The 72,089-nt window shown below is 44.0% G+C and overlaps 3 pseudogenes; 2 read left to right on the top strand and 1 right to left on the bottom strand.

Moving 5' to 3' along the window:
• The first annotated feature begins 51,486 nt into the window (after window positions 1-51,486).
• Window positions 51,487-52,959, top strand: LOC136523953 (uncharacterized; annotated as a pseudogene).
• Window positions 52,960-53,797: 838 nt separating this feature from the next.
• On the top strand, window positions 53,798-55,149 carry LOC136519785 (uncharacterized; annotated as a pseudogene).
• A 10,243-nt stretch (window positions 55,150-65,392) lies between these two features.
• LOC136523952 (peroxidase 1-like) lies at window positions 65,393-68,041 on the bottom strand (annotated as a pseudogene).
• Between the last annotated feature and the right edge of the window lie 4,048 nt (window positions 68,042-72,089).

Genomic DNA, 72,089 nt, shown 5'->3' with positions numbered 1-72,089 from the left:
TTTTTATTTCAGTGGAATCAACATTTTTTCTCTCTGTCACTTGAAGTGTAATAAAAAATCAGCAAATAGTCAGCCATTAGCCGGCCACCAACTGGCATGCGTGTCTAGCAGCTAGCCATCAGCAGCAGCCGGCCGTCTAGTAGTAGCGGTAGCAGCAGCAGCTAGCCATGGGCATCCGGATATCTGGAAGTAGCACAAGCAGGTAGCCGTCAGCAGCACCCGGCCATTTAGTAGTAGTAACATTCAGCAACAGTAGCATGCAAACAAAGCCGGCCCGTAGCAGCTGAAAGCATATAGGCCCCAGTTAGGTTTCCGTGATTAACGATGACATGAGATTACTATAACTAACGTATGTTTTGCAAAGATAATTTGAGTTAGGTCATGATAATGGAAATTGATTGGGCAATCATGGTTGTCATGCCCGTGTCGATGGAAATCGTTTCGGTTTTCAAAAGATAAATGACAAGGTTAAGGACGGACTAGTTCTAAGTGTCGTTTGGTGTTGAATGGACACTTAAAGTAGTTTGTGACCTTGTTTTTCCTATGGCCGTACTATTCAGGGAGTATGGACTAGTAGCTTAACCTAGGTAAGTCTAATGGATTAGGTGTGGTGTACACTTGTCGAACTTAGCACTAGATAGCTCAGGAATAGCCCTAAGATCGATAGAAGTCAACTTCATTCACAAAGAATTTCGAATTGAAAGTAAATGGAGAGATACATGATTGACCGGACACTGATTTGGTTGTGACCGGACGCAGCTTGGAGAGTACGGTTAGTTCATTTGATCGGCAGCAATAGTCAGAGTGCGACCAGACGCTGGATACCAGTGCTCACCGGACGCGACGCTAGCCATATCTGTAGCAGCATGGACAGGCTGTTAAACACGAACTAGACGTTGAACAGAGAAATGACCGGACTCTGGGTGCCAACGTTTGATCAACAACAAGAAGGTTCCAGAGAGGGTTTTTGATGACCGGATGCATCCGGTAGGTGCTTACCGGACGTAGGCCAGAGTCCGGTCAGAGCAAACGGCTCTTTCTAACATGCTGACATATTACACCGACCGGTGTGTCCGGTCACCTTGATTGGAGCGTCTGGTCATCCCAATACTTGCTGAGTTCGACCTCAACTGTATGATTTGAATGGAGGGTATAAATACATATCCCACTCGTCTATTTGAGTTTTCTTGCCCATTTGTTCAGCTGAGAAACACCTTTGGAGTGCAAGGGAGAGCAAGAGCCTAGTGGGGTGATTGAGATTTGATAATTCAGGATTATGGACCTCATTAGTATATATGGAGTAACAAGTGTGTATCCACCTTTCTTATTAAGCTTGTCTTGGTCAAGTGAGAGTTTGTGCTTATTACTCTTGGTGATCGCCATCACCTAGACGGTTTGGTGGTTGGGAGCTTGGTGATCATCCGACGGAGCTTGTGGATGACCAAAGTCATGTTGTGAGCGGTTGTGGACGATTCACCGTGACAGAGTGTCAAAGAATCAGCCCGTAGAGAGCACTTGATCTTTGCGTGGATCAAGGGGGAGCTACACCCTTGTGCGGGTGCTCCAACGAGGACTAGTGGGGAGTGGCGACTCTCCAATACCTCAGGAAAACATCACCGTGTTCCTTTCCCTCTCTTTATTTTGAGCATTTACACTTAAGCAATTCATTTCATGTCTTTATATTCCTAGAATTGTCATGCTAGAGTAGGATTGGAACCTAGGGTGTAAAACTTTTGTACGGAAGAACAATAGAAACATATTCTAGACACAAGGGGTGAAATGGGCTAAGTGTAAGGCTTAATTATTGTAAAAATTTAGAATTAGCCCAATTCATCCCCTCTTGGGCATCTTGATCCTTTCAATTGGTATCAGAGGCTCGTGCTCCCTAAATTAGGCTTAACCGCGTAGAGCAAGATGTCCCACAGGGATTGACCCCCTCCTATCTTTGAGGGAGATAATTTTTCTTATTGGAAAATTCACATGGAAGCATACCTAGAGGCTTTAGATGTTGGAGTTCTTAGAGCCGCCTCACAAGGCTTCCTAAAACCTAAGGATCCCGCCAACCTTCAAGGCGATGAGGTTAACTACGAGAAGTGGAATAGAAAGGCTAGAAACACCCTCTTTAGAGGCCTTTGCAAGGATGTTTTTAACCGTGTGCGGAACTACAAAGACGCACATGCACTATGGTTGGACATTTGTACGCTCTATGAGGGAACCAAGAGTGAGCGTGAGGAACGCTATCACCTTATGATGAAAAAAACTTAATTCATTTGAGATGCTTCCTAGAGAAAGTGCCAATGAGATGTATTCATGCTTGAATGTTCTTATAGAGAAAGTCAATAGGCTTGGACTCACACAAATGCAACCATCTGATGTTGTGAGAAAGATCTTGAGTGTTCTCCATGTTGATATGTATGGGCATATTGTGATAGTGCTTCATCAAGATGATCTTTCCACCGCTACACCAACTCAAATATTGAGGAAGATCAATGCACATGAGATGTACATGCACATCACTCCACAAGATGTCTCTTCTTCCACCAAGAAGAAAGATTTGGCATTCAAGGCAAGCCAAGAGAAGAGGGCAAAGCAAGAGTTGATCATGATAGCTCAAGTGATGATGAGATTGATGATGCAAGTCTTGCTCTCATGGTGAGAAGAACCACCAAGATGCTCAAGAAGTTAAACAAGAATGGTGTCAAGTTTGATGGCAAGAAAAAGAAATTCTTTAGTAGTAGTAGAAGGAAGCACATCTCCAAAATATATTGCTATAATTGTGGAGAACTTGGTCATCTAGCTCATCAATGCCCCAAACCCAAGAAAGACAAGTACAAGAAGAAGTACAAGGGCAAGAAAGATGACTTAAGTGATGAAGATGATGATGAGAAGAAGAAGAAAAAACCATACAAGAAGGATGGCAAGAAGGAGGAATTTCACAAGAAGAAGAAGAAGAGACTTTTCCCTGTGTACCATTATAAAAGATCGTAATCCCCTGTATGCCCCTGAAAAAATTCAGCGGTCTTCAGCGCCACTACTCTAACTTTTTCGTGTCATCTATGCCACTTCCGTCAGTTTTGGTTCTAACGCCGTTAAACTGCAAGGGTGAAAAGACGAAAATGCCCTTAAGTTCAAATATGTTATTAATTTTTTTGAGCATCTTAACGACTTCAAATGAAAAAACTCAAAACTAGAAAGTTGTAGATCTCGTCGAGATCTATAATTTTCATATAAATTTTTTTTTTCATTTAATTTCGCAAAAAAATAATATGATTTTTCTAAGATATATTAATCATATCAAATCATTTTTTTTTGCGAAATTAAATGAAAAAAAAATATATGAAAATTATAGGTCTCGATGAGATCTACAACTTTCTAGTTTTGAGTTTTTTCATTTGAAGTCGTTAAGATGCTCAAAAAAAATTAATAACATATTTGAACTTAAGGGCATTTTCGTCTTTTCACACCTACAGTTTAACGGCGTTAGAGCCAAAACTGACGGAAGTGGCATAGATGACACGAAAAAGTTGGAGTAGTGGCGCTGAAGACCGCTGAATTTTTTCAGGGGCACACAGGGGATTACGATCTTTTATAATGGCACACAGGGAAAAGTGAAGGCATAGCTCATCCAATGATGAAAGTAAGAATGAGAAGGAGAAGGTGGCCGCTCTTGTGATTGATTCTTCACTATTTTCATCGACACCGCCGCCATCATCCTCTACACACCTATGCCTTATGGCCAAGGGTGAATGAAAGGTACAAAATGATAATGATATTAGTGGTGATGATAATGCTAGCAATGATGAAAGTGCTAGTGATAGTGATGAAGAATTTGAATCACCTTCTTATGATGATCTTGTCAAGTTGCTAAACCAATACACTAAAATCATTAGAAAGACAAGAGCTAAAAATGAAAAGCTAGAATTTGAGAAGGACTCACTCTTAGCAAAATATGACATAGCCGAAAAAGCTAGTGTTGAGCTTAGAGAAGAAAATAAAATTGTGTCCTCCAAACTCAAGGAGCTCAAAACCTCTAAAAAGGAGCTTAGAGAAAAACTTGATAAACTTGAGGGGATACATAATGAGCTAACCACTTGTTACAATTTGCTAAAAGAAGAGTAGACCAATCTCAAGATTAATCATGACAATCTTATTCTTTCTCATGAGTTATTATCCAATGAGCCACATGATGCTACTAACAATGTTGTTAAGATTGATATAGCTACATCATGTGATGACTTGATTGTTGAGAGCATTGAGCAAGGTTCTAGTAGCGAAGGCAAGAAAGTGGTTGAGTCCAACAACTATGATGATTATGTCAAGCTCAAGAATGAAAATAAAAAGCTCAAGAAAGATCTTGAAAAGCTATCAACCACCAACACAATTGTGATAGAGAATCTTAACAAAGATTATGATATGGCTCTTGAGAATGAGATGCTTAAAGAAGGGAACAAGAGACTCAAGATGGAGAAAAATCATGATGAACTTAGAGAAGAAAACAAAAAGCTCAAGTTAGAGAAAGAGCATCTTAAGACCGGTTTGAGAAAGTTCACAAGAGGCCAATATCTCCAAAGTGAGCTACTCATGAATACCATGATGAAGATGGATAGAAGTGGTATTGGGTACTTGGCAAATAAAGAGAAGAAAGCTCAAGCTCAACATCAACAACAATACAAGTCAAAGCCTAAGCCAAAGAGATGCTTTGAGTGTGGACAAGACGGTCACTTTGCTCATGAGTGTCAAACTCCACCACCACAACCCTTGCCCAAGCATGCTAGACCCTTTGCCTTCAATGCTCACTACTTGCTTAGAAAGGATTCTAGTGGAAAGATGAAAGTCATGTTCTTAGGTCCACCCAATAAGAATAGGCCTAAACAAATTTGGGTTGCAAAGTCACTAGTTGAGAAAGTCAAGGGCTCCCATCAAGTTTGGGTCCCTAAACAACAAGCTTGATTTCTTGTGTGTAGGTGAACTACAAGACCGGTAGAAGTGATTGGGTTATTGATAGTGGTTGCACTCAACATATGACCGGTGATCCTTGTATGTTCACCTCACTAGATGAAGAAGTAGATGGTCAAGAAAGGATTACATTTGGTGATAATTCAAAGGTCAAAGTTCAAGGGTTGGACAAAGTTGCAATATCAAATGATCATTCAATTTCAAATGTGCTATATGTTGCTTCATTGAGTTTTAACTTGCTATCCGTTGGTAAATTATGTGATCTTGGCTTTCAATGCTTGTTTACCGAGAAGGAAGTGGTTGTATCTAAGAAAGATGATGATCAAGTTATATTCAAGGGCTTTAGATACAACAACCTATATCTAGTGGATTTCACCTCTGAAGATACAAACTTGAAGACATGCTTGTTCACCAAAACATCACTTAGATGGCTATGGCATAGAAGACTTGCACATGTCTGGATAAGCTCACTCAAGAAGCTAATGAAGAATGAATTGGTGAGAGGTTTGAAGGATGTGAAATTTGAGAAAGACAAGCTTTGTAGTGCATGTTAAGCCGGCAAGCAAGTTGGAAACACTCATCCAACAAAGGCTTACATGTCAACAACAAGAGTGCTAGAGCTCCTTCACATGGATCTATTTGGACCAACAACTTACAAGAGTTTAGGAGGAAATCTCTATTGTCTTGTGATAGTTGATGACTACCCTAGATATACTTGGGTGTTCTTCCTTCATGACAAGACTGAAGTGACCGCATGTTTCAAGAAGTTTACTAAGAGAGTACAAAATGAATTTAAAATGAAGCTCAACAAGATAAGAAGTGACAATGGAAAAGAATTTGACAACACAAATATTGAAGTATATTGTGATGAAGTAGGGATCAAGCATGAGGCCTCCCCAACATACACTCCTCAACAAAATGGTGTAGTAGAGAGAAGGAACCGGACACTTATCACCCTTGCAAGAACAATGCTTGATGAGTACAATACATTCGAAGCTCTATGAGCGGAAGCTATCAACACCGCATGTTATGCATTCAATCATCTATTTCTTCAAAAGTTTCTTGGCAAGACCCCCTATGAGTTGCTCAATGGAAAGAAGCCAGACGTATCATTCTTTCAGGTGTTTGGTTGTAAATGCTACATCTACAAGAAGCGGCAACACCTAGGGAAGTTCCAAAGACGTTGTGATATTGGTTTTCTTGTTGGTTACTCATCAAAGTCCAAAGCATATCGAGTATTTAATCATGCCACCGGCTTGGTTGAAGAAATATATGATGTGAAATTTGATGAATCTAATGGCTCCTAAGGAGCACATGAGAATCTTGAAGATGTAGGTGATGAACCATTGAAGGAGGCCATGAAGAACATTCCAATTGGAGACATCAAGCCCAAAGATGATGAAGATGATGTGCAAGTGATTGATTCACCCTCTTCATCAAATATGCCACAAGATGATGATAAAGATGGGAGAGTAGAAAATGAAGATACTCATGTCTCCCATTATCAAATGGTGGCACAAGCTCAAGATGTTGATGCTCCACAACCTCCCCCTCAAGTGGTTGATAGAAGAAATTCACCCCGACTACAAGCACATCCACAAGATCTCATCGTAGGGAGTCCTTCAAATGGTGTAATGACTTGCTCTTAAAAACTTGTTTTATTTATTGAACATCACTCGTTTGTTTCTTGCATTGAGCCTAAAAATGTAGAAGAAACTCTTCAAGATTCGGATTGGATAAATGCTATGCATGAAGAGTTAAACTACTTCACCCAAAATGAAGTTTGGACACTTGAAGAGCGACCACAAGATGCAAGAGTCATTAGAACAAAGTGGGTGTTCCACAACAAACAAGATGATCAAGGCATTGTTGTGAGGAACAAGGCAAGGCTAGTTGTGAAGGGGTTCTCCCAAGTTGAAGGGTTGGATTTTGGAGAGACCTTTGCACTGGTTGTAAGACTTGAAGCCATTCGTATCCTTGTCTCATATGCATCCCATCATGAAATGAAATTATATCAAATGGATATTAAAAGTGCATTTTTAAATGGTTTTATAAATGAACTAGTCTATGTTGATCAACCTCCCAGGTTTGAAGACCCTAGATATCCTAATCATGTCTATAGGTTGTCCAAGATGCTATATGGGCTTAAGCAAGCCCCAAGAGCTTGGTATGAGCGTCTTTGGGATTTCCTTATTGAGAAGGGCTTCACCATTAGGAAGGTCGATACCACACTATTCACCAAGAAGCTTGATGGAGAGATCTTCATTTGTCAAGTATATGTTGATGATATCATATTTGGCTCATTAAATAAAGACTATTGCAAAGAGTTTGGTGAATTGATGTCAAAGGAGTTCAAGATGTCTATGATTGGAGAGCTTACATTCTTTCTTGGTTTTCAAGTCAAGCAAATGAGAGAGGGGATTTTCATCTCTCAAGAAAAATATATCAAGGATCTTCTCAAGAGGTTCAAAATGGATGAATGTAAGCCAATCAAGACACCAATACCATCTAATGGACATCTTGACCTATATGAGGGAGATAAATCGGTTGATCAAACTCTCTACCGTTCTATGATTGGTAGTTTATTATATTTGACCACATCTAGGACCAACATCATGTTTAGTGTGTGTATGTGTGCTAGATTTTAAGCTAATCCTAAGGAGGCTCATATGGTTGCCGTTAAAAGAATCCTTTGGTACCTTAAACACACACCAACCATTGGTCTTTGGTATGCCAAAGGAGCTAGATTCAAACTAGTTGGCTATTCCAATTCAGATTATTCTAGTTGCAAAATTGATAGAAAAAGCACATCCGGAGGGTGCCATTTGCTTGGTAGATCACTAGTGTCTTGGACCTCCAAGAAGCAAAATAGTGTGGCATTATCCACCGCCGAGGCGGAGTACATTGCCATGGGTGCTTGTTGTGCACAAATTCTTTACATGAAGCTAACTCTTCTAGACTATGGTGTAGTTCTAGAAAAGGTACCTCTCTTGTGTGACAATGAGAGCACGGTAAAGCATGCTAATAATCCGGTTCAACACTCTTGCACCAAGCACATAGATATCCGCCATCATTTTCTTAGAGATCATGTTGCTAAAAATCATATATTACTAGAAGGTGTAAGAACCGAGGATCAATTGGTGGATATTTTTCACTAAACTGCTAGATGAGGCTATATTTTGTCGGTCGAGGAGTGAGCTCAATGTGCTTGACCTTAGTAACTTCAAATAAAAAATGAGCTTGTGTTGTCCCTTGCATTGCATTGTAATATAAAACATGTTTAATTTTTAGTAATGCACTTAGGGCTTGTCGAACATGGTTATGATAACCACCAAAAAGCGTGTGAAGAAGCTTAACCTTGGATCAAACTTGACAAGCAACTAGACTTACTTTCAAGTATTGCATTTCATGTGCATGTGTGTTGCTTTGTTGTTTCTTTTCGGTTATCTTTTTAGCACCTGCTGTGTTTATCCATAAATGGAGAGAGCATTTGAAGCTCCTATTGGTCATAAAACCCTCTTGTGTGCTTACATGGTGCTCCTCGCCCCTTTTGTTGCCTATTTTCTTAAAAAAATTATAGCGAATCGCAAACTATTTAGAAAAACTTGAGGGTTTAAGAGAGATCTCTCATCTCAGTCCCAATTGGTGTTTATTTAGGTCTTATTGAAGTTTGGGATTTGATTGGGAGAAAGCGTCGCGAAGAAAGGAGTAACTACAGCATCCAGTCAGTACATCAGGAGGAGATATAGCTGCTGAAGAAATACCAAAAGATGAAGTGTATTTCGTGCGCGGCAGGTGTGAAGCTAAATCTGCGTCCGGTTAGCACGAGGAAGTAAACAGAAAAGGATTGGACTCAGAGTTATGTCCGGTCACAGTGCATCGGACGCGTCCGATCGCCATTTGGGCATTTCTGGACCTCTCTATACTTGATCAGACCCTGGTTTTCTGTGTCAGGTCCTTTTCACCGGTGTGTCTGGTCACTTCAAGTCATGCGGATTAGATCCATTTCTTCTATAACTATCATGGGGGCCTCATTTATTCACCGCATTCATGACGCCTTGCCCTCACCGTGTCTGTATCTCCACTGCCGCACCTACGGATATGCCTCCACTCACTGTGCTACAACACTGCTTGCCATGCCCATGCTCGGCTCATCACCACCGCTGGATTTCTTCTCCGCACTGGCTCACCATCATCACCACTCTCTCCTATGCTCCTACCCCGGCCTTGCTCATCCTCCAGAGTAGCCGCTCTAACAAATTTATTAGCCGGTAGTGCCTTTCCCCTGTATCCTTGTCGTGACCTCGTGGTGCCCCATTATGCTCAATATACTCATCTTTTCATAGGAGTTTTCCTATTTAGCAACATGTTCTTCTATCTCTTACCCAGTTGCTTGCTCCAATAGGATTACTCACTTATATCTAGTTACATAATGTTCTTATTTATATCCATCTATTCCATCCATGCAGTGAGTCGGTGTGCTTGAGGTTGCTTGGTAGTTGACAGTGGTAGTTTTACTAGGTGCCAAGCCTACGAGTATGGATTGAGGCCAAGCCTCACGAGTGTCAGTTGGTAGTTGTTTCTTATCAGTGGCAGTGATTCTTGTCAGCTTCAGAGATGGCACGTTGCAAGAATGTTGGGGGTGGTCCCGACGATGAGGATCCAAGGCCTCTGCCATGCCTGACTGCTCAGCAAAAAGGAAATACGAAAAAGACTACAAAGAAGAAGCAGAAGTTCGATGATGTTGAGGCAGAGAGGGAAGCAGTAGTGACAGTCACCATAGAGCGAGCCGAGAGGTGGATCTGATAGTGGCATTCGCATAGGTGATCAGTTGTCACCGGCTTAGAGGGCCGCCATCGAGAGGATTGAGGCTAGTCTTGGTAGTCCACCGGTACCATCATGCTTGGAGGACGATGTGTCTCTTTAGAGGAGAGTTAGACTCAGGGGGTGATTGAGCAGTAGACATAGTTAGTAGAGCAGACAGAGGACCCTCAGCAGGGAGAGCAGGTTGAGGAGGCAGAGCTGGCAGCACATCCATAGCTTCGATGTTCCAGTCGTACACACACTCAGGTGTCACCAAGGCCTTAGACACAGAGGCAGGGCTCTCGTCCACCTCCTAGACCATAGGGTCTACCTCCAGTGGTTCACCTTGACCTGAGGGCAGCCACAACTAGATAGGTGTAGCAGCAACGGTTCATATAGTTTGAGGATTGGTTTCCGCCGAGGCGGGATGAGCGTGCCTTAGAGCACTTCTACACTGTGTTGTAGGAGAACTTCTATAGTGCATATCTCAACAGCGGTGTTGCCTTCAGATGTCAGCGGGTCTACTCCTTAGAGTCTCTAGTTGCATCAACAGGTGAGCAGATCCATCCTCTCCTCACTTATCTACTAGGCTTGTCAGATCTCCTTGGATGGACTGGTCGATATGTTCCATCTTGGGTCTGTGAGTTCTACTCCTCCTTTTAGATTAACCCAAGACACAGGTTTATTCATTTTGCTTTCCGAGGGTGTGACTATAGGCTCTAGAGCTCAAGGGTCAGAGAGATACTGAGGATTCTAGAGTCACCAATGAAAGGATCAGGATGCCCAAGAGGGGGGTGAATTGGGCTAATTCTAAATTCTTTGAAATAATTAAGCCCTACACTTAGCCCACTTCACCCCTTGTGCCTAGAATATGTTTCTATTGTTCTTATGCATAAAAGTTTTGCACCCTAGGTTCCAATCCTACACTAGCATGGCAATTCTAGGAATGTAAAGACATGAAATGAATTGCTCAAATGTAAATGCTCAAAGTAAAGAGAGGGAAAGGAATGCGGCAATGTTTTCCTGAGATATCAGAGAGTCACCACTCCCCACTAGTCCTTGTTGGAGCACCCGCACAAGGGTGTAGCTCTCCCTTGATCCATGCAAGGATCAAGTGCTCTCTACGGGCTAATTCTTTGACACTCCATCATGGTGAATCGCCCACAACTGCTCACAACTTGAGTTGGGTCATCCATAAGCTTAGCCGGATGATCACCAATTTCCAATCACAACCGAGCCATCTAGGTGATGGCGATCACCAAGAGTAACAAGTACAAACTCTCACTTAACCAAGCCAAGCCTAATGAGAAGGGTGGATGCACACTTGCTACTCGCTATGCACTAATGAGGTCCTTAATCTTGGATTCTAAAATCTCAATCACCTCACTAGGCTCTCGCTCTCCCTTGCACTCCGAAGGTGTTTCATAGCTGAACAAATGGGCAAGAGACCTCCCTTGGATGAGTGGAGTAAGTATTTATACCCCCTCATTCAAAACATAATGTTTGGAGGCTGAGTTAGCATTCTACGGGTTGACCGGATGCTCTGGTCAGTTATACCCGCCACTGTGTCAGAGAGAGCCGTTAAGCCCTGATCGAACTCTGACCAGTGTTTGCTCAGCACTGACCGGACGCATTTGGTCAAGAAAAATGGTCTCTGGAACCTTACAGATGTTGACCGGACACTAGGACCTAGAGTTCGATAACTTCACTGTTCAGCATCCGGTCAATTACCGGATCCTGACTAGCATCCGATCAGCACATACCGGACACATTCAGTCAGGAAAAAGTCTCTCTAGAACCTATGTGGAGTTGATCGGACATAGGTACCCAGTGTTTGGTGCACTTCTACTCAGCATCCGGTCAATACCAGATGACTGCAGTTAATCAAATGAACTGATCGGACTCACCCTCTAGCGTCTGGTCACAACCAGACCAGCATCCAGTCAATCATTTGACCCTCCATTCACTTCCAACTCGAAATCCTATATGAATGAAGTTTACTCTAATTGATCTTAGGGCTATTCCTAAGCTACCTAGTGCTAGGTTTGACCATTGTGCACCACACCTAACCCACTAGACTTACCTAGGTCAAGCTACTAGTCCATACCCCCCATAATAGTACGGCCAAAGGAAAAACAAAGTTCTAAACTACTCTAAGTATCTCTCCATCACCAAACAATACTTAGAACTAGTCTGTCCTTAACCTTGTCGTCCATCCTTTGAAAACCAAAATGATTTCCATCGACAGAGGCATGACAACCATGATTGCCCAATCAATTGCCATTATCATGACCTAACTCAAATTACCTCTGCAAAACACATGTTAGTCATAGTAATCTCGTATCATCATTAATCACCAAAACTCAACTAAGGGCCTAGATGCTTTCAATCTTCCCCTTTTTGGTGATTGATGAAAACACATCCTCGAGTATGTAGAAGAGATGAGTGATGTTTTCAACATGCTTGGTTCATATAAGCTTTTGACAATAAGAGCAAAGGGGTTAGACATGCTTGTATGACTCAAGCCAACATGATGTACTCAATAGATATGAAGTAAGCATGAGTACATGAAGTAAAAGCTCATTTTAATCGGAGTAAAATGCGGAAGCAAAGAAAATGAGCATAACCAAGTGACATATATATATATATATATCAATGTAGAGAGCACACATGTCACATAAGTCTCACTAACATATGTATATATTATAATGCATGAAAGTAAACATGAATGCATGAAGTATCACACACAAAAGACCAAAAGAATCGTATCGAGACTATCTCACATGCTCCCCCTAAATCTAACACTCCCCCTAGATCTAACGTACTCGCTCACTCTCCCCCTTTGGCGTCAAGCACCAAAACCTAAGGGTCAGACGACGGGATAGGAGCAGTCGAGTTGGGGCGCTGAGGTGTGGTGAGAAATCTAAAACTGAGCTACATCATCCTTTGACCCTAAACTCTGAGTGGTCTAACCCTCTATAGCTAGAAGTGGAGGTGAAGCGATCGGGGTCTGCTCAATAACTGGCGTGGCTTGTGACTCTAGAAGTATCACTGTAGGAAGTGGAGCCACATCTACCACTATCGCTGTGACTGTCTGAGGTGGCTCGGATTATGCAACAGATGACAGAATCATCGCTATAGTCTCGGTAACTGGAACAACAATGGTAGTGACAGGGACTCGTAACTCTGGAGGTGTAGGCTCCCTATAAGCACAATGAAGGTAGCACTGAGACTCCTAGAGACTGGGGTGTCCATCACTAACACTGAAGAACTCTGAGTAGGAGTGAAGCCCGTAATAATAGGAGTAAAGTGAGGACCCTAAGCTATCACTGGTGAAGCAAACCACTAGGACACCCACTCTATAGGTGAAGCAAACTAAGTAGCTAGTTGTCCCTAACTCTGAAGCCCACTGGGCTGTACAGCTAGAGTCACTAGAGTGGTGGTAGCAGGTTGGCCTATCTGAGGTGTAGACAGTTGAGGAGCAACCCCAATAGTAGTGAATACATGCTACATGAAGCCAAGTAACTGCTGCTGAATCATAAGCTACTGCTGCTGCATGGCCTGCTGCTGCCTCTGAACTCATCCTGTTGAGCCTAAACCTGAGCAAGTGCAGTTGCGGTCTCCTGTGCCTGGCGTGCCTGGTCCTGCCTCATCCGCTCAAGTACAGCTAGAAGAGTTGGGTCTGTCTGTGGTGGCTGTGGTGGAGCGGAGCTAGAGCCACTGGCCTCTCTATCATGTGGTCAAGGAGCCATCTATGGAATCGGCTAATAGTCATCATTAGAACTATCACTCGGGTCGCTCTCGACTACATCCTCCTGCTATGCATCAAGCTCCTCCGCCTTTGTAGCTACAATGCCCCTGATGATCTCATCTTACTGAGCTGCTGTCTCTAGTACCTCTAGCGATGGCTTAGCTAGCAAGGTGTCCTTGCATGACTATGACATAGCATCTGGGTCATGTCATATGGTGGAAACTCAGTAGTAGCACCTGTGTACTCTGCCATTGTCTCAGGAGACTTCTATGTAACTGCCTTTCAGATTAGGAAAGTGATCCAATGAGTATAAGGTAGCTAACGATGACATCTAAAGCCCTCTGCTAGTGTATCCTCCATCTCTAAAAGTATCACATCCTAAATATCAAAGATAGTATGAGACACCAGGTGATACACTAGCCATAGCTAAATACGTGTCAGGCCCTCATGGTAGCCCATCCTTGGAAGCAGAGTCCTCCTCATAACAACATCAAGGAGTCGAGCTATAGGTGTAAGGTCATGTGGTGTCCTGCTTGACCCCTCGCCAAACGGATCTATGAAGCATGGTCTAACAAGATCTATAGGTGGCACAAGTCCACCGTGATGGTGTCTCGAAGGCTCTATCTGACCATAGCATACCTCATGAAGGCGAATAGATGACTCTAGAATCCTTAGTATCTCTCTAACCCTTGAGCTCTGGAGCCTATAGTCATGGCCTCTGAAAGCAAAGTGAATAAATCTATGCCTTGGGTCAATCCACAAAGAGGAGTAGAACTCACGAACCCATGATGGAACATAGCAACTGATTTGTCCAAGAAGATCTATCAACTATGGCAGATAAGAGAGATGAGGACGTATCTGCTCGCCTGTAGCTACAACTAAAGACTCTATGGAGCAGATCCACTGAGATCCGAAGGCAACACCACTATTGAGATATGCATTATAGAAATCCTCCTGCAGTATGGTGTAGAAGTGCTTTGACGCACGCTCATCCTGCCTCGGCGAAAACCAATCCTCAAACTAAATGAACCGTAGCTGTTGCACCTATCTAGCCATAGCTGCCCTTAGGTCAAGGTGAACCACTAGAGATGGACCCTATGGTCTGGGAGGTGGAAGAGCCCCGCCTCTATGTCTGAGGCCTCGATGACACCTAAGTGTGTGTACGGCTAGAGCATCGAAGCTGTGGCTATGCTGCCTGCTCTCCCTGTTGAGCATCCTCTATCTACTCTGCCGACTAAGTCTGCTGCTTAGTCTCCCCCTGAGTTTGACTCTCCTCTAAAGAGACACGTCGTCCTCCAAGCATAACAGCCCCAGGTGGACTACCAAAACTAGCCTCAATCCTCTCGATGGCGGCCCTCTAGCGGGTGACAACTGGTCGCCTATGCGAATGCCACTGCCAGCTCCACCTATCTCTGCATGCTCTATGGTGGTTGCCACTACTGCTGCTCTCTCTATCTCGACATCAGTGAACTTGCGCGTCTTCATTGTAGTTTTTTTCGCCTTTCCTTTTTGGTGAGCAGTTAGGCAAGGTGGAGGCCTTGGATCCTCATCACCAGGACCACCTCCGGCATTCTTGCAATGTGCCATCACCGAATCTGACGAGAATCACTGCCACTGATAAGAAACAACTACCGATTGACACTCATGAGGCTTGGCCTCAATCCGTACACATGGGCTTGGCCCTAAGTTTACTGATAACTGCCAAATCAACCACAATATCACCAACTCGCTGCACGATAGAATAGATAGGGAATATAAATAATCACAATATTCATCTAGAGATGAGAAACCCTAAGAAGCAAGTAGTAGAAGCAAAATTGAAATTGATGGCTTGCTACCTCATGAAATTCGATGATTCGGTGATCGACAAGCAAAGGAGAGGATCATGGGGCACCACTGGGATGGGCAAAGCTATGCCTAGGGTTAGGGTTTGCATCATGAAGCAGCGTAGCGGCCAAGAGGGCATAGCGGTGCAATGTAGGTGTGGGCACAGGTGCTGGCGAGACAATGGAAGCATAGGCATGGCGCGGGCGTGGTGAGGTAGTGCATGCGCTGGCATGGTGGCGCAACGGCGAAGGCGGATGCGGTGGCATAGCGGTGAGAGTTAGGCGCGGGCACGAGTGCTGCTAGGTCAGGCGTGGGCGCGGCGAGGCAAGCTCAAGCACAGGCGCGGCACAGGCTGGCGCGGCTAAGGCGCGGGTGGAGCAGGCGTGGTGGCACGATGGTGAAGGCAGACATGGGCGATGTGAGGCAGGCATGGGCATGGGCACTACTAGGTCAAGGCGGTGTGGGTACATGATGAGGAAGGATAAGTAGTGGCCCCCGTGACAGACAATAAAAGAGAAGAGAAATCTTTTTGCTTGACCTTCTGTAACCGGACGCACCGGTGGCAATGATCAGATGCTACCACCCAGAGTTCGGCCAATAGTAGAGAGGTCCAAAAGCCCCTCAAGTCACAACTGGATGTGTCTGGTCCCTTGTGATTGGATGCTCAACAGAGTTCGGTCGATTCTGACATCTTCTTCTTCGTTTGACCAAACGTAGGATCACCTTCACACCGGACGCTGGAATAACACTGTGCAGCGTCCGGTCACTCCTATGCTGCATCTATTCACCTCCTTTGAACTGATCGAACGCTAGAACCAAAGTCCAGTGCAGCATCCGGTCACCATTTTTCAGCAAATCTTCAAAGTTCCTTCGCGCTGCCTTTCTCAATCAAGTTCCAACTGCAATAAGACACAAGTAAACATCAATTGGGACTGATGTGAGAGATTTCTCTCAAACCCTCAAAAAAAATTAAAGTATTTTGCCTTAGGCTATAATTCTTTTTAAGAAAATATGCAATGAAAGCAGCGTGGAGCACCATGTGACCACATAAGAGGGTTTTATGACCAATGGGAGCTTCAAATGCTCTCCCTATTTGTGGACAACCACGGCGGGTGCTCAAAAGATAACCAAAAAGAAACGACGAAGCAACACACATGAATATGCAATGCAATACTTGAAACTAAGTCTAGTTGCTTGTCAAGTTTGATCCAAGGTTAAGCTTCTTCACTCACTTTTCGGCCGTTATCTTAACCATGTTAGACAAGCCCTAAGTGCATTACCAAAAATTAAACATGTTTTATATTACAATGCAATGCAAGGGACAACACAAGCTCATTTTTAGTGAAGTTACTAGAATCAAGCACATTGAGCTCTTTCCTCAATCGACAAAATGTAGCCGCATCTAGCAGTTTAGTGAAAATATCCGCCAATTGATCCTTGGTCCTTATACCTTCTAGTGATATATCATTTTTAGCAACATGATCTCTAAGAAAGTGATGGTGGATATCTATGTGCTTGGTGCGAGAATGTTGAATCGGATTATTAGCAAGCTTTACCGTGCTCTCATTGTCACACAAGAGAGGTACCTTTTCTAGAACTACACCACAATCTAGCAAGGTTTGCTTCATGTAAAGAATTTGTGCACAACAAGCACCCGCGGCAATGTATTCCGCCTCGGCGGTGGACAATGCCACACTATTTTGCTTCTTGGAGGTCCAAGACACTAGTGATCTACAAAGCAAATGGCACCCTACGGATGTGCTTTTTCTATCAATTTTGCAACCGGCATAATCTAAATCGAAATAGCCAACTAGTTGGAATCTAGCTCCTTTAGGATACCAAAGACCAATGCTTGGTGTGTGCTTAAGGTACCTAAGGATTCTTTTAATGGCAACTAAATGAGCTTCCTTAGGATTAGTTTGAAATCTAGCACACATACATACACTAAACATGATGTCGGGCCTAGATGCGGTCAAATATAACAAGCTACCAATCATACAGCGGTAGAGAGTTTGATCAACCGTTTTACCTCCCTCATCTAGGTCGAGATGTCCATTTGATGGCATAGGTGTCTTGATTGACTTCCATTCATCCATTTTGAATCTCTTGAGAAGGTCCTTGGTATACTTTTCTTGAGAGATGAAAATCCCTTCTCTTATTTGCTTGATTTGAAAACCAAGAAAGAATGCAAGCTCTCCAATCATCGACATCTCAAACTCCTTCAACATCAATTCACCAATCTCTTTACAATAATCTTCATTTGATGAGCCAGATATGATATCTTCAACATATACTTGACAAATGAAGATCTCTCCATCAAGCTTCTTGGTGAATAGTGTGGTGTCAACCTTCCTAATGGTGAAGCCCTTCTCAATGAGGAAATCCCAAAGGAGTTCATACCAAGCTCTTGGGGCTTGCTTGAGCCCATATAGTGCCTTGGACAACCTATTAACATGATTAGGATATCTAGGGTCTTCAAACCCGGGAGATTGATCAACATAGACTAGTTCATTTATGAAGCCATTTAAAATGCACTATTAACATCCATTTGATATAATTTCATTTCATGATGCGATGCATATGCAAGGAGGATATGAATAGCTTCAAGTCTTGCAACCGGTGCAAAGGTCTCTCCAGAATTCAACTCTTCAACTTTAGAGAACCCCTATGCAACTAGTCTTGCCTTGTTCCTCACAACAATGCCTTGATTATCTTGCTTGTTGCAGAACACCCACTTTGTTCCAATGACTCTTGCACCTTGTGGTCGCTCTTCAAGTGTCCAAACTTTATTGCGAGTGAAGTTGTTCAACTCTTCATGCATGGCATTTGTCCAATCCAGATCTTGAAGAGCTTCTTCTACATTTGTAGGCTCAATGCAAGAAAAAAATGAGTGATGTTCAATAAATGAAGCAAGTTTTTTAGAGTGAGTCATTACACCCTTTGAAGGACTCCATATGATGAGATCTTGTGGATGTGCTTGTAGTAGGGGAGAATTTCTTCTATCAACCACTTGAGGGGGAGGTTGTGGAGCATCAACATCTTGAGCTTGTGCCACCATTTGATCATAGGAGACATGAGTGTCTTTATTTTCTACTCTCCCATCTTTATCATCATCTGGGGCACTTTTGATGAAGAGGGTGGATCAATCATATCTACATCATCTTCATCATCTTTGGGCTTGATGTCTCCAACCGGAATGTTCTTCATGGCCTCCCACAATGGTTCATCACCTACATCATCAAGATTCTCATGTGCTCCTTGGGAGTCGTTAGATTCATCAAATTCCACATCATATGTTTCTTCAACCAAGCCAGTAGCTTGATTAAATACTTGATATGCTTTGGACTTTGATGAGTAACCAACAAGAAAACCAATATCATAATGTCTTTGGAACTTCTCTAGGGTTGCTACTTCTTGTAGATGTAGCATTTGCAACCAAACACCTAGAAGAATGATACATCCGGCATCTTTCCATTGAGCAACTCATAGGGGGTCTTGCCAAGAAACTTTTGAAGAAATATGCGATTGGATGCATAACATGCAGTGTTGATAGCTTCTGCCCATAGAGCTTCGAGTGTGTTGTACTCATCAAGCACTATTCTTGCAAGTGTGATAAGTGTCTGGTTCTTTCTCTCTACTACACCATTTTGTTGAGGAGTGTATGTTGCAGAGACCTCATGTTTGATCCCTACTTCATCACAATATGCTTCAACGTTTGTGTTGTCAAATTCTTTTCCATTGTCACTTCTTATCTTCTTGAGCTTCACTTCAAATTCATTTTGTGCTCTCTTGACAAACTTCTTGAAACATGAGGCCACTTCGGTCTTGTCATGAAGGATGAACACCCAAGTATATCTAGAGTAGTCATCAACAATCACAAGACAATAGAGATTTCCTCCCAAACTCTTGTAAATTGTTGGTCCAAATAGATCCATGTGAAGGAGCTCTAGCACTCTTGTTGTTGACATGTAAGCCTTTGTTGGATGAGTGTTTGCAACTTGCTTGCCGGCTTGACATGCACTACAAAGCTTGTCTTTCTCAAATTTCACATCCTTCAAACCTCTCACCAATTCATTCTTCATTAGCTTCTTGGGTGAGCTTATCCCAACATGTGCAAGTCTTCTATGCCATAGCCACCCAAGTGATGTTTTGGTGAACAAGCATGTCTTTAAGTTTGCATCTTCGGAGGTGAAATCCACTAGATATAGGTTGTTGTATCTAAAGCCCTTGAATATAACTTGATCATCATCTTTCTTAGATACAACCACTTTCTTCTCGGTAAACAAGCATTGAAAGCCAAGATCACACAATTGACCAATGGATAGCAAGTTGAAACTCAATGAAGCAACATATAGCACATTTGAAATTGAATGATCATTTGATATTGCAACTTTGCCCAACCCTTGAACTTTACCCTTTGAATTATCACCAAATATAATCCTTTCTTAACCATATACTTCTTTATCTAGTGAGGTGAACATACGAGGATCACCGGTCATATGTGGAGAGCAACCACTATCAATAACCTAATGACTTCCACCGGTCTTATAGTTCACCTACACACAAGAGATCAAGCTTGTTGTTTAGGGACCCAAACTTGATGGGGGCCCTTGGCTTTCTCAACTAGTGACTTTGCAACCCAAATTTTCTTAGGCCTATTCTTGTTGGGAGAACCTAAGAACACGACTTTCATTTTTCCACTAGAATCCTTTCTAAGCATGTAATGAGCATTGAAGGCAAAGGGTCTAGCATGCTTGGGCAAGGGTTGTGGTGGTGGAGCTTGACACTCATGGGCAAAGTGACCTTCTTGTCCACACTTAAAACACCTCTTGGGCTTAGGCTTTGACTTGTGTTGTTGTTGATGTTGAGCTTAAGCTTTCTTCTCTTGATTTACCAAGTACCCAATACCATTTGATCCATCTTCATCATGGTATTCATGAGTAGCTCACTTTGGAGATATTGGCCTCTTGTGAACTTGCTCAAGCCGGTCTTGAGATGTTCTTTCTCCAACTTGAGCTTCTTATTTTCTTCTCTAAATTCATCATGATTTTTCTCCATCTTGTGTCTCTTGTTCCCTTCTTTAAGCATTTCATTCTCAAGAGCTATATCACAATCATTGTCAAGATTCTCTATCACAATTGTGTTGGTGGTTGATAGGTTTTTAAGATCTTTCTTGAGCTTTTTATTCTCATTCTTGAGCTTGACATTCTCATCATAGTTGTTGGACTCAACCACTTTCTTGCCTTTGCTACTAGAACCTTGCTCAATTCACTCAACAATCAAGTTATCACATGATGTAGCTATATTAATCTTAACAACATTGTTAGTAGCATCATGTGGCTCATTGGATAATAACTCATTAGAAAGAACAAGATTGTCATAATTAACCTTGAGATTGGTGTACTCTTCTTTTAGCAAATTGTAGCTAGTGGTGAGCTCATTATGTATCCTCTCAAGTTTATCATGTTTTTCTTTAAGCTCCTTTTTAGAAGATTTGAGCTCCTTGAGTTTGGATGTCATAATTTTATTTTCTTCTCTAAGCTCAACACTAGCATTTTTGGCTATGTCATATTTGGCTAAGAGTGAGTCCTTCTCAAGTTCTAGCTTTTCTTTTTTAGCTCTTGTCTTTCTAATGATTTTAGTGTATTGATTTAGCAACTTGACAAGATCATCATAAAAAGGTGATTCAAATTCTTCATCACTATCACTACCACTTTCATCATTGCTAGCATTATCATCACCACTACTATCATTATCAGTTTGTACGTTTCATTTACCCTTGTCCATAAGGCATAGGTGTGTAGAGGATGATGGCGGCGGTGTCGGTGAAAATAGTGAAGAATCAATCACAAGAGTGGACACCTTCTCCTTCTCATTCTTACTTTCATCATTGGATGAGCCACTTGATGATTCAATATCTGTGAGCCAATCACCAACAATGTATGCCTTCCCATTCTTCTTCTTGTGAAATCCCTTCTTCTTGCCATCCTTCTTCTTGTATGGCTTGTTCTTCTTCTTCTTCTCATCATCATCTTCATCACTTGAATCATCTTTCTTGCCCTTGTACTTCTTCTTGTACTTGTCTTTCTTGGATTTGGGGCATTGATGAGCTAGATGACCAAGTTCTCCATAATTATAGCAATCCATTTCGGAGATGGGCTTCCTTCTATTGCTAGTGAAGAATTTCTTCTTCTTGCCATCAAACTTGACACCATTCTTGTTGAGCTTCTTGAGAATCTTGGCGGTTCTTGTCACCATGAGAGCAAGACTTGCATCATCAATTTCATCATCACTTGAGCTATCATGATCAACTCTTGCTTTGCCTTTCTTCTCTTGGCTAGCCTTGAATGCCAAATCTTTCTTCTTGGTGGATGAAGAGCCATCTTGTGGTGTGATGTGCATGTACATCTCATGTGCATTGATCTTTCCCAATATTTAAGTTGGTGTAGCGGTGGAAAGATCACCTTGATGAAGCACTATCACAATATGCCCATATTTGTCAATGGGAAGGACACTCAAGATCTTTCTTACAACATCGGAGGGTTGCATTTGTGTGAGTCCAAGCCAATTGACTTCCTCTACAAGAATATTTAAGCGTGAATACATTTCATTAGCACTTTCTCTAGGAAGCATCTAAAATGAATTAAGCTTTTTCATAACAAGGTGGTAGTGTTCCTCATGCTCACTCTTTGTTCCCTCATGGAGCACACAAATGTCCGACCATAGTGCATGGGCATCTTTGTGGTTCCTCACACGGTTAAAAACATTTTTGCAAAGGCCTCTAAATAAGGGTGTTTCTAGTCTTTACATTCCACTTCTCATAGTTAACCTCATCGCCTTGAAGGTTTGTGGGATCTTTAGGTTTTGGAAAGCCTTGTGAGGCAGCTCTAAGAACTCCAACATCTAAAGCTTCTAGGTATGCCTCCATGAGAATTTTCCAATAAGGAAAATCATCTCCCTCAAATATGGGAAGGGGTCCATCCCCGTGGGATATCTTGCTCTATGCGGTTAAGCCTAATTTAGTGAGCATGAGGCTCTGATATCAATTGAAAGGATCAAGATGCCCAAGAGGGGGGTGAATTGGGCTAATTCAAAATTCTTTGCAATAATTAAGCCCTAGACTTAGCCCACTTCAGCCCTTATGCCTAGAATGTGTTTCTATTGTTCTTACGCACAAAAGTTTTGCACCCTAGGTTCCAATCCTACTCTAGCATGGCAATTCTAGGAATGTAAAGACATAAAATGAATTGCTTAAATGTAAGTGCTCAAAGTAAAGAGAGAGAAAGGAACGTGGCGATGTTTTCCTGAGGTATCGGAGAGTCGCCACTCCCCACTAGTCCTCGTTGGAGCACCCGTGCAAGGGTGTAGCTCCCCCTTTATCCGTGCAAGGATCAAGTGCTCTCTACGGGCTGATTCTTTGACACTCCATTGTAGTGAATTACCCACAACCGCTCACAACTTGAGTTGGGTCATCCACAAGCTCCGCCGGATGATCACCAAGCTCCCAATAACCACCAAGCCGTCTAGGTGATGGCGATCACCAAGAGTAACAAGCACAAACTCTAACTTGAACAAGCCAAGCTTAATGAGAAGGGTTGATGCACACTTGCTACTCTCTATGCACTAATGAGGTCCTTAATCTTGGATTCTCAAATCTTAATCACCTAACTAGGCTCTTGCTCTCCCTTGCACTCCAAAGGTGTTTCATAGCTGAACAAATGGGCAAGAGACCTCCCTTGGACAAGTAGAGTAGGTATTTATACCCTCCCATTCAAAACATACCATTTGGAGGCTGAGTCAGCATTCTGCGGGTTGACCGGATGCTCCGGTCCGTGTGATTGGATGCTCTGATCAGTTATACCCGCCACTGTGTTAGAGAGAGCCGTTAAGTTCTGACTGGACTCTGACCAGTGTCCGGTCAGCACTGACCGGACGCGTCCAGTCAAGAAAAACGCTCTCTAGAACCTTACTGATGTTGACCGAATGATGGCACCCAGAGTCTAGTCACTTCACTATTTAGCGTCTGGTCAATTACCGGATCCTGACCAGCGTTCGATCAGCACATACCGGATGCGTCCGGTCAGGAAAAAGTCTCTCTGGAACCTCTCTGGAATTGACTGAACATAGGTACCCAGCATCTGGTGCACTTCCACTTAGCGTCCAGTTAGTATTAGATGACTACAGTTGATCAAATGAACTAACCAAACTCACCCTCCAGTGTCTGGTCACAACTAGACCAGCGTCCTATCAATCATTTGACCCTCCATTCATTTCCAACTCGAAATCCTATGTGAATGAAGTTTACTCTAATTGATCTTATGGATATTCCTGAGCTACCTAGTGCTAGGCTTGACAAGTGTGCACCACACCTAACCCACTAGACTTACCTAGGTCAAGCTACTAGTCCATACCCCCTTAATAGTACGGTCAAAGGAAAAATAAAGTCCTAAACTACTCTAAGTGTCTCTCCATCACCAAACGACACTTAGAACTAGTTTGTCCTTAACCTTGTCGTCCATCCTTTGAAAACCAAAATGATTTTCATCGACAGGGGCATGACAACCATGATTGCCTAATCAATTGCCATTACCATGATCTAACTCAAATTGCCTCTACAAAACACACATTAGTCATAGTAATCTTGTGTCATCATTAATCATCAAAACCCGGCCTAGATGCTTTCAACCTATTTGTCTTCATGAGGCATGCTATGGACAGACAGAGCCTCCAAAATGCCCTCACGGTGGACTTGTGCTACCTACAAATCTTGTCAGACCATGCTTCACAGAGCCGTTTAGCGAGGGGTCGAGCAGAACACCATGTGGCCATACACCTATAGCTCAGTTCCTTAATGCTATTATGAGGAGGACTCTACTTCCGAGGATGGGCTACCGCGAGGGCCTGACTTGAATTCAACTGTGGCTAGTGCATTACCTATTGTCTCAGGCTGCCTTTGATATTTGGGATGTGATGCTTTCAGAGATGGAGGACACACAAGTAGAGGGTTTCAGAGGTCACTATCAGATGCCTTATGCTCATTGGATCACTCTCTTACTCCAAAGGTGGTTCTACACAAGTCCCAGAGACAATGACAGAGTGGACATGTGCTACTACTAAGTTTCCATAGTATGACATGAGCCAGATGCTACGTCATAGTCATGTGAGGACACCTCGCTAGTCGAGTCGTCACTCAGAATGTAAGGAAAATGGACCCTAGGCCCATTTACTTTGGATTTTGGTGATTGATGACCAGCACAACCAAATTGGACTAATAAATTTGCAAGTAATTGTTTTGTAGTTCAATAGGGTGCAAGACGTGACTCGAACAAAGGCGACATGATGATCCCATGATCAACACCATAAGCAAGACCCTAGAAACATAAGAGAAGACCCAAGATATCAAGCATAGTCCAAGCACGAAGATGGGAACCAAGCCGGACGCAAGATCGCAAAGAAACAAGCTCGACAGAGGTGACTGAACGTGGCCCTATAAGGACCAGACACGTCTGATCAGTTGCTTGACAACAGCAGGCATCAGTAGCTATGACCGGACGCTGAGTGAAGCAGTGACTAGATGCACCGATGACACTGGTCTTTATCACGGTAATATTTTCAGCATGACCGGATGTAGCGGCATTGGACTACTAGACGAACAAAGTACAATGACCGATCGAGTCCAAAAAGGTTCCAAAGCAGCGCCAGCGTGGCCAGACGCGTTTGATCGATGATGACCGGACTCAGCCCAAAGTCCGATCATCGCGTGCACTCCAACGGTCAGGACGACCGGATGTGTTCGATCAGGATGACAGTGTGGGGGTATTAACCCCTATACCCTTACGGCTAGGTTTGGGCTGGCGCGGACTAGGGGGTCCAACCCACTAGAAGACGACGCGTGGCCTAGCCGATCTCCTCGGAGTCCCGCGCAAGGAATCAAGGCAGACTTGGAGATCAAGCAAGATCTTGGTCGGTTAGAATAGGAATCCTTATCCGGCCACCTATGGCAATTGTAACTGGTTGGGATTAGTTTCCAAATCTATAACCCTGCCCCCCAGACTACATAAGGTGGGCAGAGGACCCCTCTCAAAAATCATCTCATTTACATACAGCAATACAATCAGACGCAGGACGTAGGTATAATGCCTTCACGGCGGCTGAACCTAGATAAAACCTCATGTTTGTCTTGTGTTACCATCTCGTTCGTAGCTTGCGCACCTGTCTGCCGATAACCTACTACCTTGGGCATACCCCTAGGTAGACTGCCGACCATATTTCATCAATAGTGGCATGCCAGGTAGGGGGTGTGCGTACTGCTCCCTAGATGAACAAGATGGTTATCATCTCCGGTTCCATGGCTATGCCGAACGGCCTCACGTTCACCATCGGCCAGATCACCTAGACCACTGGCTCCGACAACTTCATCGCCATGACCACGGAGGAGGCGTAGATCCAATCTGCGTCGACCACTACTTCACTAGCATCAGCTATAACTCTGACCATGTTGGATCTAGCTCCGGCCACACCAGCATCGTCTTCAGCCACGCCGACAACCCGTCGTTCGCTTCCTCGCTACAAAGGGAGGCAGATCGATAACACCGACCTACTCGACTCCATCGAACAGGTCGGCACCAAGCTTGCTGAAACCCTAGCTCTGGTAGATTCGATTCAAAATCAACCTATTGAGCAGGTAACCACTACCCACAATAGATCTACCCGACCAGCTTGGGTCAGTCGTCCTACACAACTCGGTACGAATCTCGTGGTCATGTCTACTCCTGAAGGGTGCTCCGTTCGTCGCTGACTAGCCCCCGCAATGGGTCTCTGGCTCTCCGAGTGCGAAGCCTTGATGGAGAATTACCAAGCTCAGCCCTACGGCCTGCGAAACACTACCTCCAACTATGCGTACAATATACAACGCTGCTCAGATCTGTGTTTTATACATCGACCTCGGCCAAAGCCACGCAACTTCATCAACATGGTTTGGATTGAGGAGTATCAAGAAGGATCGGTCCACACAGTTCAAGAGGGCGGTTCAAGCTCCCCGTCCAGCATCGCATCTATTGGCTCCGTCCACACTGAGCTTCAGCATCATGACAATGAAGAAGTTGAATACAATCTGGATATCCCAGACCACTCCCTGAGGTTCCCACGATTCCCATCCTTCCCACCAAGGCGAGGAGACTTGATCAATGTTGTTAGTAATGATGAACCACCGGCAGTTTGTGAAATAGAACAAGAAAGGCTAGCACGTGAAGCACGCAATATTGACCAGTTTAATCGCAAACAAGACGAAGCCGAGGTAGAAGAGGAGGCACGACGCATAAGGTTCCAACCACGCGATCTCAACAATGCCTTTGATAGGGTAGGGGAAAAGCAGGTCTTCAGGACTCCAAGCACCAACGTAGCTATTGCTATGGCGACAATGCAACGACTACCCAATACCCCGGAAATCCAGGCAATTCATGATGATGTACAAGCCTACCTAATGGCTGCTATAGCCTAGACCGCAAAGATTGCAAACCAAGCCCGGGCTCTGTCCGTCTCAGTCGAATCAAGCCATAGTCGCTAGTACTCAAGTCGCCCACAGCCACCCAACCAACATGGCTCGCGCAACAACGACCCACCAGACAACCGTCAAGGCAGAAACGGTGGTCATGATGGTGGTTGGGACGACAACCGCCGCGACTACCGGGATGACAACCGCCGCAACAACCAGGACAATAATCGATGAGACAACCGCGACAGTCGCCGTGATAACCATGGTCACGGGGTCAACCAGGATGGCAATCGGGATCGCCGTGATGGCAATAACGATCTCCGCCATTCCCTCCGAGAACGCGATCTGCACGATCGCATTAACCAAAGAGCCAACGATCATGCATCCCACGAAAGCTATCGCCGTATGGAATATGATACTACCCATGGCCCTCCAGGTTTGAAGCAGTTTACTCCTCACCTTTGCCAAGTCGTGTGGCCAAAAAACTTCAAGCTCAAAAAACTCCAGAAGTACGATGGCAAGGAGAACCCTGAGTTATGGGTCATGCTCTACAAAACCACGTGTAGATCAGCCATGGCTGATGAGCACGTCATGTCTAATTACTTCCCAGTCGTCGTCGGCTATGCAGGCCACCAATGGCTGGTCAGCTTGCCGGCAAACTACTTTGATTCTTGGCAAGAGCTCAAGCAAGCATTCATCGACAACTTCATTGCTACTTGCAAACAACCCAGCAACAAATATGATTTGCAGCGGATTCAAGATCGCAAAGATGAGCCACTGCGCGAGTACGTCTGACGCTTCTTGGAGATGCGCATCAAGGTCTCATCAATCTCTGACAACGAGGCAATCGAAGCTTTCATCACAGGTCTCCGCTTCCATGATGCCCTAAGGGACAAGCTCCTCCACAAAGGACCTAAATCGGTCATAGCACTCCTAGCTACTGCTAAAAAATATGCGAACACCGATGTTGCTAAAAAGATTATCATCGAAGAAACAGCAAGGGTTCCACGCTCTGACCAACCCCCACACCACAATGACTACCGCGACAACCATGGTTGGAACAACAATTTTGATCACCGCAACCAGTGCAACGATTTTTGCGACCACCACGACCAGCGTAATCAGCAGCGCAATCGCTGTGACGATTACAGGGTCAAGCGTGCTCGGGAAGATGATGGCGAAGTCAACATCGTTAAAAAAGGTGGCGGACGTCGCAACTACAAAGAAGACTACACCAAAGCATTGAAAGGACCCTGCCAGCTCCATCCCAAGTCAAACCATACCATGGAGAATTGTCGTATTCTCAAATCCATCTACATGTGCCAACAGGCTCCGGATAAATCTGACAAGCCTAACGACACAGGGGAGCAGCGTAACGAGGACAACAATGATGAAGACGCAGATCCCCGTCACAAGTACATCAAGCCAACCGACCACATCCACACCATCATTGGGGGCAGAGTGTCCATCAAGACTAAACAAGAGTGCAAGCTGCTCGCCCACGCTTGCTTGAACATGGCCAATGCCGACAACCTCATTGCCGATTCGTGGCTCCCTCCTTGGTCTCACCGCAAGATCTCCTTCAGTAGAAAGGACCAATGGGCTGCAATACCTAAGCCAGGGCATTTTCCTCTGGTTCTCGATCCTTGTATCAACAAGGTTTAGTTTGATAGAGTGCTGATTGACGGCGATAGTTCCATCGATATACTGTTCAAGAATAGTTTGCCAGCATTGAAGATAACCCAAGCTGATCTCAAGCCATACGAGGCACAGTTCTGGGGTGTTCTCCCTAGACAGAGCTCCACACCTCTCGGGCAGATCACGCTACCTATGCAATTTGGTACCCCAGACCACTTCTGCACCGACTACGTCAACTTCATGGTCGCTGACTTTGAAGGCACCTACCATGCTATCCTTGGCCGACCAGTGCTCACCAAGTTCATGCCCATACCTCACTACAGGTATTTGGTGCTCAAGATGCCTACTGAGAAGGGGGTTCTAACTCTCAGGGGCAACGTATACGTAGCTTACACCTACGAGGATGATAGCTTCAAAATTGTAGAGGCTCATGACCTCTCTATTCGCATGGCCAAGACCATGCTCGACACCAAGCAGACCCCAGCCGACCACCTGGAGATCCCAGAGCTCGAGGCCCCATGAAAGAACATCAAGTCCAAAGAGCACAAAGAGATCCAGCTGGTCGACGGTAATCCCAGCAAAACGGCCCTTATCGGGGCCAACCTGGATCCTAAATAGGAAGACGCGCTCGTCAGGTTCTTGAGGAGCAACGTGAGTGTGTTCACATGGAAACCCGCTGACATGCCTGGTGTACCTCGGAACTTGATCGAGCACTCCTTAAATGTTGATGGTAAGGCCAAACCCATCAAGCAGAAGCTACAATGGTTCGCTCACGATAAAAAGGAGGCTATTAGGGCAGAAGTTACACGGCTTTTAGCAGCCAGATTTATCAAAGAATTGTATCATCCGAAGTGGTTAGCCAACCTGGTTCTTGTACGTAAAAAGAATAAGGAATGGAGAATGTGCGTTGATTATACTGATCTCAACAAACACTGCCCTAAAGACCCCTTCAGCTTACCTCGCATAGACGAGGTCATAGATTCAACTGCCAATTGTGAGTTGCTTTCCTTTCTCGATTGCTACTCTGGTTATCACCAGATCGCTCTCAAAAAGGACGACCAGATCAAGACATCCTTCATCACGCCCTTCGGCGCCTACTGCTACACAACCATGTCGTTCGGGCTCAAGAACGCTGGGGCTACCTACCAACATGCCATCCAGGCCTGCCTCAAAGATGAGATAAAAGACAACCTCATCGAGGCTTATGTTGACAATGTAGTTGTTAAAACCAAGGAAGCATACACCCTTGTCGACAACCTAGAACGTACCTTTGCAGCACTAAACACATTCCAATGGAAATTAAACCCAAAGAAGTGCATCTTTGGTGTTCCATCTAGTATACTGCGTGGCAACGTCGTCAGTCACAATGACATATGCCCTAACCCTTAGAAAGTAAAAGCTGTCTTGGATATGAAGCCACCCAAAAAGGTGAAGGATGTTCATAAGCTTACCGGATGCATGGCTACCCTCAGTCATTTCATATCTAGATTAGGTGAAAAAGGACTACCATTTTTCTAGCTGCTCAAAGCATCTAAGAAGTTTGAGTGGTTAGAGGAAGCAGACACTACCTTTACACAGCTGAAACAATTCCTTACATCATCTCCGGTCCTCACTGCTCCCAGAGAAGACAAAACCCTCTTGCTTTACATTGCGGCAACTAATTGAGTGGTCTCCACTGCCATGGTGGTCGAGCGCGATGAGCCCGACCACATCTACAAGGTACAGCAACCAATTTATTTCATCAATGAGGTGCTCAGTGAATCCAAGACCAGGTACCCATAGATTCATAAACTGATCTACGCCATACTAATTACATCCTAAAAGTTGAAACACTACTTCAACGGATACCGTGTGGTGGTCATGACTGAGTACCCTCTAGGAGACATCATTCGCAACAAGGATGCAAATGGGCGCATCGTCAAATGGGCAATGGAGCTATGCCCTTTCTCCTTGGAATTTGCAAGCCGTACTACAATCAAGTCTCAGGCACTTGTCGATTTCATCGTCGAGTGGACAGACTTAAGCACACCTGCCTCTCAGAGGCCCACCGAGTATTGGAAGATGTACTTCGACGGCTCTCTCAACATCGATAGCGTAGGAGCAGGAGTCCTTTTCATATCACCATCCAAGGAGCAGCTCCGATATGTCCTCAGGATTTATTTCCCAGCGTCTAATAACGCCACTGAGTACAAAGCATGCCTACACGGTCTGTGCATTGTGGTCGAGCTCGGTGTCAAGCGTCTCTATGTCTATGGAGACTCGGCTCTGGTCATCAACCAACTCAACCAGGACTAGGATACGACCAGCAAAAAGATGGACGCATACTGCAAAGTGATCAGAAAGCTAGAAGGCAAGTTCTATGGCATCGAGTACACACATGTGGTCCAGGACAAAAATCAAGCAACAGATGCGCTGTCAAAGTTAGGATCATCCCGAGCCAAAGTCCCACATGGCGTATTTGTTCAAGACCTGCTCACGCCCTCCATCAAAGAAGAAGATCTCGCGGTCGACAAGCCTCCAGACCAGCCATTGGTGGCTACGGTTCCGGCGTCAAACACCACCAAACCACCTCCGACCACTAAGAAGCCCGATTGGAGAGTACCTTTCATCAAGTACCTAACAGATGGTAGCGGTTACACCTATCAGACAGAAATCAAACGCCTGATGCGTCGCAACAAGCAGTATCTGCTCGTCGATGGCAAATTGTGGTGCAAGAATGTGAAGGAGGAAATCTTGATGAAGTGTATAACCTAGGAGGATGGTGAACATCTCCTAGACAAAATCCACTCTGGCTCCTACGGCAACCATGTGGCCTCAAGAACGCTGGTCGGCAAGGCTTTCCGAGCAGGGTTCTATTGGACATCAGCCGTAGCTGATGCAAAGAAGCTAGTCCACCATTATGAAGGTTGTCAGTTTTTCGCCAAGAGAATCCATGTACCAGCACACGAGATTTAGACTATACCAGCCTCTTGGCCCTTCACATGCTGGGGACTAGATATAATCGGGCCTTTCAAACCGGCCCCTGGAAAATTTACATGCGTCTTTGTGCTGATCGACAAATTCTCCAAGTGGATAGAGTACATGCCCCTAGTCAAGGCATCTTCAGAAAAGGCTGTCATGTTCCTCGACCAGGTCATCCATCGCTTCAGCGTACCCAACAGCATCATCACTAATCTAGGTACTCAGTTCACCGGGAACGCTTTTTGGGACTTCTGCGATGAAAGGAGCATAGTAGTAAAATACGTCTTGGTGGCACACCCTAGAGCTAATGAATAGGTCGAGCGGGCAAATGGTATGATCCTAGATGCACTTAAGAAGAGGATGTACAGAGAGAATGACAAAGCTCCTAGAAGATGGCTCAAAGAGTTACCAGCCATGGTCTGGGGTCTCAGAACCCAGCCTAGTCGCAATACCGGCGTATCACCATACTTTATGGTTTATGGCGCTGAGGCAGTGCTCCCAGCAGATATAGCCTTCAGATCAGCACGGGTAGAGAACTTCAACAAAGACAAGGCCAATGAAGTGAAGGAGCTAGAAGTGAATAATGTAGAAGAGAAGCGGCTCGATTCTTGCGTACGTACAGCCAAATACCTTACAGTTTTGCGTAGGTACTACAACAAGAACGTCAAGGAGCGGTTCTTCATGGTCGGGGACCTGGTCCTGAAGTGGAAGATGAATCAGGTTGGTGTCCACAAACTCGCAACCCCATGGGAAGGACCCTTCATGATCAAGGAGGTTACACGCCCTACATCTTACAGGTTAGCTCGCCTAGACGGCACAGACGTACCCAATTCCTAGCACATCAACAAGCTTAGGCGTTTCTATGCTTAGCTACTAAGATATGTACCCCTCTTGTACTTTTGATTTATTTCAATAAGGCTATTATGATTTCTTCGACCACTCTAATGTGTCACTTCGAAGTCTATTGTTATTCTAACTCTACCAGTTAAAACCGACCGCCATTCCTTCTCGGGTTCTCGGAGCAGGCCCCGTCTCCGGTTCCTCCCAACGTGTGCATGGGATCCGCTCTCTACGCTACGGGTGAATGCAGGTGCTCGCTGGTTTGACTTGTGTGTTTCTACGTGTGCACAAGCTACGCACCTCACACTTCGACTGCAAGACAAACTAGGGCCATACAAACCTTTCAGGATGATGTGTCAACTAAATTGGTACAACTAAATAGAACACCAACACATTCTAACTTAGTTACATCAACACGATATCCGAGCTTAAACATGTTTTCTACAAAACAAACAAGCTTATGTTGATATACAAGTACGTTATTACAAGCTTGCCTGAAAAGGTCCAAGTTTACAATAACCCAACTACATCTTCTTCTACAGCTATAGCCTACACTATTGGCTGGTCAGGGCACATGCGCCTGCTGCTCGCTGGGCCTGACATCGTGCTCGGGTCTCGAGGACTCTGGCATTGATCGAGCTGAAGAAGATGGCCCCGCCGATGCCTGGCTGGTCGAGACCGCAGGCTTCGCCGGTTGGCTTGAAGATGACGGTGCTCCCAACTAACTTGTTGATGGCGTCTGATGGTTTTTTGCCACACTTTTTGTGCTTGGGGACTATCCCGACCACCCTCATGCTCGGGGACTGTCGCGACTATCCTTGTGCTCAAGGACTATTCCGACCACTCTTGTGCTCAGGACTGTCTCGACCGCCCTCGTGCTCGGGGACTGTCCCAACTACCATTGTGCTCGAGGACTGTCCCGACTACGGTTATTCTCAGGGATTTGTCGTTTTCCCCATGCTGCGCTCGAGGACTACCCCGACCACTCTCCGACCATTGCTCGGGGACCGCTCTCCTTGGCTACATGTGATTTGTACTCACATACAGTTGAGAGGCATTTATTTTTTCTCACTTAGACCTTGCTACAAGGCTGATACCTTGCCTTCCAGCAAGCTCGGGGACTACATCGGTACAATGCACCGGCCGGTGTAGCTCGTATCGCTTGTACGATGATTGGATTCTCAACTTAACTAGGAATTCTTTTTAGACCCTGGCACCACGTGTCTATGTCACCTACTACCAGGCTCACGGACTAAGTGGGAACACTTCACCTTGCGGTGAATGTGCTTATTTTATCGACCCCTATGCTCTGACTGTTGGCCATAGCTACTACTATACAAGGGCCACTTATATTTCTTTTTAGAAATACAAGTGGGCACACTTGATCAGGAAAGAAATCTCTTTCTTTTTTCTTTAGAGCACCATGCATTCTTCGGACAACCAGAATCTTTGGCTATAATCGTGGTCTACTGCTCTCTGTGCTGACCAGAATACTGGCACATTTGCTTTGTCAATGTTTCAACTAGTTGGAGATGACATGAAGACAGACCGCATTAGCCGAAGAATATCAAACGGCATGTCGCAACATAATACATGGTGCTCGGGGACTAGCTGTGGGGGTATTAACCCATATACCCTTATGGCTAGGTTTGGGCTGGCTCGGACCAGAGGGTCCGACCCACTAGAAGAAGACACGTGGCCCAGCCGATCCGCTTGGAGTCCTGTGCAAGGAATCAAGGCTGACTTGGAGATCAAGCAAGATCCTGGTCGGTTAGAATAGGAATCCTTATCTGGCCACCTATGGCAATTGTAACTGATTGGGATTAGTTTCCAGATCTGTAACCCTGCCCCCCAAACTATATAAGGCGGGCAGGGGACCCCTCTTGAAAATCATCTCATTTACATATAGCAATACAATCAGACGCATGACGTAGGTATAATGCCTTCACGGTGGCCGAACCTAGATAAAACCTCTTGTTTGTCTTGCGTCACCATCTCGTTCATAGCTTGTGCACCTATTTGTCGATAATCTACTACCTTGGGCATACCCCTAGGTAGACTGCCGACCATATTTCATCGACAGACTGCAGCATCCGGTCAGTAGCAGAAAGCTAGGTTTCACGCCCAAAGGCTACTTTCTTGGTGGGGCTTATAAATAGACCCCCCAACCGGCCATTGAGATGTGGAGAGCTAAGAAAACATACCAATAGTGTTGATACACCATTTTAGTGATCTTCACTTGCATAGTGCTTAGTGATTCATTAGGTGATTAGCATAGGTGCTTTACGAAGTGCTTAGGTTGATTAGACCACCACTTATGCGCTTGCTCTAGGTTTAGGCCTAGTGTTTAGTGAGGTTTGCACACCTCTTATCACTCGGTGCTTGCGCGCACCATTGTTGTACATCGGAGGGGCTTGTAGTCTTGCAAGATCACACCAACCGCATTTGTGGTTTGGCCGCCACCGTATACCAAAGGGAACAAGGCCCATAGCGGTTTGACTGGAAGCTTGATAGTGGAGATGACCGGGAGCATCCAGGAGAGGCTTGCTGAAAGGCACATTAGAGACCCACTTGCGCATGGGGAAGGCCCGAGGCTATCCATGGAGTTACCCGACTAGGAGCTTGGCCCTTGCGAGGGGCTCCAATGAGGACTAGGGGGAAGCTTGTGTGCTTCTCGATACCTCGGTAAAAATACCAGAGTCATCGACGGGAGTTTGCATATCTCTACCTTACACTTTAGCTTCCACATTTATATTGCAATCTTGGTGTGTGCTTTACTTTCTTAGCTTAGTAATAGGCTAGTTGATAGTTTTGGAACCTAGGTTGCATAACTCCTTTTGCGGTAGAGATAGCAACACACCTAGCAAAACTGTAGTTGCACATTTAGATAGTTTATCTTTTGCATAGGTTTTGACTAGGTGAAATTAGAGGCCTTAGTTAGAGTTAGAGTTTTAAGTTGCCTAATTCACCCCCCCCCCCCTCTTAGGCATCATGGTCCCTTTCATAGATGTACCAGAGACAGCAGCTCAGCAGGATGAGATCATTAGGGGCATCGTAGGGACAGAGGAGGAGCTTGATGCACAATAGGAAGATGAGGTCAAGAGCCACCCTAATGACAACTCAGACGATGACTATCAGCTAATTCCATAGCTGGCACCTCGTCCACATGACAAAGAGGCTAGTGGCTCCAGCTCAACTCCACCACAGCCACCGTAGACAGACCCAACACTCCTAGCTGTACTTGAGCGGATGAGGCAGGACCAGGCACGCTAGGCACAGGAGACTGTTGCTACACTTGCTCAGGTTCAGGCATGATAGGATCAGTTTCAGCAATAGCAGCATGCCATGCAGCAGCAGTAGCTTGTGATTCAGCAGCAGTTACTTGGCTTCATGCACCATGTCTTCACTACTATAGGGGTTGCTCCTCACCAGTCCACCTTGTAGATAGGTCAACCTGCTACAACCACTTCAGTGACTCCAGCTCTATAGCTCAGTGGGCTTCAAAGTTAGGGACAACCAGCTACTCAGTTTGCTTCACCTATAGAGTAGGTGTCCTAGTGATTTGCTTCACCAGTGATTGCGTAGGGTCCTCACTTTACTTCTATTGTTATAGGCTTCACTCCAACTCAGACTTCTTCAGTGTTAGTAATGGACACCCTAGTCTCTAGGAGTCTCAGCGCTACCTTCAGTGAGCTTATAGGGTAGCCTACATCTCTAGAGTTCTGAGTCCCTATTCCTACCATAGCTGCTCTAGTTACCAGGAGTACTGAGACAATTCCGTTGTTTGTTGCATCATCCGAGCCACCACAGACAGTCACTCCTACACTTGAGTCTTCAGCAACAGCGACAACAGCTGTTGTGGTTCCCCTTCCTACAGTTATTGACCAGACCTAGACCGCTTCACCTTCACTTCTAGCTACAGAGGGTTAGACCCCTCAGAGTTCAGGGTTAGAGGATGATGCAGCTCAGTTCTAGGTCTCTCACCGCACCTCATTGCCCGACTCGACTGCTCTTGTCTCGCCATCCGACCTTTAGGTTTTGGTTCTTGATGCCAAAGGGGGAGAGGGACCGAGTATGTTAGATTTAGGGGGAGCGTGTGAGATGGACTTGATTCTTTTGGTCTTTCATGTGTGATACTTCGTGCATTCACGTTTACTTTCATGCATTGTATTATATACATGTGACGGTGTGACTTATGTGACATGTGTGCTCTCTACATTGTTATATATATATATGTCATGTCACTTGGTTATGCTCATTGGCTTTGCTTCCACGTTTTACTCCGATTCAAATGAGCTTTACTTCATGTACTCATGCTTAATTCATATCTTTTGAGTACACCATGTTGGCTTGGGTCATATAAGCATGCCTAACCCCTTTGTTCTTATTGTCAAAAGCTTATGTGAACCAAGCATGTTAAAACCTCACACATCTCTTTTACATACTCGAGCTTGTGTTGTCATCAATCACCAAAAAGAGGGAGATTGAAAGCATCTAGCCCCCAGTTGGGTTTCGGTGATTAATGACGACATGAGATTACTATGACTAATGTGTGTTTTGCAGAGGCAATTTGAGTTAGGTCATGGTAATGGAAATTGATTGGGCAATCATGGTTGTCATGCCCCTATCGATGAAAATCATTTCAGTTTTCAAAGGATGGACGACAAGGTTAAGGATGGACTAGTTCTAAGTGTTGTTTGGTGTTGGAGAGACACTTAGAGTAGTTTAGGACCTTGTTTTTCCTTTGGCCAAACTATTAAGGGGGGTATGGACTAGTAGCTTAACCTAGGTGAGTCTAATGGATTAGGTGTAGTGCACACTTGTCAAACTTAGCACTAGGTAGCATAGGAATAGCCCTAAGATCGATAGAAGTCAACTTCATTCATAAAGAATTTCAAATTGAAAGTAAATGTAGAGATAAATGACTGACTGCATGCTAGTTTGGTTGTGATCGAACGCAGCTTGGAGAGTCGTCGGTCAATTCATTTGATCGGTAGCAGCAGTCAGAGTGCCACCAGACATTGGACACCAGTGCTCACCGGACGCGACGCTAGCTGTATCTGTAGCAGCGTGGACATGCTGTTAACCATGGACCAGATGCTGAACAAAGAAATGACCGAACTCTGGGTGCCAGCGTTTGGTTTACAACAACAAAGTTCTAGAGAGGATTTTTTTATGACCGGACGCGTCCAGTGGGTGCTTACCAGACGTAGGCCAGAGTCCAGTCAGAGGAAGCGGCTCTTTCTGACATGTTGACGTATTACACTGACCGGTGCGTCCGGTCACCTTGACCGGAGCGTCCGGTCATCCCGATACTTGCTGAGTTGGGCCTCAACCGCTATGATTTGAATGGGGGGTATAAATACATATCCCACTAGTCCATTTGAGTTCTCTTGCCCATTTGTTTAGCTGAGAAACACCTCTGGAGTGCAAGGGAGAGCAAGAGCCTAGTGGGGTGATTGAGATTTGATAATCCAAGATTAAGGACCTCATTAGTACATAGGGAGTAGCAAGTGTGCATCCATCTTCCTCATTAGGCTTGTCTTGGCAAAGTGAGAGTTTGTGCTGTTACTCTTGGTGATCGCCATCACCTAGATGGCTTGATGGTTGGGAGCTTGGTGATCATCCGGCGGAGCTTGTGGATGACCTAAGTCATATTGTGAGCGGTTGTGGGTGATTCACCATGATAGAGTGTCAAAGAATTAGCCCGTAGAGAGCACTTGATCTTTGCGTGGATCAAGGGGGAGCTACACCCTTGCGTGGGTGCTCCAACGACGACTAGTGGGAGTGACGACTCTCTGATACATCAGGAAAACATCGCCGTGTTCCTTTCCCTCTCTTTATTTTGAGCATTTATATTTGAGCAATTCATTTCATGTCTTTATATTCCTAGAATTGCTATGCTAGAGTAGGATTGAAACCTAGGGTGCAAAACTTTTGTACGGGAGAACAATAGAAACACATTCTAGACATAAGGGGTGAAATGGCCTAATTGTAGGTCTTAATTATTACAAAAATTTAGAATTAGCCTAATTCACCCCCCCTCTTGGGTATCTTGATTCTTTCAGCAGCAACAGGTGCCCAGCAGCACTTCAATGCAGCATAGTATCATGCAAGCAATAGCCGGCCATCATATATAGATACAGTGATACACAGAACATGTATTCATTCCAAACCAAATAGTACTTCATCTTAAATGATAATGTAAAGTAAATAACCAGTCTTCAGAATGCAAACTCAAGGTTCACTAAATCACAAATTAGTTGCGTATAGAAATCAAATGCTAGCTACTAAATCTAATTCGACAGATGACAAGCAACGATAGTCTCCTGCATATGCTTGTAGTACTGCAGCTACAGCAGGGACAGGGAGCTAATGCCCATTGACATTATTTTGTCTTCCTTTTCTAGAGCACTCTTTCTCTAGAGCAGGTGAAGCCATCCATCTCTCCTCTTTCTTCTTCTCTTTCTCCATGTCCAAAGCCTCCATGCAAGCTTCACCTCCTCCTCGCCTTAGAGATTCTTTTGCCTTCTTCTGACCCATTGGCCTCTTTCGTGCTTTGGAGTCTGGGAGTGTAATCTCAATGACATCTTTAGTGTTGTTGACTTCTACATTCCTCAGAGTGGAATCCATGTGAACCTTCTATTTCTTCTTAGCGGCTTGCTTCTACTCTACCAATTCCTTCATCTTCGCCTTCCACTTGCTTTCGCCCTTCAACTTGTTCCAACAATGCATTATAGTGAATGACTTGTCTTGCTCCATTCCTTTGAACATAGCTGATGCTTCCAAAATCTACACAGGTATGTTTATTAAATATGAACATGTATGTGTTCAAAGATGAATGACATATGTAAAAAAACAATTGCATAACACTAACCTTGTCTTGAATTGTACTACCACTTTGATTTCTACGGTCAATCGTGTCATAGCAGGCACAAAACTTGTTGACATTCTCCAAAATATACATCCATCTATGCATAATTAAACTTTCTATTCGGCTTGTATATGGCTGCCTGTTTGCCTCATACTAATAAATTCTACGCCAAAAGGAGGCAGGAGATTAATTAGCATCTTGGATGAGATCTTTGCTAACATTCAACCAAGCTGATACAACAATTTCATCCTCCTTTGGATTGAATTTTTTTTGCCTTTTCTGATTTGGCCTTGTAGCGCGTGGGCATCCAGCAAGCGCACATGACTGGACAATGAGCATTCGGGCAATGGCGTCGATCGTCTAGACTGGCGGTCGCATGCATAGAGGTTTCCTGCACGGTGTCCTTCGCGTGTGGAGTTTTGCCGTGATTGTTCTCCTTTTCACGTGAGTTCCTCCATCATGTGAATGCTTGTCGTCTAGGGTAGATGAACAACGTCGCCACGGATGTAGAGATGAGTTACGTACTCCATCAATCTATTGGGTTTCTCATGTGCTTCCTGAGCTACTGCTGCCGTTATGGCTTCCTGCCGGCCACCGCCGCTGCTAGGTTTGCCTTGGCTACCACAGCTAGAACTGCCTTGGCCATCGCTGGCCGCTAGCTTTGCCATGGCTGTCGCTATCTTGGCCTACTAGGTTTGACGTTGCAATCTTGGCCTGCTAAGTCTACCTTGGCCGTCGCTAGGTTTGCCGTTGCTATCTTCTCTTTGTTGATGGCTGATGATGTCTTGGCCTTCCTCTCTATTCCAGGCCATGGCCGGCTGTTGCCACTGTGTGCCAGGCTGTGGCATCCTATGGCCGGCCGTGTTTGCATGCTGGGAGACTGGCCTGGCTATAGTCGGTTGTGGCCTGGCCACGGGGTAGTTGATGTTGATGATCGATGTTAATCATGTGGTAATCATAATTTTATTGTTCATTACATTTGGTATTGATTTTTTCGTCTATATTTGTAGACTCATACCATTGGAGGGGATGGATATTGGACAAGCATGGTCACGGGACTGGATGGGGATGTTTCTTTAGAGGACATCAATATCCCCATGACACAGGACTTTCAGTCAAATGAGTATGTGTTGATGTCGAAAGTGATCCGAATCAAACACCAACAGGGCCTTGGACGCTCGGGCCGCTATGGACCGAAGAACGCAGCGAGGATATCACTCTTTCATGGTGAAGAACGGAGAGGTTTACAAGCAAACCACCAAAGAATAACCAACGTGCTTACGTGACAAAGAACCGACTAGTTTTCAGGCAAACTAGCAAAGAAACCATCGAAGCTCTCGCCCGGGAGGGACCCCATCAGGGCAAGGACGTCGTCGGGTTGCCCTAGGTCAGCTGGCAAGCCTAGGGCGCCATCCTTGGTCATCAGATCAAGGGATGAACAGCATGGGGGTTGGAGAAGAGGGCAAAAGGGTCGAAGTAGAGATAGTAGATTGATTTGTTTGACGATTGGATAGATGGATAACTCAATCGGCCATGATCCTCTCATATATATAGAGAGGGGTGGTCTTATCCCAGTAGGAAACCTCTCCAAGCCTTATTTTCCAAGTTTCCCATGAGTTTGGAACAGTTCGGATTGGAATCCAAAAGGCCAGATCCGAACAGGATTTTCTGTCAGGTATGTCGGAAGTCCCGACTTGTGTCGGAAGTCCCGACTTGTGTCGGAAGTCCCGACTTGAGTCGGAACTCCCGACAGTCAGAACTTCCGACTTTTGTCGGAACTCCCGACATAGGGATAACCCCAGACACCCGAGCAGATTTCTTCAGGCTTCTCGGAAGTCCCGACACACGTCGGAACTTCCGATAGTCGGAAGTCCCGACTTGGGTCGGAACTCCCGACGATGAGGCATCTTTCTGAGGGCATAACTTCTTCATCCGGACTCCGAATTAGACATTCCATATATGTTTCTTGACCGTCTTGACGAGAGGAACGCAATGGTGAAGTCCGTTTCATATTTTGACAACTTCACAAAATGAACATTTTTGGTTGTCAACATATGCCCCCCTATTTTCAGGTGAATGATGCATAAACCTGAAAACACTTAATCAAATAAATTAAAACCAAACAGTGACGATTCCCATCTCATCGGCTGCTCAGTGGCTAAGGACGATGTATACATCGGCCATTTTTCTAAGGGCGATACATGTATCGGCCATTGTTTGGTGAGCACTTAGGCTTCTTGCCAAACACTTGGAAAGTACCTTTTTAAGTACCTCCTGTTGATTGCTCTCGTGAGACGTTCACCTTGCAATGTCTCTAGCACATATGAATTTCCGAATATAACTTTGACCACTTTGTAAGGACCTTCCCAATTCGGTGACCACTTGCCAAACTGATTGCTCTTTGATCCAATTGGTAGTATGGTTTTTCACACCAATTCTCTCACTTGGAAGGATTTGCTCCTGACTTTCTTGTTGCACGCTTTGGCAACTCGAGCTTTATCTTTCTCTATTTCCTTGAGAGCTTTTAATCCCACATCAGTCACCTCATCAATATTATCCATCATCAAATCATGATACACACCAACTGATAAATCATTTTGTTTAGCAAGCCTGTATGCATTCAAATTCACTTCGATAGGCAACACGGCCTCTTGGCCATATACTAACTCAAAAGGAGTAACCTTTGTAGCACCATGCCTTGAAATGCGATGTGCCCATAGAGCCTCAGACAAAACTTCATGCCATCTCCTTGGATTCTCCTCAATTTTCCTTTTGATGAGCTTGATCAAAGTCTTATTACTAGACTCAGCTTGGCCATTGGCTTGAGCATAGTATGGATATGAATTGAGTAACTTGATCTTATATAATTCGGCAAATTCCATCACCTCTTTAGACACAAATGATGTCCCTTGATCTGTAGTTAATGTTTGAGGGATGCCGAATCTATGAATAATATGCTCAGTAATGAACTTAATTACTTCCTTGTGTGTCATATTCTTCAAAGGAACTCCCTCAGTCCACTTAGTAAAGTAATCTGTAGCAACTAACAGAAATCGGTGTCCCTTCGAAGATGAGGGATATATTTGGCCAATGAAGTCTAACCCCCAACCACGAAAAGGCCATGGTTTGATGATAGGATGAAGCACAGCAACAGGCACAAGCTGAATATTTCTAAACTTCTGGCACTCTTCGCAACCTTTATAGTAGCGAAAACAATCGGCCATCATAGTAGGCCAATAGAAACCGGCTCTACGTAATAACCACTTCATCTTCGGGGCCGATTGATGCGTACCACAGATGCCTTCATGGACTTCTCCCATAGCCACTCTTGCCTGATCTGATCCTAAGCACTTAAGCAGCAAATCTTCGGCGATTCTTCGATAAAGCTCATCATTATGCAATACATATTTGAAAGCGCTCCGCCAAATACTTTTATCAATTTTGGCACTTGGATCACGTAGATATCTCAACAAGGGAGTCCTCCAATCTTCTAAATCAGCCCCAACATCACTAGAACTTATATCAGGCCGATTTGATAGCTTCTCAAGCGAATTGACCGGGTTGGTCACAGGGGAGTCGGCTGAACCAACTGGGCTGGTAGGCTTAACCAATTTAGAGGTGTCGGCTTGGCCAACTAGGGCAGTCGGCTTAGCCGACTTGGCCACAGCAGAAGAGTAGTCGGTTGAGCCAACTTGGTCAGTTGGCTGAGCCGACTGGTCTGTACCTACATAGGAAAAAATGAAATCTTCATGCATCGGCTGTTCTTGAATATGGAAATTATGTCCACTGACATCATAGCTAGATGCTTGCTAAGCTAACATGCTGGCCTTTTGATTTTCATGCCTCGGAATATGCCGAATTTGAAATTCGGCAAAATAATCAATAACATCAAGGCAAGCATCAAGACAAGCTCTTAGTGATCCTTCTAAACATTGAAATTCACTAGCAACTTGGTGTACCACCAACAAGGAATCACCATAGGCTTCAACATGTTATACCCCATGGATTGCAATATAGCCAAGCCGAATAAGAAAACTTCACATTCGGCTCAAATGTTGGTGCAGATATAATTTTAATCGGCTTGATGTCTCCAATAGCACCATTGTGAGAAATAATGATTATGCCAACACCTTGGTCTTATTTGCAAGCCGACTAATCATATTGTCACATCCATGAAGTAAATCAAAATACATATATCATGCCCCCCGGCCCTTAAGGCCATCAAAGTAAAATCCATGGGGGCTTTCTAATAGCACGATGGTCGCAAGCATTCATCGGCTATATTTTTACACTAAGGGCGATATCAAAATATCGGCCATATGAATTCATCCACATAAATATGCATAGCCGAAACAAAAAATTTTGGCTCTTGATCATTGGTTAGTAAAATAATTTGGCAGCCCACCATAATATAAAGATCCACACCAAGGATCAAAATAAGAAGCTAAGGGATAACCATGCATACCAGGAGATGAATTCCACATAGGCATAGGCAAAGAATATGGATGATGCCACGACCAATAATTTTGATGATTTGGTGCAAACCTCCAACTTGACAATTGTTTCTTGAATCTCTTTCTCTCCTTTGCTTTTGTTGCACCACTTGCTTGAACATCATCCTTCCGAGCTTGAATACTTCCCTTAGGAACCCATGCCAAGACTTTTCCTTTTTGCTTCTCTGCACTAAGCTTCTGTAACTTCTTCTCTTGCCACTTTGGGAAACCAATTGAGCATATCGGTTTTATTTCTGTTTTGAACAGTAGTAAATCTTTTCTGATTTTGGGCACTCCCACCTTCTTCTATTCAGATTTGGCACCTACAATATCAATAGATGATTTCCCCACTTCTTTGCCATCAATAGCCGAATTTTTCAGCAATGTAATCGGCTTTTCAATAGTTGAATTCAGATCTGAACTCTTCTTTTTTCGGCCATCATACTTCACGCGGTAAACTTGCTTTACCGCTTTCTTCTTTGGTTGAGCTCCAGACCGATTTTGATCAAAACGGTCTTTACAAGATGATAGTCTCTCTGAATGTCTAGGAGCTGCATACTCTACATATTCTCGCCTCAAATATGGTGGAACATGTGCCTCTTGATCAAACCAGCCCCAAGATGAATAAGGATGAAAATATACGGGTTGTGGTCCATATGACATGGTAATTGGCAGCTCAAAAGGAGAATATGTTGTTGTTGTGTGAGATCTATCTCCTTGCCAATTCCACTCTTGAGACTTATGCTTTGGAGGTAATTTTGATAATTGGATTTTCTATGGCCGATTGGTGACATTTGTTTTTGCTATCTTCTCATATTTAGCTAGAAGTTCCTTGAAGCTAAGCTTCGGCCTTCTACTTCTTTGTTTGTCACGGCCTTTACCTCCATTAGCTTTATGAGCATCCTCCTTCTCCCTATCTTGACAGACATGCTCCAAAGAAGGATCCTTAGCTGATTCCCCTTGCTCAACGAGATCAATCGGCTTTTGCTTTGGTTGGAGAGATTTCAGCTACCCCCAGTGTCTTCTAGAACTATGATAACTTTGTTATCCTCTAGAATATCTTCTACTTGCAATTCATCAACAACAACCTTGCCTTCACTTGAGGGCTCCACATCTCTCTCTTGGGCGTTCAAGCTTTGAGCTTTGAGTGAATCGGCTAATACAAGCCGATTCAAAACCTGTTTGCCATCAAGACCAATTGAATCCAATTGGTCTATGTGTTGAGCTTCAGAAAATCTCAATCATCCTTTATCAATGGCCGATTGGATTACTCGATGAAACATATTGCAACTAGAGGTATTATGACTAGAAGAATTGTGCCATTTGCAATATGTAAGCTCTTCTAAATTTTTAACAGATGGCAAAGCATTGTGATCAATGATTCTAATAAAATTATTCTTGAGCAAGACGTCAAAGACATGATCACAAAAAGTAAAGTCAAAGGTGTACTTTGATTTCTTTAGCCGATTCTTTTGTGGAGTCGGCTTTAAAGCTAGGCAAACGAATGGATTGGATTTATTATCAATCCATTCGACCACACCTTTGCAATTGCTTACAGGAAGCTTTAACTTTGATGAATTACCACTATCGGCCTTGCCATATGGAACAATGTCTTGGCCGATAGAATCTGAATTTATTTTATTATCAACAAATAAATTGCTATTCTCAATCGGTCTATTATAATAATTAGCAAGGATATCTCTAATAGATGCAGAAATTGAAATAGTATGATCGGATTGGAATTTGAGCAAAATATTTGTGTTTTCTACCTTGTTGATCATGTTGGAAAAGTGCACGTCCTTGATTTGCATGATGTTGCTCTTCATCTCCAGAGAATGATCAACAATAGGTGCCGAATCATCTGAAGATGCATCGGCAGCTGCCGAGATAGAGAAAGTCGGTTTAGCCGATTGGAAGTCGGCTAGGCCGACTTGGGCACTAGCAGGGGCAGTCGGCTTAGCTGACTCAGGGCAGGCAGCAATCGGCTCAGCTGACTTTGAAGTCAGCTCAGCCGATTCTGAGTAGGCAGGCAGCCCTCCTTTGTTGCTTGTAGGGGCTTCATCTCCATCACTGATGCGGTAATCACTAGATAAGTGTACAACCCCTTTAACTCCTGAAAAATCAAGTCTAGCTGGTTTCTGGCGTTTTCCATGCTTTTCTATAGCAAGACTTATTTATTGAGATGTGATTGATTCAGAAAGGATATTGTATTGTTCGGCTTTTGTAGCCGAACCTTTGCTTATATCCGAATCAATTATTTCTTTCATGCCCACTAGCAATCCTGTTTTAGCCGATGACCCAACTGTGATCGACCTTTTCTCTTTAGTCTTTCCAAAATATTCATAGAATTGCTCCTCTAATTGAGACCATGAACCAATAGTACATTGTGGTAAAGATGTAAACCATACAAAGGCAATACCAGTGAGAGATAAAGGAAAATTTCGCACTCTCATATAGTCTTCTTTATCGGCAAAACCTAGCTGTGAGAGATATATACTAATATGTTCTATAGTGGTTTTATCATCTTCACCACTAAATTCATAAAAATCAGGTACCCACCAACCATTAGGAGTTTTCAAGTAATCATAGCATAATGGGTATGGTCTATGATAAGTGGGCACCTTCCATTTAGAGGAACCATATGGATTTCTAGCATGGGCTAAATCTTCATCGATTCGGTTTGATTTGAGAGCAACAAATGAAGCCAAATCATGATTGCTTGCAAGTGCACACGTTGCTGAATTTTTATTGATTTGGCTACAATTATTAGCAATATGTGGAGCCGAATCACAAGTTTTAGCGCTCGAATGCCTTGCTAAAATTTCACTAATTCGGCTATGGTCACGAGCGAAATACAAAGCTGAAATATGGGCATTGATCTTTGCATAAGGTGCTGAATTTTCATTGATTCGGCTATGGTTACTAGTAACACATGAAGCCAAATCATAAGTATTAGCACTTAAGCACCTTGCTAAATTTTCATTAATTTGGCTCGAGTTGGGAGTAACATATGGAGCCGAATTATGAATAGGAGCATTGGCATATGATGCTGAATTTTCAGAACAATTGGCTAAATAATTAGCATTGTTATAGCCAATTCTCTTATTCATCGGCATGTCTTGTGGTGGGACCATATATTGTGAACTTATAGCCGGTGAATAACAATTTACATGTTGTATGTTGCTAGTAGCATCAAAACTCGAAGAATTTACAACATGCATCGGCTCTTGACTATAATATTCATAATTATGATGTGTATGATGAGGAGCATTAACAAAAGTATTAGCCGATGTAACATATCTAGTATCATTACAACTAGCAACACCAACATGAGAGCTCATAGAATTTGCAAAATAACTATTAGGATCATAAGATGCATTTGCAAGTTGTACCTCATGGTGATTGTAGTAATATTGTGATGCAACACCTTGGTACTTCATGATTTATAACTTGACCACCTTGCTGAATTTTCCGATAAGCAGCGCAACTTGTTGCAAAATCGCAAACAAGATCACAAGGGGTAAAAACTAGATGCGATCAACCTTTTGGGCCAGATGCAACGGTAATGGCGAGCTCAAGAAGATAGATCAATGAGGAGTAAGGCTAGGTCAGAGAGATCGGCTATAAAAGATAGCCGAACCAATCTTCCCCAGTGGAATCGCCAAAAAGTGTGTTGACGTCGAAAGTGATCCGAATCAAACACCAACAGGGCCTTGGACGCCCGGGCCGCTACGGACCAAAGAACGCAGCGAGGATATCACTCTTTTGTGATGAAGAACGGAGAGGTTTACAAGCAAACCACCAAAGAATAACCAACGTGCTTACGTGACAAAGAACCGGCTAGTTTTCAGGCAAACTAGCAAAGAAACCGTCGAAGCTCTCGCCTAGGAGGGACCCCGTCAGGGCAAGGACGTCGTCGGGTTGCCCTAGGTCGGCTGGCAAGCCTAGGGCGCCATCCTTGGTTGTCGGATCAAGGGATGAACAGCATGGGGGTTGGAGAAGAGGGCAAAAGGGTCGAAGTAGAGATAGTAGATTGATTTGTTTGACGATTGGATAGATGGATAACTCAATCGGCCATGATCCTCTTATATATATATAGGGGGGTGGTCTTATCCCAGTAGGAAACCTCTCCAAGTCTTATTTTCCAAGTTTCCCACGAGTTTGGAACAGTTCGGATTGGAATCCAAAAGGCCAGATCCGAACAGGATTTTCTGTCAGGTATGTCGGAAGTCCAGTCAGAAGTCCTGACTTGTGTCGGAAGTCCCGACTTGAGTCGGAACTCCCGACAGTCAGAACTTCCGACTTTTGTCGGAACTCCCGACGTAGGGATAACCCCAGACACCCGAGCAAATTTCTTCAGGCTTCCCGGAAGTCCCGACACACGTCGGAACTTTCGACAGTCGAAAGTCCCGACACACGTCGGAACTTCCGACAGTCGAAAGTCCCGACTTGGGTCGGAACTCCTGACGATGAGGCATCTTTCCGAGGGCATAACTTCTTCATCCGGACTCCGAATTAGACATTCCATATATGTTTCTTGACCGTCTCGACGAGAGGAACGCAATGGTGAAGTCCGTTTCATATTTTGACAACTTCACAAAATGAACATTTTTTGTTGTCAATAGTATGCTTATACTGAAGTTGAAGTAGTTGAAGTGCAGTCACGTGTAGGTGCTGGATGCCCACGTGCTACAAGGCCAGATCAGAAAAGGCAAAAAAATTTCAATATGAAGGAGGATGAAATTGTTGTATTAGCTTGGTTGAACGTTAGCAAAGATCCCATCCAAGGTGCTAATCAATCTCTTGCCTCCTTTTGGCATAGAATTTATGAGTACTGTGAGGCCAACAGGCAGCCATATCCAAGCCGAATAGAGAGTTCAATTATGCATAGATGGATGTATATTTTGGAGAATGTCAACAAGTTTTGTGCCTGCTATGACGCGATTGACCGTAGAAATCAAAGTGGTAGTACCATTCAAGACAAGGTTAGTGTTATGCAATTGTTTATTTACATATTTCATTCATATTTGAGCACTTACATGTTCATATTTAATCAACATACGTGTGTGGATTTCTGAAGCATCAGCTATGTTCAAAGGAATGGAGCAAGACAAGTCATTCACTCTAATGCGTTGTTGGAACAAGTTGAAGGGCGAAGATAAGTGAAAGGCGAAGATGAAGGAACTGGCAGAGCAGAAGCAAGCTGCTAAGAAGAAACAGAAGGTTCATCCGGATTCCACTCCGAGGAATGTAGAAGTCAACAACACTAAAGATGTCATTGAGATTACACCCCTAGACTCCGAAGCACGAAAGAGGCCAATGGGTCAGAAGAAGGCAAAAGAAGCTCTAAGGTGAGGAGGAGGTGAAGCTTGCATGGAGGCTTTGAACAAAATGTGAGCTAAGAAGGAGGCTTTTGACATGGAGAAAGAGAAGAAGAAAGAGGAGAGGTACATGGCTTCACCTGCTTTAGAGAAAGAGCATCTGGCATTAGAAGAAAAAAAGGTACAAGCTGAATTGCAGAAGGTGGAATTAGACAGGATAGAAAAGGAAGACAAAATAATGTCAATGGACATTAGCTCCCTATCCCTGCTGCAGCAGCCGTACTACAAGCATATGCAGGAGACTATCGTTGCTCATCGTCTGTCGAATTAGATTTAGTTGCTATCACTTCATTTCTATGGGCAATTAATTTGTGATCCAGTGAACCTTGAGTTTGCATTATGAAGACTGGTTATTTAATTTGCATTATCATTTATGATGAAGTACTATTTGGTTTGTAATGAATTTATGTTCTGTGTATCACTGTATCTGTATCCGATGGCCGTCTATTGCTTGCATGGTACTGTGCTGCATTGAAGTGCTGCCGGGCGCATGTTGCTGCTACCGGCCGGCTTTGCTTGCATGTTACTGTTGCTGAATGTTACTACTACTAAATGGTCGGCTGCTGCTGATGGCTACATGCTTCTGCTACTACTAGATGGCCGGCTGCTGCTGATGGCTATCTGCTACTGCTACTGCTACTGCTACTACTAGATGGCCGGCTGTTGCTGCTGGCTAGCTGCTAGACGCGCATGGCTGCTGGTGGCCGGCTATTGGCAGACTATTTGCTGAATGTTGATTACACTTCAAGTAACTCATAGAGAAAAAAAATGTTGATTACACTGAAATAAAAAGCCTTTGAACCTAATATTTATCTGGAAAATACTGCCAGAGGTGCTCGATTAGGTCTTCTTTTAACTGGTGATGGGTTTCTTTGTCTCATATCCTTTTATGTGCTTCAATAAATTCATCAATGGTTCGATTACTCTCATGAGAAGGTTCCACATTTTGGCCACACCACGCCAGATCACTTTTCTCCCGTCGGCTGCGCATCCTCTGTCAGCAGCGTAGAAACTTCCCCCGCATTACAGCTAGACCGTCCGGAGAGTTCTCACCCGTCGGTGCCTGCCATCACTGAGAGTTTTTTCGGGCCTTCCATGCGCAGAAACAAGGGTCTCGCGCTCCTCCAGAGCTTTTGGCGCGTAGAAACAGGCCTCGCGCGTGCTATGGCCCACCCAAAAGAGATACGCGCCCGCAGGAGTCCACCACAATTATTTCGCCGCCACGCGCCCGTGACCCCTATCCCTCCAACCAGCCTCAGCACCATTCTAATCTAAAGAAAAATGTTTCGACCCTATCCATCCACACACCACGCCTCTAGCTCCGGTCGTCGCCCAGGCGCGTAGCGGCCGCGTGCATCCACCAGCGGCGGCTCGCCGCGGCGCCACCCCCAGCCACGGGTGCCGCTGGCCGCGAAGACCCCCGCCAGCCACCACAGCCTCCCGCTGCGACGCCGCCGCCAGCTGCCGCCACCGCCCGCCACGACGTCGCCGACCACCAGAGCGCCGCCGGCTGCGGTGCCTGCACCCAGCCACCAGCAGCCCCACCCGCCGCCCTGAGGTGCTGCACGCTGACCTGAAGGGCAGCAGCCCCCTCCGCCGTCGTACGTGCTCGTCTTTTCTTGATTTATTTCCCATCTTCAGATCCCCAATCAATTTTGCATCTTGTATCTTTCTTTTTGCCCTTGTTAATTGATGCGCATCTGACTTGATTTTGCCCGCAATGGCATTTGAAGTGCAGTGGGGCTTCTTTGCTGTTGTAGCACCGGACGAGCCGGAGGAACTCTAGCTTCTGGACCACCAACTCTGCCGCCCGTCTGGAAGAACAATTGGGCGCTCACTGACGGACAGCAAGGTCAGACCATGGCCACCATGTAGCATATATGTTCTTGATCTGTGCTAGATTTGCTGTGGCGAATTGACTGCTCTCTGGTTGCTAGCTGTTGCAATCCCTGCACCAATATTACACAATTGAAGCTTGGCTGTAACCTGAGGATTTTGCTTCCAATCCTTTCAAAGCTTGCATTTAGATGTGCTTTTGATTGATTTCCTGTGACTATTTTTGCTGCTATGTATATACAGGTTAATTCACTTGTCATATAATTTTGTCAATGAATTTTGCTCCTCTATTTGGCACAAATTTAGACATAACACAAATTTCTAGTGACTTATTTTGCTATAGCTGCTCTATTTTGCATTGTGATTCACTGGTTATGGTGTGCTAGCTATATAGGAAATTTATTTGTTATTATGTCTTTTAGTGTTCTATTACTAGTTGTATATGAATTTTTAATTTGTTTGACTAAAGTAATTTGTGTTATGTCTGAATTGGTAACAGGCTCCTCACTGTGATCTGGTTGCCTGTTGCTGCTTTACTTGGTTCTGTCTGTGGTCGAAGTCTTGGATGACTAGTGTGACTCTGCAAGCTGCTGGTTAGTTCCTATCTTCTGACTCAAGTTGGCAGATAAGATATGACAGATCGTGGGTGGATGTATAGTGGTTGGAAGCGTGGTAGGCTATCAAATGAATGGGTTGACAAAACAAAAGAGTTTTTGGATCATGCCTTCTCAATCCCTGAATTAGTTGAGTCTGATACAATTAGATGCCCTTGTTCCATATGCCGAAATTTTTTTAGGCATAAAAGGCCTAGGATAGAGTTACATTTGTGCCACAATGGGTTCAAGGAAAATTACCAAACTTGGACAACACATGGTGAGAGGCGGGGAAATCAGAACCTTGAGATTGGTTCTGAGGTAGAACATGAGGGATTTGGTGAGACAGATCAGATGGATGCTATGTTAGTTGACTTAGCTGGTGAGCATCCACCATTAGATGATGAAACACCAACTGGTTTTGCCAAAGCCTTCTATAGAATGGTTGTTAGTGCAGATGAGCAAGTACATGAGCAAACCTTGCATTCTAGTCTCTCTACTGTTGCTCGTCTATTGGCCATTAAATCACAGTACAATCTTTCAGTAGCATGTTATGATGATTTTGTGGAACTCATGCATGAACTCCTTCCTCCCAATTCTAGGATTCCTAACAACTTCTAACGGTCTAGAAAACTGCTAGAGGGCCTTGGTATGCCATACCATAAAATTGATGTCTGTGATAAAAACTACATGTTGTACTACAAAGATAACAAGGATAAGGATAAGTGTGACATATGCGGTACCTCCCGCTATAAGAATGGATCAAACAAGGTTCCTCGTAAAGTGTTGCGCTACTTGCCCATTACAGATAGGTTACAAAGATTATATGCACATGAGGGCACAGCAAAACTCATGCGTTCACACAAAGAAACTCTAGCAAGCTCTACTAAAATGTTGCATCCATGTCATGGAGAGGCATGGAAGCAATTTGATGTTGATTTCCCAGACTTCGTAGAAGATGCTAGGAATGTAAGACTTGGTATTGCAACTGATGGGTTCACACCATATAAACTGAATGCAGCCTCTTACTCTTGTTGGCTAGTATTTTGGGTTCCCTATAATCTTCCACCTGGTGTTTGTATGAAGCCTGAGTATATATTCCTTGCTATGGTCATCCCTGGACCAGAACACCCTGGAAAAAACCTAAGTATCTTGCTCCAACCTTTGGTAGATGAATTGATAGAGCTATGGGACGGGGTACATACATGGGATGCTTCAGTGAAGCGAGGGTTTAAAATGAAAGCATCATACTTATGGTCTATACATGATTTTCCTGCATATGGCATGTTTGCTGGATGGAGCACCCATGGGGTATTTGCATGTCCACAATGCATGTGTGATTCTAATGCATATCGATTACGTAAAGGCTGTAAGGCTACCTAGTTTGACTGCCATAGGCGGTTTCTTCCTGTAGACCATCCCTTTCAGATCCAAGAAAATGCCTTTCGCAAGGGCAAGGTAGTGCAAGAAGGCCCCCCTAGGTACTTAACTGGAGAGGAGGTTAAGGCTTAGCTGTACAGACTAGTTGATGACAGAGACAAATTTGGCAAAGAACACAACTGGACATATATAAGTGGCCTTTGGCAGCTTCCTTACTTCACTAAATTACTGCTTCGTCACAACATAGATGTGATGCATAATGAAAAAAATGTGGCTGAAGCTATTTGGAACACATGTTTTGATATTTCAGATAAGACTAAAGATAATGTGAAAGCTAGACAAGACATGGAACTACTTTGCAACCGCCCTTCTCTTCATTTGTACCAAAGGAATGGCAAGTGGCAGAGACCAAGGGCTCCATACTGCATAGATAAGGATGACAAACCCAAAATTTTAAATTGGTTCCAAGAACTTAAGTTTCCAGATGGGTATGCGGCTAATATTAGGCGTGGGGTTAATCTACTACAAAAGAAGATTTTTGGTTTGAAAAGTAATGACTTTCATATCTTTATTGAGCGCATACTTTCTGTTGCATTCTGGAGGTTTGTACTTGATGATATTTGGACCTGCTTGGCTGAGCTCAGTTATTTTTATAGACAGTTGTGTGCTAAACAAATCAGCAGAGAATCAATATTAGTATTGCAGGAGAACATAGTAGTCCTTATCTGCAAACTAGAAAAGATATTCCCCCCAGGCTTCTTCAATCCAATGCAACATCTAATAATTCATCTTTCTAATGAGGCACTGTTAGGAGGCCCTGTCCAATATCGATGGATGTATCCATTTGAGAGGTGAACCCAAAACTCAATTGTTCATCTATTTAATATGGTACTTACTGGAGTTACTAAATGGAATTTAACATGTAGGTATATTCAGGGCATTAAAAAGAAAGTCCGAAATAAGGCTCGAGTTGTGAGATCTATTGTTGAGGCTTACCTTGTTGAAGAGGCTGCAAACTTTCTTTCGCTGTATTTTAGATCTAAAGTACATTCTATATGAAATAAAACCCAGAGATACGATGATGGTGGCTCAACTTCTGCTAGAGGTTGTGGCATTGAATTATTTGAGCACACTGGTAGATGCTTCATCTCACAAGGCTTCCGTGACCTCACAACACAACAATGCAAGGCAGCAGCCCTATACATATTAACTAACATCCCAGAGATGGATGATTTCTTCAAGTATGCCTTCTTTTAAAATGCTCCTTCAAAGTTATTTTCTGATTTATAATTGCACTATAACACCATCAAATATGCCCTTGCAGAGAATTTGACAACGAACAATGGAAGGTTCGCTCACAGCCAACTGAGAAACAAATCAATAACTTAAGACTAGATGGTTGGAAAAGCATACGTGGCAGCAGTGGCAGCAATAGAGGCCCCAACTTCTTTGATTGGTTCAAAAATATAGTAATGCCTCAACTCAATTAGAGCAAGTTTTTTTCTTCATTTTAAATCACAAGCACTAATAAATGTAATGCAACTCTTTGCAGTGTACAATCAGATCAAGTGTTCACAATGTGTTGCGTCAAATGTCATATGGGTTTCGCAAAAGAGTGTCCTCCTATGGTTGCTATGATGTGAATGGATATAGATTTTGGTCAGAGAAGTATGAGAGTAACAGGACAGTATTAGCTACAACCAATAGTGGTGTTTGTGTGACGTGTAGTGATGGCGATGGCAATGTTCTTGAGTACTTTGGTGTTATTGAAGACATTCTGAAAATTTCTTGGGACGGCAGGGAACAACTTGAGCTTGTTTTATTTTACTGTCGCTGGTTTGATCCAACCTCTAGGGGTGTTAGGCGAACTGAAAATCTTGGTTTGGTGGAAGTGAAGTATAGCTCAAGGCTTCGAAATTTTTAACCATTTGTGTTGGTGAGTCAAGTTACACAAGTTTATTATCTATCATATGCTTGTGACAAACCTAATTTGAGAGATTGGTGGGTAGTGTACCATGTAGCACCACGAGATCGTTTGCCTCCAATTGACATAAAAAATGATTGCATTGAAACTGAAGAACCATCACATGACATCTCTTTTTTCAAGAGGATGGACTGGAGGGCACATTTGTAATCGATCTAGGTGACATTGAAATAGTTGCTTCAACAACAGATGAAATAACTGATCCAAAAGAATTGGAAGAGCTGGAGAAGCAAACTGATCCTCCATGGCAAGAAGAGATATTAGAAACTGATGAAGAAGGCGACGAAGATGATGCTGAATCCTATGACGAAGACTGCTATGAAGAAGAGGATTTCTAAAATGCTTCTTGTATTTCTAAAATTATTGTACTGATGTTTTAGTCTTAGTTCTATCCTCATTTGGACTCACTGCTATGTATCTGCTTAAGTCTTAGTTCTATCCTAATTTGGACTCACTGCTATGTATCTTATGTGTGCTATTGTGCATCTTATGTATGCAGACTCTTTTTCTGCTGTTTATACTGTTGTATTTAAAAGTCTGCTACTAACATTTTGTTTTAACATGTTATGTGGCAGGAGATGCAGTCCTTCAATCATTGCACGGATAGGCAACTGCGATCAAGTGATTTCTCAAATGATGTCGAGAGTCAGCCCCCTGTAGCAAAGAAGATAAGGGGCCACAATAAAATGCATAAGCCTCGCAATGGTCAGATAGTGATAGTACCTGAGGGTGATAAGTATGTACGTGCTGAATTTTTTTCTCTTAGTGTGGACAGTTCTAGTAATAGAACTTGCTAATCCTTTTATGCAATACATCATTTTTTTGAGGCAGCCAATTCTGCTATGCTAATTACTCAATTGATGATAAAATGAAGAAAGGCCCCATCCTTGGAGTGCTTTTAAAGCAAGAATATCCTCCAATTATTGAAGGGACCACGAGAGATGGTCGTCCATTCAAATATCATGCAAGTAAGTGGGAGCACTACTCACACATTCTAAGGGATGATGAAGAAACCCTAGCTGATCATGTGAAACAAGAGTTCTGGGTGAGTATATAAATTCTGTCATAGTAATGCATTCAAAAAACAATAAGAATGTAGTGGCTGAAAGTGTTGTTCAGCACTATTCAAGAATATGATGTACCAAAATGAAAGTGTTGTTCAGCACTATTCATAGTAATGCTTGATTGTTGTTTCTTTTGCAGAGCATATATTTAGTTCCTAAAGAACTTGAAGATGAAGCAGACCGTGTATTTGAGAAATATGCACAGACCCAATGCAAGAATATGATGTACCAAGCTTGTCCAAATGCTGTCAAGTACTACTATCGGGAAATCATAAAAAGCCCAAAGTCTGATGCATTTGCCTATGCCAAATTACTGACTTTTGAAGAATACATTCAATGCAAGCCTGAATAGTTCACCGAAGAATCTTGGGAGTCCCTTTGTAAGTATTGGTGCTCTGCTGAATACTTGAAGAAAAGGAAGCTTGGGCAAGACTCTCGAAAAAAAAACCCTGATGGCACTCAAAACAGGGGTGGTTCTAGGCCATTAGTTGAGACTCAGCAATATCTGGTAATCTCCTTTCTCACAATCCATTTTTGAATAACTTTGAATTTTTCAAAAGCATTAACATTGGTCACTTCTTTTATGCCTTGAAGGAAGCAAAGCATGGACCTGGGAAGGGCACTCTAATAAATGCTTTTTCATGCATGAAATCCGGCATTAAGAATTGTGATGCCAATGGGAATGCTGGCCCAATTCCAGAACGGACAAAGAAACTTATTATATGTAGCAGAACTTTCTATCTAGTTTCATGCTTTTCCATTTGTAGTTTGTGACTCATAATTGCTGTTATTTCTAGGATGACTACAATGAAGCATTGCAAGAAAAGTATCCAGAGAACTGGCAAGAGCAACCTTTTGATGGTCAAATTGCATATAATATTGGTCATGGCTTGCCCCATGGTCGTCTTGCAATAGGAGATGGTGCTGTCAAGAAGGGTACAATAATTGATGCTGCTAAGGCAAGTGGGAGAAGGCCAGCAACCTCAAGGGCTTTTCAAAATCTGTTGGCAAGATATGAGGAGTCAGTTACAGCCGTTGGTCGCTTAACTCAACAAAATACTTCCTTGGCTCAACAAAATGCCACATTGACTTGAGATGTGAAGCGTAATGCTCGTGTACTTGAGGTACAATTTTGTTTTGGTGCACTATCTGTCTGCAGTTGAAGATAAAAAAACTAAGCATGTTGGTAATTCTTCACTTGCAGCTCATTATTAACAAAGTACAGATAGAGATACCACCTGACCTGCTTCAGGCAGAAGAAAATGAGATGGTAAGATTAAATCTTAAACTATTTTCACTCTATCCAACATTATTAACTTGCAGCTCATTATTAACATTAAATGAGATGGTAAGAAAATGAGATGGTAATTCTTCACTTACAGCTCATTATTCACTTGCAGCTCATTATTAACAAAGTACAGATAGCTCATTATTAACAAAGTGCAGATAGATATTCATGATCCATATTAAGTTATCACATTGTCATACTTTAAATATATGTTTTTTTGTGATCTGTATGTTCCTTTCATAGTTAATCATTTCTAGAATTTATATGGTCTACATATTCTCATAAATGGTCCTATTTATTTTGTTTTGGATGTAGGAAGGAGCTATAGATGGATCCTCTCATGCTTCAGCCAACCTGGACAACAGTGATGGCCATTGATTTGTGTGATGGCAAGAAGTATTTTGTGGAGCTGTAGTCTTTTGCTCATCGGACTACAGGTTATGGCAACAACCAGGGAGGGGCTATAGATGGATCCTCACATGCTTCAGCCATCCTGGACAACATGGATGGCCTGATTTGTGTGATGGCAGGAAATATTTTGTAGGCTGTAGTCTTTTCTTCATCGGACTACAGGTTATGGCTACAACTAGCAAGTTGGAAGGGCATGTGATGTGCACAGAGGTATTTTGGTCGTCACGCAACAAATGTGGATTCTGCTATTCAAGGCATGTGTGCTAGACTGCTAGTTGTGAAGTAGCAGCTACATATTGTCTATGCACCGCATGCATGCTTGCGTAGAAACAGCTACATATTGCCATCAAAGCTGCATTCTAGTACCAACAGATTGCTAGCTACCAGTAGATGGCCTCCTGAAGGGTCAAGGCATATCATCTTGAAGGGTCTCAGATTGCGTATTAAGGGCATGTGTGTTTGTGCAGTAGCAAGTTGTGTTGGGAGCTAGATATTGCCTTCATAGGCGCCTGTTAGGAAACTGCCATTTGAACCTGTGGCTGTTAGGTACCTAACTAGGAACCGTACTTCAAATTGTGCTAGCTGATAGGTACCTGACTAGAAGGCTAACTAGCCAGCAGTAACTATAATTTAGCTTTGGATTGAATTGTATTTGTTATGAACAACTTGGATGATGTTTTAAGACCATTTGTAATATTTATATTACTTGAGTATGGATGAATGGTTGAATGACTTGCTATATAATATTGTTGCATTGAGTGGTTAAATCAGCTGCTGTTAACAGTAATTTTAATGGCTCAAATAAGCTATATTTTTTAATGTGCAAATTGGCAACCAAATCATTTCCTGTCAGAGATACCATGACGGTAGGTAACTGACGGGGAAAACAAATTTTTTCCCTGACGGGTTACTCTCCGGCAGGGAAAGTTTGAATATATCCTGACGGGAATGTAACCGACACGGAAAGTTTGAAGCATCCCTGACGGTTTCATACCGACAGGAAATATTTTCTGACGGTGTCTAGCAACCGTCAGGCTAGGCCTTTCCTGACGGTTTCAGCCGTCAGGAAATAGTTACTAACGGTTTTCCATCAGGGAAGGACCACTTTCCCTGTCTATCCTTGACGGCTCAACCCTGACGGTTACCGTCACGGATAGTCTTTCGTGATGGTTTCCGCCGTTTTCCCTGACAGTTATGGCCGTCACAAAAAAAATGGCTGGGGTAGTGCCACCATAGTCGTACCGCTCAGTAGGGTCAACGACTCCCTCATTTTCAATAATCATATTGTGTATAATGACACAAGCTTTCATGATGTTTCCAAGTGTCTATGTGTTCCATAAATGAGTTGCTCCTCGAACAATGGCGAACCTAGGTTGCAGAACCCCAAAACCTCTTTCAATATCCTTCCTTGCTGCTTCTTGTGCTTTGGCAAAATATTTGTTGTTGTTCCCCATAGGCTGACATGGACTTGACTAAATTAGCCCATGATGGGTATATACCATCGGCTAGATAATAACGCATCGTATAATCATCACCATTTATGCTATAGTTCACCTCAGGAGCTCTGTCCTCCGCTAGCTTTGCAAATAAAGGAGACCGGTGAAGCACATTGATATCATTATGAGACCCAGGAATTCCAAAAAAATGTGGCATATGCAAAGATCGTTCGAAGCAATAACCTTCAAAATAATAGTGGGCTCCTCCATATGGCCCTTGTACTGACCTTGCAATTGTAGAGGACAATTCTTCCATGCCCAATGCATACAATTGATGGACTCTATCATTCAGGAAAGCCATTTTGCTCACCGAGTGCCAGTAAGCGTGCTGTGTCAGTCTCCTTAGGTGATCTCATGCATTCATCATCATATATATCAACTACTGCAACAACGAACCTACGTAAACTGTCAATTGCGACACTTTCTCCAATGCGAACATACTCATCCGTAGTATCAATGGGAACTTCATATGTTAGCATACGAAATGTTGCAGTGACTTTTTGGAAGCAACTTAATCAAGAGCATTGGTCGCACTCCTTTTTGGCACAAAGTAGTCATGGTGTGATTCTATAACATTCATTATGCGAAGGAAAAGATCCTAACTCATCATGTACCTAAAATAAAAAAATAAAATAAATCATATAACACTTACCTTGCATATTATGTACATATCACAAGTGAATGCACATGAACCTCTGACAGAATAAATTTGGGCCGTATGTCGGATCATCAGAGTAATTTTGAAACATCCTTTGGTGCCCGTCTTCTCTATCTCGATAAATAACTATATGGCCTGGGACCGAACCACCATGTCTTTCTTTTTCATTCGAATAGGTTTGCACAATTTGAGCTGCCGAGAAGATCAAATAGTCATCGTCCTCTGATGATGAATCATCCAATTCTCTTTGTAGTAGTGATTTCTCAGCAGCCGTGACGTCTAGCGTGCTTGGGAGGCACCCTGCAGGCTGTGACTGCCACTGCCGGCTAGGATGGGGGCGCGACCAGATAGGAGGTGGCGGCGGCAGGTAGGGAAGCAGCGGCGTCGAAGGGTTTGGCGCGACTCCACGATGACACGTGAAAAAAGGTTGCCGCAAAAAAAAATCCTTGTGGGACCAAATTTTGATTTTTTGGAAGTGATTTATTGAAAACTCTTGGAGACATACTTCATTTTTTTCTCCCAATACCTTTTTGGGAGTTGGAAAACAACATGTTTTTGGAAGAAAAAATATGATGCACTTGGAGATTCTCTAAAGTTACACGCGACGGGAGTGGGGGGGCGGGGTGTTGGGGGCGTTCCCAAGTGCCAAAAGTTTGAGAGTATGGATTGAGAGTTGTTGGAGATGAGTGTTCTCCAATCTTGCCAAAAAAACAAGGATTGCAAAAGCATATAAGGTACTCTTTGAGACGCTCTAACTCATATAACCTCTTATGTATGGCAATGGCATAGGTCAAATATATGCATGTGGGGATCGGTTGAGAGATGAGACGCAGCTAGTCATGCCAAGCATGTTGCAGCGTCAAATGATTTACCAGCAGCTGCAGGTAAGCCGGTCGGTGGAGCTCTGATTGGTCTCACATGGGAACAAACATCTCCAGGCCGTTCCAATCGATGGCCGGATATACAAAGAGGCCTAAATCTGGTACAAACACATTTTCAGGGTTGCGGTGCCAAGAACACGACAATGCTGAAATCAACGAGTGCCGCGCCGTTAACCGGTGCCGATGACGCCATGCGCGGAGAGGCCTCATTGCTTCACAGACTAGAGGTGTAGGTCGGTTCATAACACCTGTAACTAGTACTACAGAACAGCAATCCGTATCACCTCATTATCACTGGGTATGTTGGAATCCGTCTGGTCGTAAACCTATTATCCGACCAATAATATGGATCTAGTGACCCTATAAATTCGGTAGTAATTGTAAAATTTGCAATGTAACACGACATATATGCACTAAATAACACTATTGAAAGGATCAAGATGCACAAGAGGAGAGGTGAATTGGGCTAATTCTAAATTTCTTTGCAATAATTAAATCCTACGGTTAGCCCAATTAACCCCTTGTGCCTAGAAAGTGTTTCTAATTGTTCTACCGCACAAAAGACTTACAACTTAAGTTCCAATCCTACTCTAGCATGGCAATTCTATGAATGTAAAGATAAGAATCAAATTGCTCAAAGTAAATACTCAAAGTAAATGCTCAAAATAAATAGAGAAGAAGGAACGCGGCGATGTTTTACCGAGGTATCAGAGAGTCGCCACTCCCCACTAGTCCTCGTTGGAGCACCCGCGCAAGGGTGTAACTCTCCCTTGATCCGCGTAAGGATCAAGTGCTCTCTACGGATTGATTCTTCGACACTCTGTCGCGGTGAATCACCCACAACCGCTCACAACTTGAGTTGGGTCATCCACAAGCTCTCCGGGTGATCACCAAGCTCCCAATCACCACCAAGCCGTCTAGGTGATGGCGATCAGCAAGAGTAACAAGCACGAACTCTCACTTGACCACGACAATCCTAATGAGAAGGTGGATGCACACTTTGCTACTCTTGATCTTCACTAATGAGGGCGCTCTTTGGGATTCTCAAATCTCAATCACCTCACTAGGACCTTGCTCTTCTTGGCACTCTCTAAGGTGTTTCTCAGCTGTTGGAATAAGCAAAAGCACCCCCACACACGAGCGGAGGTTGCAATTATAACACCGGCTGAAAAACGAACCGTTATGTGCCTCTGCGAGGTGACCAGACGCTCCGGTCAGTACACCCCAAACTCCAGTGGTCAAGTGCTGATCGGACGCTGGCAGCATCTGATCAGCACTGACCGGACGCGTCCGGTCACGTTTTCCCTTTACTGGAACCTTACTTATGTTGACCGGATGCTGAACCCCAGCGTCCGGTCACTTGCTGAGCAGTGCCCAGTCAGAAGCTGGAACCTGACCAGCGTCCGGTCAGCATTGACCGGACGCGTCTGATCAGGATTCTCCCTCTCTAGGACCTTACTGGAGTCGACCGGACGCTGGCCCTCAGCGTCCGATGACATGATGTTGTAGCGTCCGGTCACTTCCAGACGCTTTCACCTTGGTCAAATGAACTGATCGGACTCTGAACCAGCGTCCGGTCACACCGGAGCCAGCGTCCGGTTAGTATTTGACCATCCATTCACTTCTAACTCTCGAACATTTGTGAATGAAGTTTGCTCCATTAGATCAAAGGGCTGTTGTGGAGCTACCTAGTGCTAGTTTTAATAAGTGTGCACCACACCTAACTCACTAGACTCACCTAGGTCAAGTTACCCGTTCATACCCCCCTTAATAGTACGTCCAAAGGAAAAACAAAGTCCTAAACTACTCTAAGTGTCTCTCCAACTCCAATCGACACTTAGAACTAGTCCATCCTTAACATTGTCGTCCATCCTTTGAAAACCAAAACGATTTCCATCGTAGGGGCATGACAACCTTGATTGCCCATTCGATCTCCATTACCGTGACCTAACTCAATTGCCTCTACAAAACACACGTTAGGCACATTAATCACGTATTGTCATTAATCACCGAAACCCAACTAGAAGCCTAGATGCTTTCAACTATAATTTTAAATTTAAAAATTAAGTTGAAAACATCTACAAACTACAATATGAATAATCAAGTGTCATTCTGATAGGTCCAAACATATGTGCATAAAAAAGAGTATAAGAGACTTGTAATACCATTTATCTGACTTTTTTAGTCGACGCTTTCACGTTTTCTACGGGACATGAAGGTTTCAAATATATCATCTTCATACAAACAATTATTAAAAGCGATGCAATGTCTTCATTTCTCTTCATAACTACACAATTATTAAAAAAACACAATATCAAACAGTTAAACATATTACAAGTGCACGGATTGAATCCTCAATCCTCATATGTGATGACACAAACACTCACATGATACTAAATTATTGATTAATCTTGATCGTCTCTGATGTTGAGCAAATATCCGATCCTGCTGCATTAGGGATGACTCGATGTTAGCCATAAAAATGGACATGATTTTGCTATAGAAAGACGAATGAAAAAAAGAGATTTAATCTCACTGGGGCAGCTCAAGCAGTCGGGCTATACGCGTTAATCGTGCACGCGCAGCAGGCAGTAACCAAATAGCCTAGATGGATCCTCCACGTCGCGTACACGTAAGGTCGGCGCCGGTAGGATTCAAGCCTCAAGACGGCGGCCAGCAGGCGAGACTCTAATCTGCAATACTCCGTAGATCAATAGGAGTCTAGCGTCAGCCGTCAGGACCTACGTATTCGGAGGACAGGACCTCCGAGTTTCTGTCTGGCTGGCCGCGTGGGCAGAAGCTGGGCTTCCCGTCCGTATGGCCGTCTGAGCCTAGAAACCAGGAAAGTCCATCTCTCGACAAGCAGCTGCTACCGCGTTCATTTTACATTGTCTAGGTACGGGTTTTGTTTTGTATTTTTACAAATAAATACAGACGTATACATATAAAAGCTACCGCTGGATCTGCGGGTATGCCAGTGCATACCTGATATTCCCTGTAGCTCCCCCTGCCTAAAATGAGAACAATGACGGTTGTGTGGAGCCACTAGCCGACATTAATATATAGGCGAGATATCACAGCTAATTAAGACCACCACCCGACAGTAATATGTTGTTGGGTCATAGCTTGACCCGGCAACCATCACTGTCTGGTTTTGGGTTGACCTGATGACGAAAATTTATCACATACAATATATAACAAACCGACACAGAAAATACTTAGTGGAAGTATCAAGAACTCATCACTTAATGAAATATCGACTAAGAGTATCGCCAGCTCTAGCTCTCAAATCAGAGCCCTACTTTTAATTTTTGTGGCTTCCCCTCATTTTTAAGGACCTAAATTTTTTTATCTACTCCAATATAGGCCCTCAAATCAGGGCCCTCAAATTCTTTTTAGGGACATTGACACAAGGGGCCCACATGTTATACTCCAACCTCAAACTCATCGATCTCTCTATCAACGAGGCGGCCGCCGCACCAGTCTCCCCGAGGCTATGGATCCTCTCCCACGAACCGCAGGGGCACGCTACACCGGGGAGCCGCTCCCGCAGGGATCCACAGCCACCGGGGCCCGCAACAGCAAGGGCTCGGTCGGGGGAGCCGCTCGCCGGCAGGATCTGCAAAGAGGAGCCGGAGGAAAGGAAGAGGCCGCCAGAGGGGCACCACCGCGTCCGCCATGGGACCTGTGCCGGTGGATGGGCGCAGCGGCAGGGGACGAGGCCGGAGGGGATCCGCGCTCGCCGCAGCATCGCTGGGATCCGCTCGCCACAGCAGCCGCTCCCGTCGTCGGGAGGAGCAGGGAGGAGCTGAGCATCAGGCCGCGCCGGGGAAGGGAGCCGCGTCGAGCTGCGTCGGGGAGGAGGAACTGCCGGGCTGCATTGGGCTACGCGGGCTGGTCGGGCTGCGTTGGCGCGTCGGTCTCGAGACGGTGGAGATCGGCTCCGAAGGAGTCACGCCCAGCCAAGGAATGAGGGAGGGACCTCGTTGGCGAAGAGGACCCGTGCAGGAGGGCGGTGGCGGCGCGGGGGAACCGGCGACGGAGCGATTCCGCGTACGCGTGGGCAGAGAAACGGCCCGGTAACGAGGGCCTAAGGGGTCGATTTGAGGGCTACCCAAATTTGAGGGCCTGATTCTAAGCAGAGGTCCTACTGGACATGTGTTTTTGGTGTGAGTCTATTAAATTGGGGGCTGGTCTAAGGGCTCTGGTGGAGATGTTTTCACGTAACAAAATGATTATTCCTACAGGCATTCATTGTACAAACTCGTGATGCAGATGCTACCGAGAAACACCAGGGGTGTCTGGTTTTTAATCGCTCCTAAAATTCATATCACATCAAATATTTAGATATTAATAAAAAATATTACATATAGATTAATTATAAAACCAATAACATAGATGGAGGCTAATTTTCGAGACGAATTTTTTAAGTCTAATTAATCTGTCATTAGCACATGTTTACTGTAGCACACCGTTGTCAAATCATGAACTAATTAGGCTTAAAAGATTCATCTCGTAAATTAGTCGCAAGTTGTGTAATTAGTTTCGTAATTAATCTATATTTAATACTCTATCATGTGTCTAAACATTCGATGTGACAAGAATTTTATCAGGTGGCTAAAGAACCAAACAAGCCCTAATATAATCAAGTTAACGCGCAAGCAAAGAGAAAGCCTAGTTAGACTAAGGGGAAAGCCTAGTTAGACTGTTGGATAGACCGTCTCCAACAAGTAGCCTATATGGGCACCCAAACTTAAATTTGGTAGCAAGAGATCCGGGAGACCTATTTTGGATTGTCTGAGGCACAACTCAAATATAGGCATCCTCTCTCCTGGAAACCCATTTGCAGAAAGAATTCTCTTTTGAGTCTTGTCGTTGAATAAGATGTCGAATAGATATCGAAACTCTTGCCTGTAGTGCTACGCAAAGGATGAATAAATCTTGTATTTTGGATGTTGTTATTAAAGATAGCTTTAGCTACATAGCACTTCTTCCTGATCTCCCCGTCAACACCGGTGAGCACGCCGACATTTCCCATCTTGATCATTGACTCACTGAAGTCCTTGAAGAACACATCGTCGAAATTGCCGGTGGCGATGCGCTGGACGTACTCCCTGGTGGTGGCGTCGGTCAGGAGCGCAGCGTCGGACTGGAAGAGGCCCCTGCGCTTGGCAACGTGACGATAGTAGCTGGTGTCGAAGGTCTTGTAGCTGCCGAGGTCCATCTCGGAAAGCGTGGCCTTGTCGTCGACGCTCCTGCAGCGCGTCCTGAGCCGGCCGGCGTACTTGCTGTCGTGGGATGGGTCTGAACTGTAAGCGCTACTGAAGTTGTAGAGCCGGCCGGCGTAAGACGGGCAGTGCGCCGTGCCGAGGGTGTGGCCGCCGGAGAGGACAACTAGATCCTTGATATCGAGGCCTTTCGATGCAAAAATTTTGGTCAGCAGTGGTATGTCTCCATAGGCCGGTGGCAGCTGGTCGACCGCCTCAGTCGCACTGGACACCCTGCCGTCTCGCCTCCCGAGCGCCACCGGCCAGAAGGGGCCCCTGGCCAGCACGACGGCGTCGCGGGCCATGAGCGTGAGGACATAGGCGCAGGACACGGTGTTGGGGCAGGCGGCCTCGAGCTTGGCCTTCACCCTGTCCACGGAACCGAAGCCTCTCGAAGACTCTTGTTCGGCCTGGCGTCCTTCTCTGCCGTGTTACCATCGGTGGAGTTGAGCAGAACGGAGGCGTCACAACCCTGCAGTTAATTTTGAGTAGCATGCATTGGTTTTAGAGGGAAATTCACCAGCGGTCCATGAAGTTGGCACAAGGTGTCACTTAGGTCCCCGAATTTTCAAAGTGATATCTGTAGGTCCCCTAAAGTTGACAGAGGGTGTCATCTAGGTCCCAAACTTTCAAAGTGATCACTGGAGGTCCCTAAACTTGGCAGAGGGTGTCATCCAGGTCCCAAACTTTCAAAGTGATCACCGCAGGTCCCTAAACTTGGCAGAGGGTGTCATCCAGGTCCCAAATACTGTAGCGATCCGGCGCATAATTTTAAAAAAAGAAATCTAAATTTTGGTAATGTAGTGCAGAAAATTCTAAAAATTATATCTTTTTAATACGATCTCGCACGAAGATGATTTTTATATAAAAGTTGTAGCTCTCGACGGGATCTACAACTTTCTAGTTTTTAGTTTTTTAATTTGAGGTCGCTAATACACTCAAAAAAATTAAATAAATTTTCAGTAATATATTAATCGCGTACGAACGCTTGTCGCCTTGAAAAAAACATATCTTTCTTATATGCTATCAAATGGAGATACTTTTTATATAAAAGATGTAGCGCTCGATGAGATCTACAACATTCTAATTTTGAGTTTTTCAATTTGAAGTCTTTAAGATGTTCAAAAAAATTAAAATGCAAAACCACTATACATGAACTGAAATCAGCATTTTAACTTTTTTAGCATCTTACCGACCTTAAATTAAAAACTCATAATTAGAAAGTTGTAGGTTTCATCGAGCGCTACAATTTTTATATAGAAATTATCTCTATCAGATGACATATAAAGAAGATTTGTTTCGTTCGTACGCAATTAATATACTGCTGAAAATTTATTTAATTTTTTTAGTGTATTAGCGACCTCAAATTAAAAAACTTAAAACTAGAAAGTTGTAGATCCCGTCGAGAGCTACAACTTTTATATAAAAATCATCTTCGTGCGAGATCGTATTAAAAAGATACAATTTTTAGAATTTTCTGCAGAATATAGCTACATTACCAAAATTTAGATTTCTTTTTTTAAAATTCTGTGCCGAATGGCTACAGTATTTGGGACCTGGATGACACCCTTTACCAAGTTTAGGGACCTGCGGTGATCACTTTGAAAGTTTAGGACCTGGATAACACCCTCTGACAAGTTTAGGGATCTCCGGTGATCACTTTGAAAGTTTGGGACCTAGATGACACCCTCTGCCAAGTTTAGGGACCTACAGATATCACTTTGAAAATTCGGAGACCTAAGTGACACCTTGTGCCAACTTCGTGGACCGCTGGTGAATTTTCCTCTTGGTTTTAATCAGTACTCTGCAGTGCACCACTACATGTCAATCAATGGGAATGTCAGTACACAAAGAGTGTACACGTTCAAGCAGTAGTAACGAAAATATGTTTGTAATGTAACAGAAAACACGCGACTTACCCTGACGAAGCAGTCATGGAAGTGAAGCCTGAGGAGTGGGCCAGCAAGGCTGGGTGCCGCGGAGATGATCTTCTCCATCTCGTCGCGGACAAGAGCCTCGACGTTCGGGCATGTCTTGCTGTAGTAGCCGACTTCCAGCTGAGCCACTGCCAACGAGCTGCCGGCAAGAAGCAGGAGGACGAAAGGTAGCAGCAGCGCTGCACAAGACTTGGTAGCCATGGGAGCAATGAATCTTAGCCAATCAATTGCAACAAAGAATTGACGGGCTGATCATGTTTCAGAGAGAATTGGAACATCGACGGCGATCAACGGGGCCAGTTCATGAGCGTGTACACGGTAAACATGGCATTTTCTCATGGAGTTGTGGTATTCATTATTCTCTATGACCTTAAACCATTTTTGAAGGAAATGGAATAGATCTGGCATTCTGGATTTCCGACTAAGGGCTCGATCGGTTCTCCAGGAACCTTTCCCTAAAAAGATTAAGTGAAATGGTTAGCTAACCTTGTATAAGTTTGATGAAGCTCGAATAGTTCATAGCTTATTCCAGCCGAACAAGCCTTAAAGGTATGGTCACGCTGTAAGCTTATCAGACTCCGGTAAATTCGTTGGGTCTCATTGATACTTCTGATCTATCTTACATTTTTTTCCAGGACAGCAAGAGTAGTTTTGCTCTATTCTCTTACAACTAAAAAGAACAAAGTGTGAATATTTTTTAGTACGACATTTGTTTTGGTTCGTCCGTCTGCTTACGACTGCGATCCCACAACATCTCTCACATGACATTCTTCTTGATTGAATATTGCCTGTCATGTGATAGATGAATCACGGCAAAATAGGAAATAGAAAATTATTGTGCTATCTATATACATATTGTATGTTTGCATGCACCAGCATACATGGCAACGAGCAAAAGGAAAAAGAATTAACACAGAAGGAAAGAGAATTAAGATAAAATGAACCTCTTTGCATTTATGAGAATCTTGCCAAATCTGCCTATATTTAATTACTTCTCCTCTTTACATTTGCAAAAGGGACAACTTTTTTCTCCTTTCATTTGGTTTCACGCTCACGTGTTTCATCGCTCTCGCTTGCTGTTTCTTGCTGAAATTGCCGTTGGGTCTGTTCATTTTGAATCCTTTCCCCATATCCCCATTCCCAATCTATGGTCCATCGTGACAGTACACACCAGACACCATTTCTTGTGTGAACCATAGTTGATGTCATCTATCTTCCATGTCTCAGCCTCCCAATTCCAAGAGAAGGTCTCTACCTCTTCCTGACTGGAGATCTGGCATGCTAGATGATCTCCTCGAGTCCATCGGGCAGCGTCTCGCGTCAGGCCACGACGCGGCATCCTTCCAATCCGCTTGCTCCCCATGGCGTGCTGCCATCCCGTTCGCGACCTTCGGGCTGCTCCCGTTCAACCCCGACTCAGACCATGTCGGCTTCTACTGCGTCCCAGAGAAGAAGGTCTTGTCCAAGACGCTGCCCGACATGCGCGGCAGGGTGGCGTGCGGCTCCTCGTGTGGGTGGCTAGCGCTCATGAACGAGGCGGCGTCCGTGACGCTGCTGAATCCATTCGCCGGTGCCCGTGCCCCCCCCCCCCCCGCATTGAGCTCCCGCCGGTAGGCGAACACGTCGCGGCGATGTTCTCATCGGAATGCGTGTCTAGGGTCCACGACCGATGGGTCCTCCATCCCACCAACGGCTACGGGGACGCAGATGCCGCAGGCAGAGCCATCAAGCTAGAAGACATGAGGGATGTGTTCTTCCGTGAGATCGTGCTCTCGGCGCCGCATGACGCCGCCGGGCGTGAGTGCGTGGCCATGGCCATGCTTGGGTACTCCACGGAGGTTGCGTTCTGCCGGATTGGAGTCGACAGCGCATGGACGCTGCTCGACACCAAACTGGAGTTATCCGTGGGGTCCATCGTCCACTGCCAAGACAAGTTTTTAGCGATCGACTGCACTGGAGAAATCTTCGTCTGCAACAGCAACGCCGCCGGCGCTACTCCAACCGCGACGCTGCTGCCATCGCTGTCGCCATCTGCGGGGCTCTACCACCGTAGCTACCTAGAATCAAACGGTGAGCTGCACATTGTGGGTGCCATGGTGAGCACATTCTACGAGATACAGAGCTTCACCTACAACAGCGCGATCTACAATTGCAACCTCTACGACCGTACGCCGGAGTGGTCGAAGGTGAGGGACATCAGTGATCAGACATTGTTCGTGTCTAAACATTTCAATGAAAGTTTCAGTGGAACAAGTGTCTTCAAGTACAAGGAGAACAAAATCTATATGTCTGAGCCATTGTATGGGGATCCATACAACTTGGTCCATCAATTGAAGATCGTTGATATTGCTACCGGTGCATCCGAAGTGAAGCCCGTTCAGAAAAAGATGCAAGGTTCCAAGGCTCTACGTTGGATTCGACCCAATCTCTGGAAGGGAGGTACATTGATGTTCTTCAAAGGTTTAGTACTTCAAATACTCATATTAGGGCAAGCGCGGTTGGAATGTTTTTTGCTTCTGCACACAAGTAGTGGCTAAAAGAATTCGATATATGCCACATTTAGTTATTACTATTTGTTCGCGAAATGAGTTAATTCAAACAAAACCTTAACTGACGTACATTATATGTACGAATGCAGCAAGTTCTCTCCTTTTATATTCAACTAGTAGCGTACCCGTGCGTTGCTATGGGACAAATAAATATTTTATACTAAAAACACATGGATTGCACGATAAGATAACAATATTATTAAATTAAATACCGACGTTAAAGTGATAGTTAATTCAAAAAGCAAAGTTCATGAAATTAAAACAGTCACGGAGAACGTAGCGTCATAGGATCATAAACTCTACTGTATAGACTTTTTCGTGATATGACTAAGATAATATTTTATATCGGAAGAAAGAATTCTCCGATATCCATTTCTTTCGTGCACCAATAAATCCATGAATAAGTTTCGCTGCATCTCTATATAATCCTGTATGCACAGGTTCGAGTATATATGTAAATATTAGTGCCCGTCACATGGATAATACTGCATGTCTTAAAAAAATCCCTCATAAAATTTTAAAACAAAGTATGTTATACTCACCATATAAATATGTGTGGCTTTAGGATTATTTCACACAAACATAAATTGTAGAATAAGGTATCCACTTGAGTGCCTGTTCCAAGATGTTGAACTAGGTGTTGTAATTCTTAATTTCCACACATTTTTCAGGTCAAGGCAACCAATGGTGACACTTTTCTTAGTGGTGCATAATTTTATGGTGCACCTCTTGATATCTGAGTAAGGACAAGTTAGCACTACAAAGTCTCAGAAAAGCTACTGAGACGGCTAATGTTGAGTTTTCCTCCACTATGCATACTAAAACCGATGTCCCCGTTTATCATTGTCGATGCTTTTAATGCAAAGCAATTCAACATTACCATGATCAGATATAAGTTTGAGTCTCTTGTGAGCAATCTTATAGAGGGACTCTCATCCTTTATGTGATCCGCCGGATATTGGTAGGACGATGGACCCATGTTGGAATATCGCACCAAAAAGTGTCCACGTTTTGTCCACGATTTATTTTTCATGAATACATGCGGATACTATAATAACACTAACTACACTAAATGAAAGATTAGAGAGAATTTGCATTGCCTCTAGAAGAATTTATTTATTAAGTTTTTTGGACTCTACAGGTAGTTTTAAAATATCTATTTGCATGTCTTACCTCGTATCCTAATTCAAATTTTATAGTTTAATTAGAATACTTAGGTGACTGTATATATATAATATTCAATACAAGAATAATCTATGCATGATCTTCTTGAAAGATTTCTGTAGTGTAAAGACATCTTCGTTTTTCATGTATGCCCGTGCTAACGCTACGGTAAAAACAAAAGGATAATATATCAATTAAAAAATAAAAACAAAACTCATGCTCAAAGTCAAAGAGATAAATTATGGATGCTTGAATTTTATCATCCATTATCTACTGGCGTGCCTATAAAATAGACTAAATAAACAATTAAACATATATAGAAAACTAAATTAATGAAAGGATCATTGCAATACCTTAATCATCTCATAGCTTCAAACAATATCGCAAAGCTACTAAAAACTGTAACCGTGCCCTCACCTCAAACATTTGTCCAGATAAATGGATTACAATGAAAGAAATAGATATCAAAGATTTCTTTCTGCCAATATAAAACATTATCTTAGTCGCATCACGGAAAATTCTATAAAGTAGAGTTTGTGAACCTACGACGCCGCGCACTCCGT

The sequence above is a fragment of the Miscanthus floridulus genome, chromosome 18 (genome assembly GCF_019320115.1).
Source record: "Miscanthus floridulus cultivar M001 chromosome 18, ASM1932011v1, whole genome shotgun sequence".
Taxonomy (NCBI): Eukaryota; Viridiplantae; Streptophyta; class Magnoliopsida; order Poales; family Poaceae; genus Miscanthus; species Miscanthus floridulus.
Note: the sequence above shows the minus strand (reverse complement) of the source record. Positions and strands in the feature narration are given on the sequence as shown.